This window comes from Pollicipes pollicipes, unplaced genomic scaffold (assembly GCF_011947565.3).
Source record: "Pollicipes pollicipes isolate AB1234 unplaced genomic scaffold, Ppol_2.1 Scaffold_4910;HRSCAF=5801_pilon_pilon_pilon, whole genome shotgun sequence".
Lineage (NCBI taxonomy): Eukaryota > Metazoa > Arthropoda > Thecostraca > Pollicipedomorpha > Pollicipedidae > Pollicipes > Pollicipes pollicipes.
In genome coordinates this window covers 2,696-65,416 of record NW_023596583.1, presented here as the reverse complement: position 1 = coordinate 65,416, position 62,721 = coordinate 2,696, and the positions used below count along the sequence as shown (strand labels likewise).

At 52.6% G+C, this 62,721-nt stretch overlaps 2 protein-coding genes across 2 annotated transcripts; one reads left to right on the top strand and one right to left on the bottom strand.

The window, feature by feature from the left end:
• The first annotated feature begins 20,674 nt into the window (after nucleotides 1-20,674).
• LOC119101897 (WW domain-containing oxidoreductase-like) lies at nucleotides 20,675-28,914 on the top strand. Its single transcript, XM_037225284.1, is given in 9 exon segments — nucleotides 20,675-20,784; nucleotides 21,459-21,567; nucleotides 22,696-22,891; nucleotides 23,374-23,569; nucleotides 24,225-24,339; nucleotides 24,341-24,411; nucleotides 27,760-27,905; nucleotides 28,128-28,240; nucleotides 28,645-28,914. Coding segments are annotated over 9 exon segments (1,245 nt in total). The 5' UTR covers nucleotides 20,675-20,689; the 3' UTR covers nucleotides 28,849-28,914.
• Nucleotides 28,915-37,047: 8,133 nt separating this feature from the next.
• Nucleotides 37,048-49,752, bottom strand: LOC119101898 (cysteine-rich secretory protein 2). Its single transcript, XM_037225285.1, has 5 exons — nucleotides 49,631-49,752; nucleotides 42,371-42,507; nucleotides 38,458-38,603; nucleotides 37,894-38,088; nucleotides 37,048-37,350 (listed from the first exon to the last, which is right to left on the bottom strand). Exons 1-5 carry the CDS (start codon nucleotides 49,728-49,730, stop codon nucleotides 37,116-37,118), a joined length of 813 nt encoding a protein of 270 aa, XP_037081180.1. The 5' UTR covers nucleotides 49,731-49,752; the 3' UTR covers nucleotides 37,048-37,115.
• Between the last annotated feature and the right edge of the window lie 12,969 nt (nucleotides 49,753-62,721).

Below are 62,721 nucleotides of genomic sequence, written 5' to 3'. Positions count from 1 at the left end.
CCACCGCGATCGTTCTGGCTGGCGCCAGCCAACTAACTTTGAGATCGAACTCTGCATTGCGCGGCGACGCCTGTACCGAATAGCGCCAACACGTTTTAGCGCCGTCTGTTTAGGCATTCCACTACCAATGGTACACGCATTCCGAATTCCATGTGGTCGTCAAGTCAGGCCTACAGTTGACTTCGAACGCTTGACTTGAAACACCGTCTGTTAAGCTACTCGCACTGTTGACATTTGGGTTTCATGTGGGCGGCAGAGTTCCACGCATTCTTCTAAGTCAGCGGCAGCTAGAATTTCCGGTACGCCGATATCACGACCTTTCGTTCGGGATTTTCCTAGTCATTCATGACTGGCATTTACCCTCCTCTACCTCCTCGAAGAAATGACCATTCAGCACCGGGGGAAGGTCTGTTTAGATACATTGAAACCATCACTTCCACGACATTACTGGCTGATAGCTTAACGACGCGTGCGTTTTCGGTTCATTCGTCCCACACAACGCCAAAAGCCTAATGCTAATCAGTATCGTACTAATTGTGGAGGACTGCATCCACTTCGTGCTCCCCTACGCCCCCCCCCCCCCCTCCCCCCCCCCGCTCAGTCTAAGTCACGTCGCCCAGAGCGCCTTCTCCGTGGCCATCCGCGTCGCTGGTATCACAATGGGATCATGTAAACGATAGATCATTTTAACACGTTCTTTCCTGCCTGGGAGGAGGATTTTTCAAGCATAATATTCGCCCGGCTCATGCACACTTGCAGAGAATTTAACAGGGTTGGGAGAGTGGCAGACGGGTAATTTTGAAGATAAGTTGTTAGGGCTGAGAGTAAAAATGGTTAAATCTATACGCACATGGCACAAAAACATGTTTCTTTCCGAACTTGACCACCTTTCTCCTCAAGGTGTGGAACTCACCCAAACTAGAAAGAAAGGCATTCTCCTGAGAGTTGCCACTATTTTCTGAGAAAATTTAATCAACGTGCTTAAATTGAAGCTATACTGCGACTGCATTGATACATGGACGAAAACGTGACACGAACCGATGGAGGAAGGATTGTATTATGGAACAGTGAACAGCACTACACCTATCCCGTTGCAGGAAACTAAACAGATATTGTATTTATGTGACCATGCCATAAAAGCATTTCAATTCTTTTCAGTAAGTCTGTTGCAAAGTTATGGACAATATTCGCTCAACTATGACAGTGAAAACTGTTGTTTTCATAGCACGACACGTGCTGTGCAGAGCCTGACGGACGGACTACATGTCTGGTTCCAAGTGGGGACAGATAATTATTATTGATCGTGATTTTGCGTCTCACGATCTCCTAGGGTCGTTTAGAGACGGAGATGGAGGCAAGACAGCCCAAAAAATCAGAACACGCTCGACACATGTTCCTGCTGAATGCATAGTGCTCCGTGATTGCTCATCACCAGGCGGGGGATGGTGATACACATACGGAAACACCTCCTTCGGCATGAGTCAGTGACAAGGAGGTCACCAGAACAGTAACGCGCCGACACTTCTCGTCGAGACTTACCTCGGAGGCGCGCGTCACCTTCTTAAACCAATCATCCTGCTCGAACTTGGCCTTCTGGTCCGAAACCACGCGTGGCACTTTGAACGTGAACTTCTGCTTGGGCTGCTCGTAGATACCGGCGGACTCGTAAGGCAGCATCGCCGACAGTGACGCCATGACACCACGCCGCGTCAGCACTGACTGGCCAGCCGAGCGCGCCGCGCGGCCGCGCCTCTTGACGTCACTTGCCCCGCCCCCGGCCCCGCCCATTGGCTCAGTGATGGCCAATCAGCGCACGAAATACGTCGAGACGGCTGCGTAGGTGGCAGTACGGGGTGCGTGGTGACGCCCTGAGTCAGTAGGCCGCGTCAGAGATGTTCGCGAAAGGCCGGAGCTGGAATGTCCGCTCGGTGGGGGAGGTTCCGGCGCGTTCCGGAAGTGGTGCGCCCTCCGCCGGGGTCGAGAGATGCCTGGCTTTGTCGAGTGTAGAGTTACGCGACTGGCAAGGGCGCCTCCTCAACGTACGTCTTGAGGCATTCGAAACGCATTTGTGTCGAAGGCCATATACCATAATACATGGAAGCGTTGCCGGAATAGCAGTCGGGTCTTTTCCTGATTATGTGAAATTGTCGCCAAACTTTCTGGTAATGAGATGCTTGGGCGACACCTGCAACTTACCTACCTAATCTTACATCGCCTCGGTCCAACCATGTCAGCAATTATAGCAATTAAGGAGACCTGGGTACGGGAATGAAAGTTATCAGCCGTTTCCAACAGCACATTAAATTTTCTTTATTTAATGCAAACAAGGTGCACCTTAAGCTCCAGGTGTTTCGACTGCATCAACTGAGGTGGGTAACAAGTACACGTGCCTTTCGGTATTGAGAGTTTCACATCTTATAGAAATAAGTCGAGCCCGGTACGGGTCGTCGAGACACTTCGGTCTACCCGTGCGAGTCTCGCACTACTCTCAGCGTGATACAAGGCACCGGATGTTAGAAGGTGGGAGCTTAAATGCGCGACAGCGTTGGCTTTTATTTATTGGGAGAGCCTGCAGAGATTCGTAGCTTTTTCAACTTTGCATGCAGCTCATTTGTTCCTAATACTTTTTTCGCTGAAAGGTAGTGTTCCACATTTGTATGGAGTTGTGCACTGAAATTACCATCTTGAACATGACCTCGGCGCAGTTCAACCGCCCTCCCTTCTTATGACCTAAAACCCTGGTCTCTGAACCACACACGCCCACAAAGGTGTGCAGACTATTTCTTGCAGGACTATTTCAAGGTCACCCACCCTAATAACGTCATTTAATCCTGTCATTCTATTGGCCATGCAGCGTTCAATGCCAACAAAATGTTGTCGTGAGTCGTTCAATATCTGACGTTCGTGAGCACGATTTCCAGATATAGCAGCAGTCAGTTGACTCCCAACCCACTGCTGTGGCAATCGCTACATTAGTCTAACACGATTGGTTATTGGTTGTATTAGTTCCCTTTCGACCAGAAAGGATCCTTTCAGGGCAAGCTGATGAGGGAGATGGACGACGGTGGAGCATGATTACATGCGCCTGAGGCGCCCACCGCCGGGCTTTGGCCCGCGCAGGAACCCCCCTGCGGGAAGAATTACGCTTTGTGCTACATAATGCAAGAACAGTAATTCTTTCCGGCTATTACGGAAATTATATTTGTAGTCAAATAACTCAGAATAGTGCTATACCGAGCATATGAATATAAGTAAACACCTTCAACTCACGCATAAACTTGCAACAGCGCCACGAGAAAATACCAAAACACGAGTACCAGCACTATTTGGTTCAGCACACATCCGGCACCACTGCGGGCCACTTCTCAGGAGAACGAAGAACTTCAAGCGAAAATTGTCTCATAAACGTTCCATGACACAGTCAAATCATGACGCATTGAGGAGCAGATCTGCTAATAGTTCAATGGTGTGGCCTGCAGTAGCCTTTTGCACATAGAAGTATACCAATATTTAAAAGTGAGCTTATTTCATAATACCTAATGCTTGCTTTAATGTCTTCAAATGTGGGCCATTTCCTTAAAGAAGCTGCTGTATCTGCTTTCCCAGCTGAAACCTACGGAGCTGCCAATACGCCACGCAGACGTCTGACAAAGAAATCCCATCTCTGTACCTAAAATGTCGGAATGCCGAAACATTCAGGTCAGGCTGGCAACATTCCGATCTTTGCTGACCATGATCATCGGCTCGACATCTGTAGTACATGAGTGCTCCAAGCCGTGCGCCCCTCAGTATAAGGTGGTGTAAATTTCAACAAAACTATTGCTTTAGCTAATTTTATGAAAACTTTAAACCTAAAAACACATGTTCTTAAATCAAAGAAACTTTCAGTGAGATTTAAGAGAAGAAGGCTGTTATGTTTAGGAACCAACGAAGAAAGTTTGTTTCAGAAGATGCGCAACATGAACCCCGATTAGACATTAACCGTTGTTGAAGTTCTTGGCTGAGATTGGATCCCCGCTGCTCTGGTGGGTGGCCCTTCGGCCGGGGCCGTCACACGTGTGTCGGGGAATGAGTGCCGTTTATTCACTAACGTGAGAGCGGAGCGGTCTTCGAGCGGTAGCCGCAATACATACTGCAACTGAGGATTGAACAGCTTTCCAAACGTTGGAAGATCATAGTGAAAAATAGGCACTCCTCACCATGGTCTTTCAGTTTTCTGAGAACCGAGAAAACTACGCGTGGCAAAGCTGCCGGAATGAATGGCCATCCTTTCAATGGGTGAGTGTTGAAATCCTTCGAATTCCAAGGTAATGATGTCTGCAATATGCAATGACATATTTATTACTAATGCAAGGGCCAGTGATGTCTGCAATATGCAATGATCAAAATTGATAATGCAAGGTATAACGACGGGTCTATCGCAAGCATCATTTTCTTCACCGCCCGCTCATGAAGGGATCTGAACTGAAATGAACTTCAAAATGGAAATGATCCTGAAGACAAACTAGATTTCACCTCCCCAGTACGTTTAAAATCTATGTAGCTTATTCCCATAGTCTTAACAGAAGTTACTTATATATAACACTATAACAATACTTAATACTTATAATACTTACCAATAACTTTAAAAAACAGAAAGAGCAGAAATCAGCGAGCATAATCAAAACGGACGACGCTCCTCGTACTAGCTGTTCAGTTCAGCGGCGTGGTGGCGGGTTTTCCCAGCTTCTTGACGCCTGTCTATGTAATGGCTGCTCGTGACCACGCTCGAAACAATCCCTCCAGTCGGTTGGTGACAACTTAGCGCCCCCCCCCCCCCCCCCCATCCCTCAACCGCCCGGTGAACAGCTGCGAGATAATCGCCGCTAATGGAGGACACTTGAGCGCCGGCTCGCTCGGCCCGACCGTGCCCGTCGGGAGCGCACAGCACGGCAGTCACAGCGCTGTGGCAGTTCGCGCTGTGTGCGAAGGCGTTCTGCTGTCAGCCGGCGCCCCTGCAAGTCCGAAGGGGGGTTTTGGATGTTAGTGAGGCAGCTGGGGCGAAGAGCTGGGAAGGGCACCGACGGGATCTCGAGGTAGGAGTCGGAAAGGTGAGCGTACGCAGCGCCAGCGACAGCAAACGGAGACTGGACGGTCACGTGATCGCTGAGTGCAGATCCTCAATGCCGAATGAAAATCGCATGGCGGAATTCATGTATCTCGAAAAGTTCCATGAGTTGGTGCTAAAAGCTGCTCAAAACGGTGACAATACTTCTCTATCCTATAAAACTCGATTTAGTTTGTTGCACATGTCGGATAGGGATGTCAAGAAATTTCCCAAATTGTGCGAACTTGAGACGGGGAAACAAAGAACTTTTTAGGCTTATCCTTCTCGTGCATAATCATGGATATAGTTTTGAACGTTCATGAAAAGTGGGAGGGCAACGAACATCTCAGCCACTGGCTGCCACGGGTAGGGATGCGGAAGCCGGAGGTGGGAGGCAGCGCTTACTTGCCAAACGTCGGTAAAATCTAAAATTTCCCCCTCGCCACGTGTGCGCGCATTGAAAACGTTATGTGTTCCTCGCTGTGGCAACCCGTGACGCCGGATATTATTTTCGGAAAGGGGGAGAACATACTTTTCGAGGGCCCTCAAACATTGTGGGCCCACATTCTCACGGCGGTGAGCCCTGGTCACCAGCAAAATGTATAGCGTGCGAGGAAGATGACAAAACGTGAACATTTGGGGGATATGTTTGTGTTTACGTACGCACAGCCAGGTCTTAGGTCTTAGCCACGGATCAGGGCTGCTCCGGGGCTGATGAGCGGCCACACATCCACCAGCCCCCCCCCCCCCCACACCACACACCTAAAAACAAACAAAGGCCTGCTCACTGAATTTGGTTTGTCTTATTTTGAGGGACCATTTTCTTTGCTTTCCTGCTATTATATCTGAAACAAAGAAGCTAGAATTCTCGGAAGATGCCATTTAAGTCTATGAGATGAGCAAAGCAGATATCAAATGACTGCAGCCAATAAGCCGCCGGCGACTTCCATTTCCCATTTTTAATTGAACCATTCGCTAAATCGACTCCAGGCAGGGGCGTCGTCGGAGTTTTTCGGTGGTGCTTTAACACGCGTCCGGGTGGCCGGTTGGATACCCTTCGCTCGGGTGGGGGTTAATTTGACCCCCCTGAGATCTCAGGAAATAAGAGAGCTAGAGACACAAAATTCACAGGGTGTGTTGGCCTGTACGTGAACGCACTTAGGTCCGAGTTTCAGGTTACCAGGTCATGACCTTCGGGTCAAATAAGGTTAAACAAGGTCATATTCTAGGTTACTCTCCAAAGGGCCCCTTTTACCTAGATAACTGTTCTCAGGAAAAGGTCACATGCTCACTTAAGGTGAGCGACCTTGTTTGACCTTTAAAGGTCACGGTGACTAAAATCATGCAAGGCTGCTTTGAGTTTTGCATTTGAATAGGCGGCAAAGATTACGCTATGCAGGATGATGGATGATGCGATGTCAACAAAATGTTGACCTGAGTCATTTTAGGTCAGTGACCTATTCTGATCTTTAAAAAGTTCATGGAAGGTGTAAAATGCGGTTACTATTATCAACAAATTTGAATGAGCACCAGAAACTACCCCATACAGCAAGTCCCTAGAGTAATAAAAACAGGTTGGTTTTGACCTTGGCCTCACCTTCATACCTAACCCTAGGTCAATGTAATTTGTTCATTCAATTGTTGTGTTACCTAAGAAAGCATCTCAGAGATTATGGCTTCGTCTTATACTCCGTTGCTGGATCAGATTGCTAAGTTTTTATGACAGACGATCCGTTATTCAATTGTCTACAACTTTGCAAAATTTGGCGCGGCTACGCCGCGCTGTCCGGAGACCATTCCGAAAAACCTTCGGAGGGGGGGGGGGGGCAATTTGACCCCCCACGCGAGCGCATTTTAAATGACAGGGTAGATCAAAACGGGCTTAGCACGTTTTGCTCGTGTGGCCAATCGATGTTCGTCCGCAGACAAGCACGCTGCCTTCAGAATCGAATAGTGAAGACATTACATGAAGCAATTTTGAGCATGATGATTGACGGCTTTGCGGAGCAACAGCACCAACGCCAAGCGTTGCAGTCTCCATGGCCCGCGGGTTTTTGGTCCGCAGATAACACTAGGCGGCGGCCGGCGGGCGAACAGAAACGACGGTAGCATCAGAAAGTAGTGCTTTTAATGTGTTGTGAAATCAATTCATAGGCTTGGAATGCACTCCTAGGTTCGCATATTTCACCTCTACAATTTTCAGATTGGTGCTCGGAACAAATTAGCATTTACAGCGCCCCGAGAGCTCGGGGTGCTGTGAGCGACAGAGATTCCGCCATTAAACCAAAAGCTCCATTGACGTAATGGCAGAATCTCTGTTATGAGTTCAGTTGTTCGGTTAGGAGCCTCCAAAAGTAAGTTATCGACCTCCAGCTTAATCAGTACCAAAAAGTACTGGATGATAAACGACGATTTAAAGCCAACATTTGTTATTCTGACTGTATTCTCCGCTTGAAGCCGTGCCTATGACCGGACTGCGAGCGTGCGTGCTCAAAACCGTCCTTAACGATTTATTTTAAAATGGAGGGGCGTCGTCAAGTAAGCATCTGTTGCCCAACTTAGACAAGTTGTTCGCCCGTCCAAATCCGCCTCATAAGTGGTGCTCATGGATCCCCGTGCCGATTCATCAGCACGCAGAGGTCAGAGGTCTCCTACTTAGTGAGGGGGGGACTTCAGCCACCTCCTTACTTGGAACCCCCCCCCCCCCCCCAGGGACCAGAAGACGCCCCTGTCTCTGTGCACAGTGATTGCCACTTGCCTCTTGCAATGGGCTAAAACCACGCTTTCGCCGCCCCGAGTTCACCGTGGTAAAACAAACGAGTTAACGCATCGTTTGCTGCGGGAGCGTGACGGATGATCACAAAACATCTATGGAAGCTATGCAGTGCGGACTGGTAACAATGGAGTGCATTGTCAAGGAAACGGGCCCAGCTTTTTGTAATACCTGCGGCGTGCGAATGAACCCGCGCAAAGATCAAACGTCGGCCTCCGCTCAATCTCCGGTCGGTTATCACCGCATTCACGCTATTTCGGATGCCGGAAATTCTATCCAGTCATGTTATCCCTAACTCCGTCGTATTTGTCCTGTACACTGCCGCAATATTTCAACATAGCACAGCTTCCGTCTGATCCACAATCCACAGTTTGTTGAATGCATACTACCGCGGCCTTAACCGTAGCGTTAAGTATCACTGCATAAGCTATCTTTGCATAAAATCCCCACGATCGTCCCCGATCTATCACCCTACATTTCGTGCGCTGGTGCTGTTTGCGTGAATCAGCGTCCTCCTACAAGCGGGGACCCAGGATTTATCGTTGCTCGCATGGCAAGGTGGATATCTTTTCGGCGGCTTGACTACCCACTCAGCTCAAGGTTATGTAACCACTTAGCTTGTTTCACCAACCATACGATTGATGGTAACCCTATGGGCTTAAAAGCGAACCTTCGCCACAGTACAAGTGCTCATCAGTCCCGTATCGAGTGCCGGCACGCATGTGCCCTCCTCACGCTCGTGCTGTGAAAATTTCAGGTCCTTACTGCTCCCTGTTTAACCTGTACAAGTTCAACAAGCAAATGAAGACAAACAAATATACGTACATACAAGTGTAGATAGTGATTTATATGATAGCTTATTATATACTGCTCATAGCACCGTAGATATACTGTAGATAGTGTATTGTATGACAGCCTCGTTTGAACTCACAACCAGTACAAATAGGCTCTGCACCTCCATCTTATTAGCCAACCTCATTCAGCAATCCGGGAACTTAACTTGTTCATACGAAGATTACTTGGCTCTAACTATGGGCACTTTAACATGGACAGAAAGCTATCACATCTAACTGTCTAACATCGTTTTACCTAGCATGGAGCTAGGAGCTATCACATGCAAACGTGTTTTCTACTTTCCTAACCACTTAGATGAACCGACAGGGCCCTCTCAGGTCTGGAAAGGGCCTATCATATGCTCAAGTGGGGCCATTATTAAATCATTCAGAAGGGCCTTTGCGCCGATCAGGAATGCCCTGAGCCGAGATGAATCTATATGTCGGTCAGGTAACACCAGTACCGCACAGTGCGCTCCATATCGGCATGAGCCCCAGAGTGCGCTTCCCGATCAGCTACAGAGCCGGGGTCAGTGATTTGTACCGGTCAGGGTCCACAGAGCCTAGCAGAGGGTCCTGTGCTTCCAAGGGGCCCCGAGCCAACCAACGAGACGAAACTCCACGAGCGGAAAGGTATTTTGGGTCATTGAGGAGGTGTCTGCCTCCCCACTGGTAGATGCCGATATACGACCTGAACATGAGCTGGTCAGAATTTTAAGAGCGAATTGATGGTCCAGGCGCCAGAGTTTCATGCGCCTTGATTTCGCCGGCTACTCTTGAAAAGGTTGAAGGTTTGTCGCAGCATTTTAGACCAAGACGAATTCAAAAGCTCTAAGTACTAACTGCCAAGAACAGCGCGACAAAAATATAAAACTCACGTTTCTCCCGTAATAACCAAGTTAGAAAATAAAGTCCCTGCTGTCATATATTCTTCATCTGGCTCACGTCCGCCGTCGGCGGCCAATGTCCTGGACCGGCTGTACTCCGCGTGACTGACTGTGAACTGATCGCATCACTTTTTTGCTGCCCTATTCATGGATCAACATTACTACTCATTGGTGTGTAAAGCATATATGCAGCGGTATTTTTCCAAATTATCTGCCCTTACGTCCGCACCACCGCAGACAAAAAACTGTCGGAAAGCTACCTGTCTAAGGCATGAGTTGGTCTAACGTACATTCAGTTGCCATTTATTTAACGTAGCCGACTTAATTTACCCCTGTATGTAGACAGGGGCGCAGCCAGAGGCTTGCCAAGGGTGCACAGGGTTGACAAAAGGCTCCTGATGGTGTCCCCCTTCCCCAAAACAATCGTCGGATGCAGTTATATTGTTAAGAAGAGGCACGGTTTTCTTCCCTTATTGTTAGTCTTTCCTGAACAGGAACTAGACGCTACTGCGAGATTAATGCTATTTGTATTTTGAAGTCAATAAACTGCAGAAATCAAGCGTTGAACGACTGCATGAAATAAATCAACGGCGCTCTTAATTTACAATGGTTCAGCTGGACTCTTCTTAAACCGATGAAATTCAGGAGCTTGTTCGGCATTTTTTATCCTGGTTTGGCAAACATATAGGACCTTGCGAAGGTAGATTGTAGACCGAAATCGATCAAACAATGTGTATTGACATAGCCAAGTCATGTTTGTTCGTACTTTTTAATTGCCCAGTCAGAATCGATTAGTGATACAAATTATGTAACGTAATTTTAAACATGCCCGCTCGCGAATCTTAGCAACACAAACTTCGACGCCAGACGCTGCCAGTGCCCACAGGCCGCGCAGCGTCGGCCCCAGGGTTAACACTGAGCCATGGCCTAATGGGTGGACGAAAATGATGACGCTTCTGAAGGACGCATCCTTAGAACAATTAATCGAACAGAGACATGACTTATGTACGTGGTTTTCGAACATGTCCTCCTGGTAAATCTTAGCAACAAACGCCTCCATACCAGGCGTTGCAGTCTCCTTAGGCCTGTACAACGTCGGCCCAACGGTTAACACTGAGTTGTGGTCAACGTGGGCGGAAATGATGGAGCTTCTAAAAGAAATACCTTTGAACGGCTTTAGGACGTCAAATCTTTCATTTAGAAGGCAGTATGGATGTTATTTTACGTGCGCGATTTTAGATTGATGATAAGAACGGATTGGTCCTCGCAGCACCACGACTCGGTGATGGAATCTGGCGGTGGAAGCTGGAAGAGTAAGGGAAGAATGCGAGTCTTCGACCCGTAGTGCGTCTTAATTTTCATGCGCCTAGATTTCGCGGGTTGCTTTGGCTAAAGATAAGATTCGTCGCAGCATTTTAGGCGGAAAGAAATTCGGAAGCTTCAAAAAACTGACCGCCAAAAACAGTGTGACAAAAACCATGAACCTGAAGTTTTTCCTTTAAGAAACCAAGTCACAGAATGAAGGTCTTCTTTCATATATTCCCTATCTTAACCCCGCTCCCCGTCCGCTCTGGACAGCCACTGTCCTGGGCCGGCTGTCCCCCCCCCCCCCAAGACTGAGACTGGCTGAGAACTGATCGTATGGCTGCTTTGCTGCATGCTTATGGGTTCATGGACATCTGCAGCAGCAGCATTTCCGAATTATCTTCTCTTACCTCCACATCATCCAGAAAGAGCTTTCGGGAAGCTGCCTGCCTCAGGCATGAATTGGTCCAATGGACACTCAATTACCCCTCATCAACGCTACCGGCTTGATCTACATTTGTTTGTAGGCAGGGGCGTAGCCAGAGCCTTGCTAAGGTGGGCCAAGGTTAAAGAAACTCGATGGCAAGCCCCCCCAAAAGGATTACTAAATATACTGAGTGCTTAACAAGGGACAAGGAGTATCTTCGTCCTTATTTTTATTTTTAGCTTGCAGCCAGAGCCTGCAGCGAGATCTGTTCTGTTTGTATTTCAAAGTCGATAGGCCTGCAAAAATCAGGCGTTGAACAACTGCATAGAAAAAATCACCGACGTTTGTAAGCTACAGGGGTTCAGTGGAATCTTTCTAAACCGGTAAAATTCAGAAGCTACGTCAGATTTTTTATGTGGATCATACGGTCGCATTAAACGTCACGCGAAGGTAGATTGCAAATAGAAATGTGTCAACAAATGTTTATTAAGATGGCCAAGCCATATTTGTGTGAAAATGTTGAACGTTCAGTCAGAATCGATCAGCGACACAAATTATCTAAAGTAGTTTTGACCATGCGCGCTCGCAAAGCTTAGCAGCAAAATCCTCAACGCCAGACGTTGCAGTCTACGTGGGCCGCGCAGCGTCGGTCCAGCGGCTAACATTGAGCCGTGGCCAACGAGCGGACAAAAATGATGACACTTCGGAAAGCAGCACTTTTCAACGCTTTGGATATCACATCCAGGATTTAGAGGGTAGTCTAGGCGTCTATTTCACCTGCGCGATTTTTAGATTGATGATAAGACCGGATTGGCCGTTACAAGCACCGCGAAATGGTACTGCCATCTGGTGGTGGGACTAAAAAAGGAAAAGGTAGAACCTTCATTTTTCGTGTTGCTGTAACTGCTAATCACACATATTAACTACGGCGCCTACCTCCTGGTGTCATTTACAGCGGCCAACGCCGCTCGGTCTTGCGGAAACTGCAACCCGGGCCATCGCGGTCCTTGCTCCCGAGATTTTGGGGCACGCATGCTCAGAACCTTTTGATGGAATTTGCTTCAGTTATCAGTTTTGCTAAAGACGGAACGTTCTCAGGCAAAAATGGCACGGCCTTGTTCGTTTTTGAACTCATTTCGACACACTCTATTCAACGATAAGGAGACTCCTTATTCCTCCCGTCAAAGAACCCCTTGAGTAGAACGCTAGGAGGCACATTACTGCTCCCGGTCAAGGGCTGAAGGACCATTCCGTCAAATTGCGGGATGTTTTCCGGCTGCCATTGTGGTGACACGGGGTGCAACCCCCGGTCGATCCGGATTTGTTCTTAAGAGATATTGTAGACATCCTGGATGTATATTGTAGATCGAAATAGTGGTTCCAAATCTCCATTAACATGGCTAACCCATGTTTTTGCATTCAGTCAAGATTTATTACCGATCACACCTTATATAACAGGTTGTTGGTTCTTGGTGGGCCCCATCTACAAAGTTGCTTGGGCCGGTGGGGAGATATAGAGGGGAGAGAAGGAAAGCACGAGATCATGCCCTATGGACCATGCCGAGGAGACCTTTAGGCTCCAAAGGAGCCGATAACCGACCGAACAGACGCAATGTCCTAACAAAACAAAAGCACCACAAAATTGGACGTCTTTGGGCCTACAGACGACCGAGAACGGCTGCTAATAAAATTAAGGAGTCCATAAGTAGACAAGGCTAATTCTTCGCTGATTGAGAAGGTGTTAGTTGGGGACATTTGTGACTCATTACGCTGTCCACAGACCTTTGCTGTCTATCCGGGCCCTACACGACCACTTGTCAAGCCAATGGGGTCGCTAAGGAGCTTCCACGTTGCCTATGACATCTTCACATTTTCTCGCAGAGCCCAACGCTGCTGTTGTAGGCTATCTGCTTCCATGCTGGACACTCTTGATCGATCAGGTTTTCCTCCACGGGTTATTCCCATTCGCCCGAAAAGCGCCATACGCTTTGCCCGGGCCCTCATATGCCAGGGTACACGCAGTCGCACAGGGGCTCTTCATATAAGTATCGGGTTATTTCCACTTGCGTGGAGGGCCTTGTGCTGTTGCTGGAGCCCATATCAGGTAAGTCACCAGGACACTCGATGCTCAGGGCCCTCTGCGCTGATCGAGGGACCTTTCCATTCGATCTCATTTACGAAGAACTCTTTACTCCTATCGAGACTCTTTCTGCTGACCCTCTTGGACACCCTTGATCGCACGGGAGTATTGGTTGATGGTCTTGGGTAATTTCCCCTTGATCAGAGAACGGTCCCGTGCTTTGGGCAGAGTCTTGTACGTCAGCCTGTCAGGGCCACTACTGATCGTTTAGGGGCTTACCACGCCTTGAATTCTTTTCGCTTGCTCTGAGGACCATATACTTGTTGATGGTAGCCCCTTTGTTGGCCTCCTGCGGCACCCATGATCGCTCAGGTTCCGTCCCTATTAGCCTCGGTGCCATAGCCTTAGAGCAGCAGTCCGGACATGCACCGACGATTTTTTGTCGAACTCAATTTGACGTGCCGCCGACGCCGTATGTGTCATTTCCCTAGGCTATTTAGTGTGAGATATGGGCGTGGGAACAGGGGGGGGCCATGCCCCCCCCCCACTTTTCAAGGTGGGGGGCCAACAGTGTTAACTGCCCCCCCCCCCACACACACTTTTCACATTATAATTGTGTTTAGCTTACTTTTGCATCACATTTGAACATACATGCCGATTTACCTAGTTCACCAGCCATCTTCCTCAATATGCGTCATCTATTTCGTTTGCTTATTGACCATCGCTTAGTATCACAGCCGCAGGCCGAAGCCACACTGCCCATGGAGACTGCAACGCCGGGCGTCCAGGCTGTTGCTGCTATGACTTGCGAGCGCGTATGTTAAAAACCATATTGGATGTTTTTTTATCAGTAATCAATTCTGGCTGAATCTTGAACATTTTACGACGAACACGGGTTACCCATATTAATACAAGCTTAGGATCCCATTTCATCCACAATCTACTTTCAGGGATTCCTCAACATCTCTGAACAAAACAGAAAACACGGGACTGAAGCCTGTGTGACAATTTTTGGGCCCCCTTTGGCGATCAGGGATGCTGTTGCGTCAGTGAGGGTTCCTGTGCTGATCTGGGGCCAACTGCGTGGGTCAGAAGGCCTCCCGTATCAGGGAGGGGAAAAACGTGAAACGATATATCCTTCCAATGGCCTCCGGATCGACCAGGAGATCCCGCCTCGTGTCGCTAGGATGGCAGCCAGAAGACGCTTCACGATGGGACGGCGTGGTCCTTCAGCTTTTGACCGGAACCAACGGTAATGTGCCCTTGGTGTTCTACTCAAGGGGAACCTTGCCCGAAAGGAAAAGGGGGCCTCATTATTGTTGAGTAGAGTCGAGGTCTCATTATTGTTAGAGTAGGTCGAAATGAATTTTTAAAAAGCGAACAAGGCCATCCCATGATTGTCTAAGAACGTTTATCTTTTCAGAATGAATTAGTGAAACCAATTATCAAAAGGTTTGAACATGCCCGCCCACAACCTCGAGAGCAAGGACAGCGATGGCCTGGGTTGCAGCTTCTGTGAAACCGAACGGCGTTGGCCACTGCAAGTGCCACCAGACGGCGGGCGCCATGTTAATATGTCTCCTGGACAGATTGATAGTCACAGAAACGCGAAAAACAAAGATCTTTCTTTACTCTTCCAGTTCCACCGCCATATTCCAGCACCACTTTGCGGTTTATGGGCTAATCCGTTCCTGTTATCAGTCCAAGAATCGCACACGTCAAATAAGCGCCCAGACTGCCTTGTAGATGCAAGATTTGGTGTCCTGAAGCGTTCATAGGCACTTCTTTCAGAAACGTTATCATCTTCGTCCACCCGTTGGCCACGGCTCAGTATTAGTATCAGCATCAGGTATCAGTATATTTGAGCCGACGCTGCGCGACATACGAAGACTGCAACGCCTGGCGTCGAGTTTTTTAACTAAGATTTGCGAGTACACATGCTCAGAATTATGTCACAACTTTTATTGCTAACCGATTCAAGTGTTTAAAGGTAATCATTTCAGAACCGTTATCATTTTCGTCCACCGGTGGACCATGACGAAATGTTAGCCACTGAGCTAGCGCTCCCCGGACTATGGAGACTGGAACGCCTGGTGTCGAGGTTTTTGTTGCTAATATTTGCGAGCGGTGCATGTTAAAAACCACGTTATATAAATTGCACCACCAATCGATTCTGACTCAATGTTAACAATATGCAGACAAACATGGCTTGGCGATGTTAATACACATTATTGTCCACTCGATCTACAGCCAAAAATTTCACCCTCAAATTTCGATGACACCTATCAATCCACAATCTACCTTCGCGATGTCCTCAATGTTTGTAGAACGCAGATATAACGTTATGAACAAACTTATGAATTCCATCGCTTTAGAAAGGGTCCACTAAGCCATTGCAAACTAAGAATACCGTTGATGTATTCCATGCGGTCGTTAAATGCCTGATTTCTGCAGTTTATTGACCTTAACACGCGCTCGGGTGGGGGTCAAATTGACTCGCCCCCCGAAGGTTTTTTCCAGAGTGGTTTCCGAGAGGTGCGGCATAGCCACGCCAAATGTTGCATAGCTGTAGACAATTGAATAGCAGATCGTTTGGCGTCAAAAATGTTGATGTGCTTTGTAAGGTCGCTGACCTATGGCAGCTCAAAATCAGGCCATAGTTTCAGCGAAGTAAACTTCTAGGGAATCGTTCAATCTGATGCAACAATGGAGTGTTGGACGAAGCCACACTTCTCTGAGATGCTTTCTTATTTTATAACCGCTATAATTTTCGTTCACCGGTGGACCATGACGAAATGTTGAAACGCAAATATTAAATGAGCAAATTAAGCTGACCTAACGTCAGGTACAAAGGTCAGACCAAGGTCAAAATCAACCTGTCATTACTCTTGGGTTTGCTGCATGTAATAGTTTCTGGTGCTCATTTCGAATTTATTGATGGCAGAAACCCCATTATACATCTTCCATGGACTTCCTAGAGGTCAGAATAGGCCATTGACCTGAAATGACCGAGGTGGACATTTTGTTTTTAAAAACATACTGCATAGCGTTGTCCTTTTTTGGCTATTCAAATGCAAAACTCAGAGCAGTCTTGCGTGATTTTGGTCACCTTGACCTTCCAATGTCAAACAAGGGCACCGACCTTAACTGAACACGTGACCTTTTGCTTAGAAACAGTTACCTACGTTCTGAGGGCCCTTAGAGACCAACCTGGAGTTTCACCTTGCTTGACCTTATTTGACCCGAAAGTCATGACCTAGGAACCTCAAACTCTGACCTAAATGAGTTAACGTACAGTTCAACACACCCTGTGAATTTGGTGTCCCTAGCTCTAATACATCCCAAGATCTCAGGAGAGGGGGTCAAATTGACCATCACTCGAGCAAAGGGTATCTAGCCGGCCACCCGGGCGCGTGTTAAAAATGCGAACAGAATTAATTTCATGGTAGCTTCTGGCTTCTGTTCTAGTTACAACGTAAAAATAACAATGAAACGAAAAAAGCCGCGTCCCCTGTTAACAAGCAAACTATACACGGGGATATTTTTTGTGGGGGAGGATCACCATAATGGGGGCTTCTGTCAAACCTGTGTTCCTTTTAGCAAAGCGCTGGCTACCCCCGCCAACACAAAAAGTAGATCAAGTCATCTACGTTTAATGACGGGCAATGAAATGTCCGTTGGGCCAATTTATACCTAAAGTAGGCAGCTTCCCGGCGGCATTTTTCTGGGGTGGTGTGGTATAAGGGAAAACCATTTGGAAAAAGTACTGTTGCAGGTGTCCAACATATGCTTTATATCCCAATTAGTAGCAATGCCGATCCAGAAATGTGCAACACAGTAGCCATGCCATCAGTTCGCGGTCAGTCAATCGGAGACAGCCGGGCCAGGACAGTGGCCACCGACGGCGGACGGAGTAGGGATCAGACAAAAATATATGACAGAAGGGCCTTCATTCTGTGGGTTGGTTTTCAAAGGAGAATCTCCAGTTCTATGGCTTCTGTCACCTGGTTTTTGGCAGCTTCAAGCTTCCGAATTTGTTTCCGCCTAAAATGCCGCGACAAGTCTTATGTCTTGAAAAGCAGCCAGCGAAATGAAGGTGCATGCAAAATCTGTTGTACGGTGAGCCCTCGATTCACTTTCAAAATTCTCACCAGCCTATGCTCAGGCCATATTTTGGTATCTACCCTGTGGAGGCAGACGTCTCCTGATTGACCCAAAATGCCTACCCGCTCGTGGAATTTCGGTTCCCCAGGACAGACAACGTCCAAATGAACGCATTACCTCGGGAGGATGGATAGCCTTATTTTCCGAATGACATAGACGAGTCAGATAGGAAAGAGTGTGCACCAGTGAGAATCAGCTCTAGATTCATACCTAGAGTAGCAGTCATTACTTTTGAATAAAGAGCGATAACCTCCATCTCTACCCCCCCCCCCCCCCTCCCCCAGGTCATCGGGCTTGTTTTCCAGAAAAAAAGTTCCTGAAGTACGCCCTGAGCGTGTCCCCACCAACTTTTTTGAAACGTTCCTACGCCTATGGTGGGAGACACTTTTTTATGCTTGTGAATCACGTCCTTAACGTGTCTTGAATGTTAGGATATTTTGTACTTCTTTCTAACAACGGAAAAAATCATGCATTAATCATCAGCTGATTACATGTTCAGACAACTAGCCGTAAACAAGCCAGGAATCAAGTCCGTGCTTGGTTTTGATGGCATTCAGCAGTCAAATTGAGTTGATTTTGCTTGATGTTCCAAAACGCTCAACCTCAAAATCACAGGATTTAACATGATCTGTAGAAAGTGAATGAACTCCATGAATGCGCATGCGTAGCACGCCTAGCTTTATAGAGCTGCGCACAGTTAGATGGGTTTCCCGTGTATATATTGCAGCTTAATTGCAGGAATACGATGTACTTTTCAAAGGAGCCCCAAAATCCAGGGCGCCCACAATGCCGGCTTCCCCCCTTGAAGAAATCTTGGACCCGTCCCCGTTCTTGTTATTTGATGCTGCGGTCCAGAGTTAGATGTGTTCTTCCACTAGTCGCCCGGCCAGTGGCCCTGTCTAATGACTGTTTTGTCTTGAGTTTAGTCTATCCTCCAAATTCACCTGACCCCATGACCCGGTATGTTGAGTCCAAGCCCCGAGTCGTGCAGTCCTCAAAACCCTGCTACACTAAAACTTTGATCTTTGAGCGTAAACTTTACATGCCAGCGATTTGACCCGGCAAATAAGTTGCATATATGACATACTTGGTTCATCTGTGGCGCACAACGCGACAGGTTTTGCGGCGGGAGGAATGTGAGCACTGGCGATTACCAAGGCCCTAGGCGATTACATACGGCGACGCACGGCGAAGCAGCGCGGTAGCGTACGGAGCAGAGGGTGCGGAGCGAGCGCGGCGAGAGGAGTAAGAATGGGCAGATGAAGGGCGATTGGTAGGCCTTATTGATTAGCGGAAAGCCATGGCAAGTGCTCGTTTACAGCGCAAGACTGTATAAGTATGTCCTGAAAATCCAACTGAGACTAGTATTGCTGTATTCACTCACCCGACATAATCCGTGCCTGCACAGAGCTTTCCACGCAGCTTATTTTAACCTGAACTGTGGAGATAGCTGAAAGCTGAATGGGAAGTCACTGGCTTATGTTCCTAGAACTGAGTGTGAAGCCTGTGTTAGCATTATACAAGGATTTAGGGCATGTGTAAAGTAATGCGTTGTGCTCTCACCTTTCTGTAAAACAGTCATTTGCGTGGTGTTTCTAAACTGCACTAATGCCTTTCTTACCTGTGGTGTCTGAGATCAAGGTAGATTTAATAATATCATTTATTGAAGCTCATCACCCCATGTGTGTATGCAGGGTGTTGTAATGGAAGATTGCAACTCAAAGTTTTCCATGAGGCATCCATTCTAGCATACTGTGAGTGCAAATTTTCAGCAGCATGCATCACACATTTGCACTTAACCCATTTGTCAGGTCTTACCTTACCTTGCCTCATGGTGATCAGAATTTGAAAAGGCTTCTTGGTCTGTTGATCTTGGTCTATTTTAGCTCCCATTCAGGTGATCTAACATCCTTAAACTAGGGATGTGCCCAGTGTGTGATATCAACCATGGTATCAGCCCAGTGTAAATCAAGCCTGGACTTGAATTGCTCAACTGAGGTTGAAAGTGCTACTGTTGGTGGATTGGAAGAACATTCCAATCATATAAGGCCTGGGTGCTGATCAAATCTTGACGGACAAGAGTCCTGGCTCGAGGTTTATGTGGATATCTTCTTGTCACATCTGAGTCTTGTCTTGTTAGGAACTTCTGTACTAACAGTGACATGGCTTGTGAAACTTTTGAAACACTGCAACTATGTCTTTCCAGTGGGCCCCAAATGATGTTGTTGGCAAATGACTGCCTCACAAGCCCAGCATTTGGTTGACCTTTGAAATGGCCTCCACCTCCCCACATAGTAATTGAGCCTGTAGTCCACACAGATTTTGAGGTGCCTCTTTGTGAGCTTGACTGTGATTTCAGTGCCATTCAGGAGTTATGTCAGTCCTGGGTCACAGTTGCTGATGTATTTAACATTTTGATGCATTGAAAGGGAGCAGCCACTCCTCCAACTGCTTGACTGCAGTATCAGGGTAGACTGATACAAGAGACACAGTCAGGGGATTCAGAACACTTCAGCGCATCTTCTAAGTGTCTTCCGCGGAACATGTTGACCATGGTTTGCACTTTTTCTGGTGGATCGTTAATAAAATGAGGAACAGGCTTGGTTCTACCACCACATGTGTCATTCCAATGTGTCATTCCACCCACAGTTGTGGTAAAATGACATCCATCATCATGTGGTACTGCCACCAATTGCCTTCCTTGGTGTGACTCAAACAAATGACCACATTTGTATGGCTCATTGAATGGTATTTGTGCTGACTTCAGCTTGCTTTGCAGCATAATTCATTGCCTATGAAACACACACTACATTCTTTGAAGGTCTTATGTAATCATGCCCCAAGCTGTGAGCAAATGTGTAACTGCCTGTTGCTGATGTATGATGTGCCCTTACCTCTGAGTTTAATAATTTAATGATAATATGAATAAGGCCATAGTAGTCAGTGACAAATTCCGTATGCACCTCCATGCAGAACTGATTTTTATGTGATTGTGATTATGTATTTTTCACATTTTTCCAATTGAGCTCCATGAGGCTCCACCTCAACACAGAGGTACCAAACAAGTGTTGAACCTTTACCTGGATGGCTACCTCCCTTCAGGTCCGAGCAAAGTCGGACTGGTGACGGGGATCATGCAGCCGCCAGGCTACGATTCGGACAGCGAAGACGAGCTCCCTCCAGCATGGGAGGAACGGGTCAGCCTCGATGGCAGGGTCTTCTATGTCAAGTAAGCCACCAGCTGTTTGCTCGTCTCAGCCCAGTGGAGCTGGATCGGCTGCATAGTGGGCCTTCGATTGTGTCTCGTCTCAGCCCAGTGGAGCTAGATCAGCTGCATAGTGGACCTTAGATTGTGTCTCGTCTCAGTCCAGTGGAGCTAGATCGGCTGCATAGTGGGCCCTAGATTGTGTCTCGTCTCAGCCCAGTGGAGCTGGATCGGCTGCGTAGTGGGCCTTAGATTGTGTGTGTCGCATACTTGGTTAGTTCCACGCGCTGCTAACGCGAATCGGGTGCTTGAGCTTGTGTTGGGGCCAGGTACATGTGTTTTCCCATGCAGTCTTGGATGCTTAAAACGTCATGCTTGAACAGTTATAAATAATTAACAGTTCCCATGAATGGGTTGCATTTAAACCAATATTTATAAAGAATGTTTGGGTCCATTCAGGAGGACAACGCGGTCTGGTGTTGGCTGAAGCTGGGCGTTGTTTTATGCGGTTTCTGGCATGGCTCGAAGCCGGCTGAATTGGGCTCTGTTTTGTTATGAAGTCCACGAAGTTAGGGTTGGCAGATATTGCGTGTTATTTCTGGGAATTTCATGATATAAACTGCTGAGAATTGCACGACCGCTTCTTGTTAGGTCATTACGGTATAGGCCGTTTGTGAGTTGTGGACGCCGTTTTTCAGTCACACGGAGAAGGTGACCCAGTGGAGGCACCCCCGGACAGGAAAGAAGAAAAACGTACCTCAGGAGCTTCCCTTTGGATGGGAAAAGGTTGTTGATCGTGAGGGCAAGGTAAGCAACGAATTCTCTGACTGGTCAAAGTGGAAAGTCCTGGTCCACCAAATTCAGGTTTAAATCAAACCTATTTTTGCTCAGTTTTTATATTTGCTTGACTTCTGGGAGTTTGAGAGGGAGTCATTTGGAAGAGTCTGGATAAAATGTATTATTCTATATGTTTGAACACTTCAGGGAGCTGAGCCGTGCATGCATATCGGTGGTAAGCAGTCCCGCGTATTCATAGCTAGAGACGGGACCGGGATCCAGGCGCTCTAGATGAAATGCGAAACCTCCGCGTAGTCTTAGTGTGGTCCCGCTTGTGACCTGCGTAGAACAATAGCAAATTGGAGATAGCCCACTGAGACGTATATGACCTGACGGTCTTGTCGGCTTTGTCTTCGTCCGGTATTTCGTCCCTGGCCAGTGGTGCGTACGAGGGCAGCCAGGGACCTTTTGAAAATCACGCATCGATAGAATTTTTATAAGTGCATTCTACACAACGATCAGGGCACCGAGACCGAATTTTCGAAAATGGATCTCTGGCCAAACATATATATATATATATATATATATATATATATATTATATATATATATATTGAAAAGCGTCAAACACGCTATGAGACATCGTGCCAAAGCTGCTGTGGAGTGATTGGGAGCACTTCGGTCTCATTCTGACCCAGACGGCTAGGGGCGACTCTGGCGCCACCGCTGGCCGTATCGCATAACACTAGTACAGAACAGGGGTCACAGGTGACGGGAGTGAATCCCTTGGGCTGTGGTGCTCGACCCACTGACGGTAACTACAGTGCCTGTCCATGAACCAGGAGCCTACATGTGAAGCCCAACGATCATTCACTGAAGGACATCTCCTTTTAACACAGAGGGGGGTGCGGTGGTGTGATGTCTGGCGTCTGTGCGGTGCAAAGTATCTGGTGTATGCCATGAACCTTACGCAAAATTTACGAATTTTGGGGGTCGGAACCCCACTCAACCCTGCCCCCCGAAATCTCATGAGACCCCGCCACGACTAACGCCAGAGGCGGTTTTGAGCCGGTGTTGCTCACGTGACGCCGGCCGCCTCACACGCGGCGACCCCACACGCATGCCTTGGAGCGCTGCCAGCGCCGCCCGGCCGCCGCAGGTGGTGTACGTGGACCACGAGAGCCGCACGACGAGCCTCACCGACCCGCGGCTGGCGTTCGCCGTGGAGGAGCAGGAGGGTGGCGAGGAGGGCATCCGGCAGCGGTTCGACGGCTCCAGCTCGGCGCTGCAGGTGCTGCACGGCCGGGACCTCAGCGGACGCGTGGCGCTGATCACCGGCGCCAACTCAGGCATAGGTGAGCGCTGATGCGGGGCGGCGGGAGGGGTGTGGAGACTAGGCTGGGACGTGGCGTGCCGGGGCGGGCTGCGTCGGACCGGCTCTAATTCTGGTCAGAGTCGGAGTTCATGAGTCAGGTACGGCCGCACAGGTCATGGGTCAGACTGGGGGTCAGGCTGTGGTCAGACAGAGGTCGTGTTGCTGAGGGCGGACGGGTTACATGATGAATTACAGTGGTTATGGCCACGATAGGCATACCAAGCATGCACAGGGTGTACTAAAAAGGCTCTTGTGTACTAAAAATGACGTCACAATGGACACTGGAGCTGATGGGGTAGTGATCAGACCGAGACACTGACTAGACTCGGTCACCACCAGGCGGGAGTCGGTCTGGATCAGTGAGAGTATGCTGTAAACATGTCCCAACAGATCCGCATGCCTGACTGTCGCTGGCCAATGTTTCCTGCCGACCCCCTGACCGGCCCGCGCCCGTGCCCCCAGGCTACGAGACGGCCCGGTCGCTGGCCTACCACGGCTGCCGCGTGATTTTCGCCTGCCGCGACCTGGAGAAGGCGCGCGCCGCCGTCGAGGCCATCAGATCGGAGCGCGCCAACAGCGTGTGTGACGTCATTCACCTGGACCTGGCCAGCCTGGCGAGCGTGCGCGAGTGTGCCGCCGAGTTCCACAGGCGCCACAGGTCTGTTGATGTCGAGGTCGCCCGGCACAGACGTCCGTCCACATCCGTCACTCGTCGCTACATATGCTCATTGGTGTCTTACGATGATGGTATTTCCCATTCTGTGTAACGTAGTTTTGGCCCGTTCGACCGCCGGTGGCCAGTTTCTGAAGGGCAGTGGAATGAATCATTAGGGATAGCTAGCGCATGGTGCGCATGCTCATATTGTGCAAATGGGCCAGTGCATGCGCCGTGCCTTCGCTTAGTAACTTGTTTGTGATGGTCTTCGCGTTGATTGGTGCGTTCGCGGTATAGCCCTAATCAGACAATTATTTTCTGGTAGGGGTGCTTGGTAATGCATCATCCGAGAACTCATGGGCTCGACAAATAGCGTGACCTTCCCATCAGTGAAATGTGTCCCAGATGCTGGCATGCAACTATGTGCACCCCAGAGGCCGACCGACGCGGTGATGCCGGCTCCCCATGCACATGTCCCTGCTGAGTCGGACCCGCTCTAGGTCAGGCCAGAGTCAGAGTCAGAGTTCATGAGTCAGGTCGGGCCGTACAGGTCATGGGTCAGACTGGGGTCAGGCTGCGCTCAGACGGAGGTCGTGATGGCCAGGAAAGACAGGCTACGTGGTAAATTACAATGAGCTGAGTTCCTCGCGGCCCGCAGACATCTGCACATGCTGATCCTGAACGCGGCGGTGTTCGCACCGCCGCACACGCTGACTGAAGACGGGCTCGAGTCGCAGTTCGGTGTGAACCACCTGGGCCACTTCTACCTGACCCCTGCTGCTGGAGCCGGCGCTGGCGCGCACCCGCGGCGCCCGCGTGGTGGTGGTCTCCTCCGAGTCGCACAGGTATGGACACCCCTGCTGTGGTCTCCTCCGAGTCACACAGATACGGCACCCCTGCTGTGGTCTCCTCCGAGTCACACAGGTACGGGCACCCCTGCTGTGGTCTCCTTCGAGTCACACAGGTACGGGCACCCCTGCTGTGGTCTCCTTCGAGTCACACAGGTACGGGCACCCTGCTGTGGTCTCCTCCGAGTCACACAGGTACGAGCACCCCTGCTGTGGTCTCCTCCGAGTCACACAGGTACGGGCACCCCTGCTGTGGTCTCCTCCAAGTCATACAGGTACGGGCACCCCTGCTGTGGTCTCCTTCGAGTTACACAGATACGGGCACTCCCGCTGTGGTCTCCTCCGAGTCATACAGGTACGGGCACCCCTGCTGTGGTCTGCTCTGAATCACACAGGTACGGGCATCCCTGCTGTGGTCTCCTCCGAGTCATACAGGTACGGACACCCCTGCTGCGGTCTCCTCCGAGTCACACGGGTACAGGCACCCCTGCTGTGGTCTCCTTCGAGTCACACAGGTACGGACACCCCTGCTGTGGTCTCCCATGAGAGTCACTCATTTGCGTACATTCATGTTCGCTCAAAATCACATAGGTGAGAACCTGTGCACTTTAGTCCCTGCAGGTCACGCAGGTACACCCATGGTCTTCTCCAAGTCACGCACATGGGCAAGTTTGAAGCGCGTGACTTGCTGCCAGCTGTCTTTTTGCTGTGTCGTTGCGCGTTTCATTTTCATTTTTTAAAACATTTTTTACGTTTTTTTTACGTTTACATTACATTACATTACCTTTTTTACATTTTCATAGGATTTTCAGCTATTATCTTCACCTGCCGTTTCGTTTTCAGTTCCATATTTGCCATGTAAAGGATATTGATTAATTCTTTATGCAACCATTATTTATCAGACGATTCGCCAGACGTAAAAGTCCCTACGATCAGTAACGGTCTGCTCACCTAGCGCAGTCTGGCAAATGCATGGACGGTTGGCTCGCCCTTCGTGTGCCACGCGGCTCTGCCTTGGCATGGGCTGCAGTCAAATTCATGCGGATAAGACGGTAGTAATCGCCGCATTCTTTGGAGAAGACTCAGGACAATGTATATATATATATATATATATATATATATATATATATATGGAAAATGGAGATATAGGGATATAATGGAGATATATGCTCAAGGCCTATGTCTCCATTTTCCTTATTTTTCTTCGAGGAACAAGGCTATTACTACTGTCTTATCTATGTGGATAATGTTCCTCGCAAATGCACTTCACAACTTGCGTAATCAAATTGATGTGGTAGCAACGAACGTAGGCGTTGGTTTTTTGTGCTAGAATGTCTTGATTGCGACAGAAGCTCTTGAGTGTCAGCAGTCAGCTTTGTCCAAGTCTCCGCGCTAAAATCGCACTAATTTCACAAGCCTCACAACCACAGCATTGTCACAACATCGGCGCAGGAGGGCCGTTAACAGGCTGACGTGTCGTAGCTAGTGCAACCATTTCGTTGCATGAGAGGCCAAGAGATGATGAAATTAATCTGATAGCAGCCAGAGTTGGACAGGTAGGCTGATGCATTATTTTGATTCTCACCGTGGCACACATCTTCTGCTGCAGTCCATCGCGGTCCTTTTGAAAGATCATGCCCATCATGCCAAAGGATCATGTCCAGGGCCTTTGATGCTTCCGTCTTGCCCGCTCTGCACTTGGTTGGCATGAATTTCCCAATGGTAGGACAGTTATATATCCATTCTGCTTGCTTGCGCATTAGAGGTGTAGTTACCTATTCAGTATATATATATATATATATATATATATATATATATATATATATATATATATATATATATGTATATGTATGTATGTATATATGTGTGTGTGTGTGTATGTGTGTGTGTGTGTGTGTGTGTGTGTGTGTGTGTGTGTGTGTGTGTGTGTGTGTGCGTGCGTGCGTGCGTGCGTGCGTGCGTGCGTGCGTGCGTGCGTGCGTGCGTGCGTGTTGCGGGATAAACTTTTTTTGTGTGTAGTTTTAGGGTAAGTTTAGCCGTTTGTCCCTGCCCAGCCCCCAGCTCATTTTGTGAAACCACACCTTCGTTACGCATCACTGCCGGACGCTTACATCCATATATATCCTCGCATGCGTTCAAATGTCTCCAATGGCAGTGACAGCGCATGGGCTCTGAGGATGATTGAGTCATGGTGACGTATGGTATTGGCACTGCCTTCCGTTTCCTGAAAGCCAGAGCGCAATAGTGCCTCCTAACTGTCCGTCGTCTCGCGGTCCAACGCCTCCTATCCGTCCGTGGTCTCGCGATTCAACGCCTCCTAGCTGTCCGTGGTCTTGCGATCTAACGCCTCCTAAATATCCGTGGTATCGCGATTCAACGCCTCCGACCTGCCCGTGGTCCCGCGATCTAACGCCTAACCATCCGTGGTTTCGCGATTCAACGCCTCCTAACTGTCCGTGGTCTTATGATCCAACGCCTCCGAACTGTTTGGGGTCTCGCGATCTAGCGCTTCCTAACTGTCCCTGTTGTTGCGATCTAACGCCTCCTAACTACTGTCCGTGGTCCCGCGATCTAACGCCTCCTAACTATCCGTGGTATCGCGATTCAACGCCTCCTAACTGGCCGTGTCCCGCGATCCAACGCCTCCTAACTCTCCGTGGTCTCGCGATCCAACGCTTCCTAACTGTCCGTGGTCTCGGGATCAGCAGAGCCGCTGACAGCGTCGCCGTCGTCGGGGCGGTGTCGGCGCGGGCGCGCGTCCGGCCCGTAAGGCTGATTTAGGGGGCGGCTGTAGCGCCGGCCGACCCGTTGTCCGCCCAGCCAGCCGGTGGCGGCGGCGCGGTCGGGGGACAGGTCCATCGGAGCGGCGCGACGCTCGTCCGCGTCGCTGTGCTGTCTGTTGCACGGACAACGCTCAGCTCACGCCAGAGGATTTGTGATGGTTAAACGTGTAAAAGTGCTGGTCTGAGTGGGCACAGTGGAGGATTTGTGGTGGTTGGGCGTGTAGTAGTGCTGGTCTGAGTGGGTAGTGCAGGGTCTGTGGTGGTAAGGCTGCAGTTAGGCTGGGATAGTTCAGGATCTGTGTAGTAGTGCCGGTCTGAGTGGGTAGTGCAGGATCTGTGGTGGTTAAGCATGTAGTAGTGCTGGTCTGAGTGGGATGGTGCAGGATCTGTGGTGGTTAGGCGTGTATTAGTGCTGGGCTGAGTGGGATGGTGCAGGATCTGTGGTGGTTTGGCGTGCAGTAGTGCCGGTCTGAGCGGGGCAGTGCAGCGGGCGGAGTTTCTCGTCGGTCTGCCAGCGACTCGTTGCACCGTCATCACCTGACGCGACTGTCGCTGCCTGCAGGCTGTCTCGTCTGTCTGCGGAGGATTTCACGTTGGAGAACCTGTCCCGGCCCGCCAGCAAGTACGTCGGCATCGTCGCCTACAACGACTCCAAGCTGTGTAACAACCTCTTCGCCAGCGAACTCAACAGACGATGGTGCTCCAAAGGTTCGCGCTGCACGTGCCCTTGCCTGCTCATGTGCCAAAGCCGTTTGGCCAAAGCCAAAGCCGCTCATGTGCCAAGGCCGATCGTTTACATTAACGAGCGGGCGCTGTGAGCCCAATAAGGAATCTATTTGCCACTCACGCGTGCGTTGATCCGGGCTGCTGCGGTAATCTGGCTGTGAAGCAGCGGGCTCGCCTGTAATGGGTGGTCCTTGGTCCTGGCAGGCATCACGAGCAGCTCACTACACCCGGGCAACATGGTCAGCAGCTCGCTGGGCCGCCACTGGTGGGTGTGGCGAGCTCTCTTCACAGTTGTGCGACCCTTCACCAAGTCCCTGGTGAGGCACGCGGGTGGTCTGAGACCTTTCCGAGCTCAGCAGGCTATGGCCAGTGTCGTGATTTGGCCTTTATGCGACACATGACCTATGCAATGTTTGAGCCATGTCTGTGCCGTCTGTTACCTGTGCTGCCTTTCATCTACGAGTATGACCTGTGGTGTATTTTGCCACGACGTGTGTCGTCTGTCTCCTCTGACCTGCGCCGTCTCTGTGGTGTACGATGAGCTATACTGTCTTAGACACCTGAGGCATGCCGTTCTTCCGCACGTCCCGTACTGGGCTTTCCATGTTGCGCCCGTTCTGACAGCTATCGCTTATACCGTGTGTATGAGGAGTTCCGTCTGTGTCACGTCAGCTCTACTGTGTGTCAGTTGGTGACCTGTGCCGTGCCTGCCTCTCCGCAGCAGCAGGCGGCCAGTACCAGCGTTTACGCCGCCACGGCGCCGGAGCTGGAGGGCTTCGGTGGCCTCTACATCAACAACTGTTGCGCCTGTCCGCAATCCGACGCGTCCGACGACCGGGAGCGGGCCGACCGCCTGTGGCGGCTCAGTGAGCAGCTGATCACGGACCGGCTCGGCCCAGACGCCCTGCAGCCGCCGCTCAGCTGAGGGTGGCGGCTCAGTGGGCGGCTGATCACGGACCGGCTCGGCCCAGACACCCTGCAGCCGCCGCTGAGCTGAGGGTGGCGGCTCAGTGAGCAGGTGATCACGGACCGGCTCGGCCCAGACGCCCTGCAGCCGCCGCTCAGCTGAGGGTGGCGGCTCAGTGGGCAGCTGATCACGGACCGGTTCGGCCCAGACGCCCTGCAGCCGCCGCTCAGCTGAGGGCGGCGGCTCAGTGGGCAGCTGATCACGCACCGGCTCGGCCTAGACGCCCTGCAGCCGCCGCTCAGCTGAGGGCGGCGGCTAGCTGCGGCGGCTCAGTGAGCAGGTGATCACGGACCGGCTTGGCCCAGACGCCCTGCAGCCGCCGCTCAGCTGAGGGCGGCCGCCGGCTGCAGCGGCGAGGACAGCCCAAGTGCCTGAGGACGAGACAAGCAGCCGCGCACCTGGGTCGTCCGGGCAGCTGAGGGCGGCTGGCAACCATGCTATCCTGGAGAGAGAAGGATGGCGTCCGATGTACTGTGTCGACTTTGCGGACCGGCGCGTGGAGGCAGCTGGGGCTGGTGCCGCAATGGGATCAGCCGGCGCCGTCCTTCACCAGCTTCGTCCGATGGCGTGCCAGGGAGAGACTCACGGCGCGCACCGGCAGCATCTGATGCGTCGGCGGCGTTCCCCGCGGTACGCGGTGGTTCGCCCACAGACAGCGGATGATTTGGAGTGCTGGGCGCCATCGGGCGATACTTAACCGGCGGTGGCGGCGCCGGAGCTCCGGCGGTGCCCGTCACGTGACTGTACGCATGTGTGCCAACGGTGTACTGATGCACCGCCACGTGACGGAAGAGCGCAGCCCTGTGCCGTCTCCCGCCAGAGAGACGGCTGAGTCTTGCAGGGGAGGAGGAGAGAGTTCTCATTCCACAGTTCCGCTTGTTTGCTCTTGCTGTGCTTGCGGAACAGCCCCACAGGACGCGATGCTCTGAAGGAGGGGACCAGCAGCGCGCGGGCCGCTCTAGCGGCGGCCGTCACTGGCTCGAGACCCGGACGTGCGCCGCGAGTCCACTGACAGGCGATAGCACGAACCGCGGGCTGTCCGGACACCGCTCCGCGGTGCTCCTCCGGTTTGTGGTGCATACCATCGTGCAATGCGCGGTCGTGCTGTAGCGCCGGCGCACGGGAGTTGATCAGAGCAGAAGGCGCGTGCGTCTGCGTTGTCGGCGATCTAGGACGTGTACCCGGCGGTGAATGAGACCACACTGCTCGTGTACCGGTGCTAGGCGGCTGTTTCGGTTGACTGAGTGATGGCGGACCGATGCAGTATGCGTGTAATCTCGCGATACTGAATATTTATGTTGTAGGTGCGGTCACTTTGCATTGAATATTTATTGCATGAATGAGCAAAGGTGTTGAACTTGTGCGCTTACCCTGATTTATTGTGCAGATAAATGGGCATGATCGTATACTCCATACTTTTGTGTGCGAATAATATATGTTCTTGAAGCATGTGTACGCCTGCTATGAGTTCACTCCCAATGACCGGCTCTCGTGACTCACAAATCGTTCATGATGAAATATACATGTACACATTATGCTATTATCCTCGTTATTTCGAGCGTTGTGACTTGTGATTTTCAGTGGTGTTGAAAATATTTATTTAACTGTTTTAAATAGTAATTATGTACCTTTGGTGACGCGATTGGTGAGCACAATAGTCCCGAATAATCGCTCAATCTAAAACATCCATATGCATAAATATCGATATCCTGAAATATCCACGTCCTGCGACTCTCAGATCCCCTTCATTCACGGACATGCTGTATAAACGGCCAGACGTTCTGGGCGTGTGTTTTCATAGCCCCCGTGTGTGCTTCAGCTGACGCACTTCACGGATGTCCGAACAGCCCCCGACTCTCACGCGGGACCACCCTGCACCTGCCCCAGCCGTCTGAGTCCCCCCCCCCCCCTGTCATTCAGTAACGGCCGTCCACGATACCCGGACTCCGAGCTGGCGAGCGCGCGGCGGTCCGGCGGGCCACGGAACGGGAGATGCTCCCGAGGTATCGCGACGGAAGGTGGGACATTCGCAAAGCGATCATCACGAGTCGTGTGCCACGGCATCAGCTGCGGCGGCGGGACAGGGGGAGAGGGATGAGAGCCGTTGCTGGGAACTTAGAGCTGACTGAGCGCCAGCGGCCACATCAAAGTCAATGGAAAGAAATAAAGATGGAGAGATTGGGGAGGGACGGACATTTTTTCTGATTATTAAAAGCTCGACGAGTTAATGGGTGGCAATTTCTATTTCTGCTGATGGGGATCTCTGAAACCCGCCGGTGCCTGCTACCTTTCGAGCTGTGTTGCTGATGGTGGTTTCGTACTGCTGACGAAGGATCGGGGCTGGTAACAGGAGCTCAGTATTGTTAGCGGAGGATCGGTGCTGGTAACGGGAGCTCTATGCTGCTGACGAAGGATCGGTGCTGGAAATGGGAGCTCGGAATTGTTGGCGGAGGATCGGTGCTGGTAACGGGATCTCTATGCTGCTGATGAAGGATCGGTGCTGGAAACGGGAGCTCGGAATTGTTGGCGGAGGATCGGTGCTGGTAACGGGAGCTCTATGCTGCTGACGAAGGATCGGTGCTGGAAACGGGAGCTCGGAATTGTTGGCGGAGGATCGGTGCTGGTAACGGGAGCTCTGTACTGCTGACGAAGGATCGGCGCTGGAAACGGGAGCTCTGTACTGCTGACGAATGATCGGTGCTGGTAACAGGAGCTTGGTATTGTTGGCGGAGGATCGGTGCTGGTAACGGGAGCTCTGTACTGCTGACGAAGGATCGGCGCTGGAAACGGGAGCTCTGTACTGCTGACGAATGATCGGTGCTGGTAGCAGGAGCTTGGTATTGTTGGCGGAGGATCGGTGCTGGTAACGGGAGCTCTGTACTGCCGACGAAGGATCGGTGCTGGTAACGGGAGCTCGGTGTCGCTGACGAAGGATCGGTGCCGGTAACAGGAGCTCAGTATTGTTGGCGGAGGATCGGTGCCCCCGGTTGAGTCCGCGACACTGCTCGTCCCGTAACAATGGGCCATCGTTTGACATCAGAAGGTCCTCTGTTTGGTATGCATAATGCAGTGCCGTCACCCGTGCTGCACACGTGACAGCAATCCCCATGTTTGAGGTACCGACAGTGATGGCGCGGTGTCGGAGACTTGGTCCGAGCGCCGCACCAGTGGTGCTCTGAATGGAGCACTCCATTTTCACACTGGGTGGGGGGACTACCTGAAGTTAGCGACGCCTTGCATCAAAGCTGAACAGTGTCGCGGTGAACCGAACAGACCCGTTTGCCGCTGCTTACATGCCCCTGCATCTGATCGGCGCTGCCATGGGACCGGGCAGTGTAAACCATATGCCTGCTTTTGTCCGCTTGGTGTATCGTTCATACTTGGCGGGATGAATTCCTGTCGGTGATGAGCTCTTGAATCACGTAAAGCCGTAAGTACCTTGCTGTTTTTCCCGAACGACATCCTCCATTCAGTTGCCGAGTTTTGCGCCTCACATGCCTTACGTGCCCTCCCTCCCCAGCGTGGTCTTGGCCGCCTTCCCAGCCCTCTCCTCCCGTCTCTCAAAGTGGTTCTGAGCTCGTCCCGTCGCCTGGCAACAGGCAGTTAGCGTTGCAAACGTTCCTCCGGCCGACAGCAGACCGGCCCGGCCCGCCTCCACGACCGAGCTGGAGCTGGGCAGACCGCTGGGCTCCAGCCGCTCCCAACAACACGACGCTTTCGGGCGTCGACAGCGCCTCTGACCGAGGGCATCACGCTTATGGAATGTGGCGACAGTAATATTCTGTTGGGTGCAGCGCTACATGACAAAATGATTACTTGGTTCCCATCCGCGACGCGGTCGAGGCTGAAGAAGTCTCCGAAGCACATGCAGAATCCGCTGTGACCTGAGCAAGACCCCAGGGTACGGACACTTCTGCCGTGACCTGAACAAGCCCCCGGGCACCAATACTGCCGTTGTGACCTGAACAAGCCTCCAGGGCATGGACACAGCTGCTATGACCTAAACAAGCATCCAAGGCACGGACTTGCTGCTGTGATTTGAACAAATCCCCGGGGCACGGGCACTACTTCTGTGACCTGAACAAGCCCCCCAGGGCAGGGACATGCCGCTGTTGTGACCTGACGTTATCTCCAGCCGGCTCTCCAGTCGGGCCGGGCGGCGCCCAGTGCCTGTTGTTTACGGCCGGCCGGCCCGTGCGCCGTCGGGTTTCACTGGCGCTCGGCCTGGCAGGCCGGCGGCCCGCCCCCGCCCGCCCAGCGGCCGCGGCCGCCCGCCCCGCGAGCGAGCACCTGGCAGTGGCACTGGCCAGTGGCCGGCGGCACGCCGCCTCTGAGACGGCAGGCCGCGCGGCGGCCGTGGCAAGGTCGCCGCCCACTCGCGTCCTGTCACGAATCGACCCCAGCCGGACTTCGACGACAGGTCAGGGTGTTTTAGCCGGCGAGCAGGTTTCGGATCAGGGGAGGGGTCACCCTCCCCTCGGGTCCGGTGAACGGGTTAAGGTCGCTCCCCCGAAACTGTTGCCGACCGCGTCGGTGCCGGTGAGCTGATGCACAACCGAGTTAGCTGCCAAACGTCCGTGCAGCGGCACCGTCGAACACCACTAGTGGAGAGACGGAGACGTGGCTGCGGTCGATCCATGGCCAATGACTGTTACTAGTCTGTCACCAGCCGATTACAAACTGTCAGTGGGGCACATCCCCGCTCGGCTGTCGCGGCTGCGTCTGTCACCAGCCGATTACAAACTGTCAGCGGGCACATCCCCGCTCGGCTGTCGCGGCTGCGTCTGTCACCAGCCGATTACAAGCTGTCAGCGGGCACATCCCCGCTCGCCTGTCAGTGGGGCACATCCCCGCTCGCCTGTCAGCGGGGCACATCCCTGCTCGCCTGTCGCGGCCGCAGTCAGGCAGATACACACACGGCTATTTGCTCCCACTTGCTTCCAGACGGCTGCAAGACGCCTCCAACTGAATGGCTCGAATAAAGCCCGACCGTGCCGCGATGCTCTGTGCTTGCAAGAGCGCCGGGGGTGATGTGTTGCTTCTTTCATTCTGTCTGAACCGCTAGCCGCCGCCCTGTCTAGACCTCCACCACCGCCCTGTCCAGACCATCGCTGGTCTGTCTGGACCATCACCGCCAGTCTGTCTGCACCACCGTCTCCGCCCTGTCTGAACTGCCGCTGCCACCCTGTCTGGGCCGCCGTTGTCACCCTGTCTGGACCGCCGTCGCCGCCCTGTCTGGACCTCCGTTGCCGCCCTGTCTGGACCGCCATCTCCGTCCTGTCTGGACCGCCGTCGCCGTCCTGTCTTGAGCGCCTCGCCGCCCTGTCTGGACCTCTGTTGCTGCCCTGTCTGGACCGCCGTAGCCGCCCTGTCTCGACCGCCGTCACCGCCCTGTCTTGACCGCGTCGCCGCCCTGTCTGGACCTCTGTTGCCGCCCTGTCTGGACCGCCGTAGCCGCCCTGTCTGGAGCTCCCGCCTGGTGGGGCGATGGCCTCCGCTCAGGGCCGTGCAGAGTGCAGCGGGGGGAGTGTCGTCCGACCCACGCCAAATTAGCGACCGGCGTCGTGTTCAATCACAGGGCGCAATGACGTCGGCTGTATTCACAATGAATGCAGAGATAAGAGTACAAAGGCGGGTCTGGTCGGCCACAGTCTGCTCGATAGGGCCAGATAAGAGCCTCAAGTGGAAATTGCACACTACATGCGAAGGCTGAGGAGACACGGCTGCAACTGGAGCCGGCGCTCCGGGACGAAACGACCGCACAGCGGCCTCGCACACGCGCACCACGAGCACGAGCGTGATTACGGTCACGCGTCATGCCGTCACACACGCGCTCCGGCGGACCAGAGCGCACGTCACAGGCTCGAGTCCACCATCCTCCTGTTTTCCTCGTGTCACACGCACCAACAGTCTCGTGCATAGTACCAGCCTTCGCGACCGCGCACTGAAAAGCGGCCCGGCCAGTCACGGCCGTCCTCGCCGCGTGGTGTCACGCCCCCATAAATCAGGCGATCATCGCGAGCCCCACTCACGTCCCTCGCCGCCGACCACGCGTCGGTCCCTCAAAGCCCCAAAATCACAGCAGGAGTTGATCTCATGGCCAGCAACGGCCCGGACCTGAGGCCAGTGGCCTTCGGATGCCATTCAAGATCAATCGCAGACATCGTCAGCCAAGCCGCGGCCAGCACGGCTATCACACACTAGTGGCAGGCACGGATTCACGACGAGATATCGTGCACGGCGTCCACGTCGCGAGCCCCCAGCAGCTTTTACAACCTACGTGTTGGCACGAGCACGGTCCTAATGATTGCTCCAGCAGTCTCCAGAATGCACATATCGACACTAACATGACCCCATTGCTCTTAGCAGCCTCTACAGCGCGCGTGTTGACGCAGACATGACCCCACAATGAAGAATCGGGGCAGGGCGCCAGCCTGCACAATGAAAGAAGCTACCGGCATGCGCTGACAGAGAGTGCCGCCGCCGCTTTTGGACGTGACCGGTCAGGGGCCGCCAGACGCTGCAGCCGAGCCCGACAAATGGCCAGGCGAGCCCTGCACAGGTGCGCCTGCCTTCTGCAGCAGCGGCACCATTAGCCCTGCACTGCTGAGGCCGGGTAATGGTCTCCGGCGAGGCGGGCCTGCACGGCCGGCCGTGCGACAGCGGTTGCGGAGGCGGTGGCAGGAGGACGGCGCCACACCGGCTGCCGCTGCAGCAGCAGGTGTACGGGGGAGGGAGGGGCGCATCCGCGGCTCACGACTGCACGGAGCGGCACGGGAGGAGCGGCGCGGGTTCGGGGGGCGTGCAGCCGGCTCCCTCCGACCAGCTGTGTGTGTTGCCATGCCGGTGCAAGGGCTGTTGGCAGATGAGTCGACAAGCTGGCTGGGAAAGAAAGGTCAAACATCCAGGAGCCCGGCCACTCACGCTATAGCTTTTTCCGGGGGATAATTAATGCAGAGAGCATCAGCGCAGCCTGCCCTTCACCATCAGTCGTATCACTGTTAGTGCCGCATCCGCCGCCGGCTCATATTACTAGCCTGCACCAACGTCCGTCTAGATCATATGTTCACTGAGGGATGGCAGCAGAACAGAGTCGCTGAGAGTCTCCCGCTTCTCGCACGGTGGCAGTGAATACGGAAAGGTCGCCCGCGCCAGCGGGACCGTTTGGCACGGAACGCCGATACATGACGTCACAGGTGCAGGCTGTACACGAGGTGACCTTACAATAAACCACGGGCTGGGCAGTGTGCAGCGACGTATTCATGGCTTTGCTGCGCTGCCCTGGGTGCAGTGCACTTCTGAGGCAGACTGGAACTATGTTGAACTCGTTTCATGTTTATGTTCGCAGCGCTGTGTCCGATGTTTAAAAACCTCTGACGGATAATCACCCCTAGAACTTGCGCGAGTACGACAACGGCCGGCTAGTCAGCCTGTCATGAGAACATAAGGCCAGACGATAACTGAGGGCTGTTTGGAGCATCAAAGGTGCCAAACATAGGCCGCGGGCACTATTCATGAACATAATCAATGGCGTGATGCGTGAAGTGATCTTTTTTTAAATAGCCGTCCATCCAATATTTATTTTTCGGACGTCTTCTGTCAGCTGTTCATTCTTCCAAATGTTCCTGCTTTGGCCGTGATCGTGCAAAGACTTGGGAGACAGGAACGTACCTCCTTGCCTCAAATAAGTTGTGACATCCACACTCAACGATTTTCCATTCCGCGGTTTTGGACTGATGCAGGAGGCTAACGGCTATCGATGCCGTGCCAGTCTTTGGCCGTCTGACACGGTTGTCTACGGAACCAGTGACTGACCAGCCGGTGAGAATGACCCATCACTGGGTCCAGCCGCGGATGCGGTGACGTTCGCTAGTATAGCACATCATTAGCCCAGCCGCCGGCGCGATGATGGGTCACCGCCCCCAGCCACGGGCGTGATGACAGATCACCGCCCCAGCCGCGGGCGTGGTGACAGGTCACCACCTCAACAACGGGCGTGGTGACAGATCACCGCCCCAGCCGCGGGCGTGGTGACGGGTCACCGCCCCAGCCGCGGGCGGGGGTGACGGGTCACCGCCCCAGCCGCGGGCGGGGTGACGGGTCACCGCCCCAGCCGCGGGCGTAATGACCTGGCACCGCCCCAGCCGCGGGCGTAATGACCTGGCACCGCCCCAGCCGCGGGCCCTGTAACGGATCACCGCCCCGGCCGCAGGTGTCGTGACCCGTCAGTGGACCCGGTTGTGGCAGCGGCAGGTGGCGCGGCAGGCGCGGGCCGGTTTACCGCGCGTCCGGCACGTCCAGTTTCTGTCCAGCCGGCGCAGCTGGGCACAGTTGCTCCAACGATCCGACCACGGGCACGAGTTGGTGCACAGCCGCTTCTTGCTGTTGCAGGAGCGCCGGCAGCGACTGCAGGGCCGGCCTGGCTGGTACGGCCGACCCAGACGCTCCACGTAGTTGCCGCTGTCGGTCACGTGGGCCGGTCACGTGGGGTGGGGTGGGGGGGGGGGCTGTCATGGGGATAGCGGGATCAGGTCAAAGGTGCTGAACTGGGATTGGTGTCGCCAGGTCAGGAGCGCTACATGGGGCGGGGAGTTGCATGGGGGCGATGCGGTCACAACAGCGCGTGGAGTGGTCAGCTGTCTCACGATAGATGGCATGATCTGGTTAAGGATCGCTCGAGGGTTTGTTGTTGAACCGAAAACGAATGGCGAATGAATAAAGCAAACATTTGCAAACACCGTGGTCGTTTTCATCTGCTATTTTGCAGGTTAAGTTATGGTTAAATATACCATCCATTTATGAGTTTCTAACCCAATGCCCTCGTGGCACAGGGCTGAAGGCTGGCAGCAGTTTCTTCACCACCCGTAAAACATCAGCTGATCACCTTTTGTTCCGCATATGGTTGCCGAATACCTGACGATATCGTCAGTTGTGAGCTGTGGCGTAGTAGATAACGAATGAATGGGCGACAGCCTGAAACATCTGTCAGTGAGTTGCACTCACGTGGGGCAGTAGTTGCAGACGTAGTTGTAGTACGGAGTGGGCTTGGCGTTCTTGCAGAAGGTCCATGCGCACCCCACCTTATGCGTGGAGTACCATACCATCTGGGTGTAGTGACCGACTTCCGTAAGGTTGTTCTTGCTTGAACCGAACCGGAAGATGTCCTTCTCCAAGAACCAGCTCTTAATGGCAAAGTACCTGTAGTTGCAGGCAGAAAGCGTTGGGAAAATCGTGTGTTAGGTGTTCCGGAGCTTCGTAAATTATTGAAACAAGTGCGCTGGCTCCGAGTGTATCGTATCCAGCTCGTTACAAAATCACCAGTCCAGCTGTTAACAATCGTCTGGCCCCGTGTGGTCTCAAGCGGTCCTGTACAGCCATGGCATTTGCCGTCGCGTTCTAGGACAACAGGACGTCAAGCCGTAATCCGTTTTCACTTCTGGCAGTTACCATTAGTTGTAGTCAGATTAGGTCCATATGAATAAAGCATGTGCACTTTCACTGCTTCGAGGAACATGAAGACAAAAAAGAAGAGCGGAGAAAAGGACCAAAAGTAAAGCAAATACATACCACGGCACTTTGTGCGTTGAGACGAAGATGTTCTGGCCGCAAGCACCGAAGTTCTGTTGCCACCTGCCCGTATCATTGGCGTGTACCAACAGCTGGCATTCCTCAGCCCATACCTGGGCGTCCTTGGCGGCACCCCTGTGCCAGCTCTGGAGGTGACAGAAGGCGCCAGCTCACTATACACACGCATACCGGCGGGTAACTCGTGGGGCTCCGTGAGCTGTCTGGAAAGGCGACGCGAGACGCAGGGCGCCATGTGCTCTTACATACAACAGGGTTCGTAGAATATGTGTTCACGACGCTTCGCCGCCGCTGAGATTATTCGCAACAGCGTCAAGGGGCGACATTATTGTGCATAGCTTGTCATGTTTTTCCCTTTGCACCAACGGGCGTAATAACACACAAGACCAATAGGCAAGGCTCGAGGGACCTTCCAGACCACCTCAAATTGTGCCCGACATAGTTTTAAATGTAAGGTGAAGGACTGTGCTGTGCCATCAATTCTCAGTTCCCCGTCAGCTTGCGCTGTGCGCTGTGCTGTGCCACCTCTCATGTCTTCCTGAAATCCCATCAATAAGCCCATGTCCCGTCACCGAGCCGCCCGCCCGCACGGGTATCCGGTAATGACTCTGACCTCCCTGCCTGCGCCGCCCGGGGCCTTCCGCCGCGCCGCCTCGCGGCAAAGAGTTGTCCCGGCCCGTATTGGGAGCGGCAGCCTTCGGGGTCGCGGCGCTGGTGACCCCGACGGCGGCCGCTTGGGCAACAGCGGGAAGCGCGCGCGTCAGCAGCGCCCACGTATAAGGCGTCAGCGGTGCTGCGTCAGACGGGCGACGAGCCGTCTCCGCCGGCGTGGTGCTGACCCCGGGCGAGGTCACCGGCGGCGAAGCTCCACCGGTCCGGCCTGGCCGCCGACGGCACCGCCGAGGCCGCCGGATCCGACGGCGTGGCGGCGGCAGAGCTGGTGCCTGCTGCGGCTTCAGGTTTGCGTGGCGCCGGGGCAGAGGTGTGCAAGGTGTTGGCCCCGACAGGAGGGACGCCATCGCTCGTGCCGTGTGTATTCCCGGGTACTGGTCCGTTCGAGCAGCAGGTACTGCTAGAGTCGGCAGCAGGCGTGCCGGGCGGATTCCCGGGTACTGTTCCGTTCGAGCAGCAGGTACTGTTAGAATCGGCAGCAGGCGTGCCGGGCGGATTCCCGGGTACTGTTCCGTTCGAGCAGCAGGTACTGTTAGAGTCGGCAGCAGGCGTGCCGGGCGGATTCCCGGGTACTGTTCCGTTCGAGCAGCAGGTACTGCTAGAGTTGGCAGCAGGCGTGCCGGGCGGATTCCCGGGTACTGTTCCGATCGAGCAGCAGGTACTGTTAGAGTCGGCAGCAGGCGTGCCGTGCGAATTCCCGGGTACTGTTCCGTTCGAGCAGCAGGTACTGCTAGAGTCGGCAGCAGGCCCGTCGCTAAGCCCGCTGATAACTCCATTCACCACAGACGACTCTAAAAACGCTGACGCTGTCGGTAGCACCTCGTTAATTGGGCCACTTGCACAGAAGCTTGCACGTCGGTCGAGCGTGGCGTGCACGGGCTGGTGATCGCGATACATTGACGCGGCCGAGGTGGCGCTGCTCTGTCGTTGTATTTGGCGTGTCTGACTGATTGTGGGCCTGACAAGTGCAAGCGTCCATGTTTACGTCCGACAGCGGAGCTTTTAGCGGTGTCGGTGCCAAATGCAAGTGGCAGGCTTGGCGGATGTCCAGAAAGTTAGGCGCCTGTTTTGTCACCATGCCGACAAAACCCCGATGTGCGAATAGAGTAAATTTGCATGCAGTGACAAAATGTAGGCTGCAGCAGTATATTTGTATCGTCTCAGGGTCATCTCATTTCATTTCTAATACTCATCATCACAGCCATGCCGAGAATTCGCGCAAAAATGAGTCCCGAGGCGCGGTTTATAATGGTATTTCCAGGAGGGGACCCGTTGCCAACGGACATAGCTCCCCGTCATCAGGTCTGGGGCGGATCTCCCCGCTGAATTGAGGCGTGCTTTGCGAGCCACTTGGGCTGCCCATTTCGAGCTGGCGGAAGTTTGTCTCTAACGAAGCCCGTGCATGAGCGTGAGCTGCTCCGACACTTCTGCTGATCATCCCGACCGGCTCCTTCAGTCAATACAAATGACTCGGCGGCCTGGAGTCTCGACACCATTTGTTGCCAGCCGCGCGGCTTCTTTCACCAGCTGGCGGCAGACCGCCGGTCAGGGGGCGGGGGCGGGGGGGGGGGGGTCGGCTGCTGACAGCGGGTAACACCGGCGCCATTGTATGCAACAGCGGCCGAACCGGGCTCCGGTCGCCGCACTGACGGCGTCGAGTGCCCCACATCGGCAGGAGCTCAGGTGTAGCGGCAGCGGCCAACAGGGGGCAGCAAGGATTGCCTGTCCCCATCTTTGAAGAAGGCCATCACTAAACTCACGGTGTTCCATGGACAGAAACGAGGCAAAAGCCGCGTCTGGATGTCCCGGCCCGTTCAGCTGCTGGGACCATGCGCCGCTGCTGAGCAAGGGACGCCAGGCGAGCGTTAGACACGCCCCGGCCGCCGTCCGGGCAGCCTGCAACAGCGTGGCGTCCACTGCCCTGCACGGCAGCACGGCCGCGACCGGAGACGGCCGGTGGACACGGCCGGGCGTGCTGGACCCTGCGACCCCTGCCCCTCTTGCTCCCGGCCCCCTACCTAACTCCTGCTTCTCCCTGCGTCTACCCCTGTCCTTGTCTTTCCCTGTCCCTGTCCCTTCCTGGCCCCACCCCCTATCGGTCCGTACCCCTTGCCCCTCACTGCTCCCACTTCTTCTTGCTCCGTTCCCCCCCCCCCGCCGCTCCCTGAACCCGTCCCCTGTCCACCTCCCTGCTCCCTCCCATCCCCTCCCTGTCCTTGCCCCAGGACCGATCGGAGGTGGTCGAGACAAAGCCGCTTATCTAATGCATTGGACGAGGGCCAACAATCACGTCAAACTCCAAGTCTGACTGTGCCAGGCCTAGATAGCTCCTAGTGAGAGCACTTCAAGCACCATAGAGGCCATCTGAACATCGTGTGCAGTCCTGAATACACCGTAACATAAGGGTATTCGATATTTTGGTGACCACCCACTGTGACAGTGCCGGGACATCCGCTATGAGCCCCACCACAACGGCGCCGGCCATCCCACCTGCCAGCGCCAGCATAGTGGTGGTAAGACCAGACCTTTACCCACCGGCACTGACGTCTGCCAGCGCCAGCATAGTGGTGGTAAGACCAGACCTTTACCCACCAGCACTGACGTCTGCCAGCGCCAGCATAATGGTGGTAAGACCAGACCTTTACCCACCAGCACTGACGTCTGCCAGCGCCGGCATAGTGGTGGTAAGACCAGACCTTTACCCACCAGCACTGACGTCTGCCAGCGCCAGCATAGTCGTGGTAAGACTAGACCTCTACCCACCAGCACTGACGTCTGCCAGCGCCAGCATAGTGGTGGTAAGACTAGACCTCTACCCACCAGCACTGACGTCTGCCAGCGCCGGAATAGTGGTGGTAAGACCAGACCTCTACCCACCAGCACTGACGTCTGCCAGCGCCAGCATAATGGTGGTAAGACCAGACCTTCACCCACCAGCACTGACGTCTGCCAGCGCCAGCATAGTGGTGGTAAGACTAGACCTCTACCCACCAGCACTGACGTCTGCCAGCGCCAGCATAGTGGTGGTAAGACCAGACCTTTACCCACCAGCACTGACGTGCCCTGGCGAGTCTCCACCTGCCAGTACTACCGTCACATTATATACGTCCCTGCTCCTACCGGAGCGATGATGCCACATCACCTCCACCCACGTACACCTCCATGTGTCGCTGCCCGTGTCCATCCCCCGGCGCTAGCAGGGCACAAGGGGGCCAGCACTCACCATCTTGAGCATGTTGGCGGCGCGGGGCTTCACGCGGCTCCTGAAGCGGTTGTGGAAGTGTGTCAGCTTGCGCTGCACCTTCGGCGAGCGGGCGTCCAGCTGCCAGCCGGCCACCTTGTCACCAAAGAGTTTGGGCGCTGGAACAGGGGGCAATCGCGTGAGAGAGCCGCGCGGCTCGGCTTCGGTGACCGGGTCTGGGTGAACGTCTCCACAGCGGAGCGGGAGGCGCCGCGTGAGGGAGCTGTGCGGCTTGGCTTCGGTGACCGGGTCTGGGTGAGCGTCTCCACAACGGAACGGGAGGCGCCGCGTGAGGGAGCTGGGCGGCTTGGCTTCGGTGACCGGGTCTGGGTGAGCGTCTTTACAGCGGAACGAGAGGCGCCGCCAGAGACGGGGGTACCGTGACGGGGATACCATCAATGTGAAAAATGCTCTCAATGCAGCTAAACTGCGCTGGTCGGAAAAAAATGTGTGAGCGGCTCTTCTCATTAAATTTTCACTCTGTTGGCTTCTGAAGCTCTTCAGAAACACATAACACATAACATATCTAGATGTTATGTGTTTTGCCAGCGGTAAATAGGGCAATAGTACAGTCATTTGTCTATTGTTGCTAACACTGTAATAGTGACGTCAACCGAATACAGCTGAACACCGAGGACTGCGGGTAACGCAGCGGTCGCCAGGAGGCAGTCAACCGAACACAACTGAACACCGAGGACTGCGGGTGACGCAGCGACTGACGGGAGGCAGTCAACCGAACACAACTGAACACCGAGGACTGCGGGCGACGCAGCGACTAACGGGAGGCAGTCAACCGAACACAACTGGACACCGAGGACCGCGGGTGACGCAGCGGTCGCCAGGATGCAGTCAACCGAACACAACTGAACACCGAGGACTGCGGGTGACGCAGCGGTCGCCAGGAGGCAGTCAACCGAACACAACTGAACACCGAGGACTGCGGGTGACGCAGCGACTGACGGGAGGCAGTCAACCGAACACAACTGAACACCGAGGACTGCGGGTAACGCAGCGGTCGCCAGGAGGCAGTTAACCAAACACAACTGAACACCGAGGACTGCGGGTGACGCAGCGGTCGCCAGGAGGCAGTCAACCGAACACAACTGGACACCGAGGACTGCGGGTGACGCAGCGGCCGCCAGGAGAAGGCTAGTGTTTTGTGTACAAGAGACGGCTAGTGTAGGCGAGTTCATGCTCATGACGGCTTCTGTGACGCTGTCACCGCTGATGGGTTCTTTCGCAGATCTGTCCAAGATTGCAAGACCTGACTAAGCAGGCTGGGTGACGACAGAGGGCAACGTGTAATGGACATCAGTGTGAAGTGTGCACTGCTTAAGAAATGCATGACTTTCCATGAATCATGTTGTTTGACAACGCGGTGATGAAAGGAAGCGGCAGAATATTCAAATTTAATATATCAACTGAGACTTAAGAAACACAAAAACAGACTTTCACAGTTTTCGGTTCAAATAAATGGGGGCACATTTGATGTGATATGAAGCCTAGTCGTCTACCTGCCTTGAATCACGCGCATAGAGCTTTATCTCTACCCGACCCTCCGGCGGCTGAGAGATCCAGCACGACCCAGCAGCTGATGTCAGCAGCATTGCCGGACATTACAGACGCTCTCAGATGGGGTGGGGTGGGGTGATTGAAGCTGGGGTGATGGAACCAACAGCCAGCAGCCTGCCGCCTAGACACCAGCCATGCACTGATCAATGGCGCAATGCTGGGACGGCGGCACACATTGAGATGATGCCGCCATTGACGGGCCCGGCTCTCCTGGCCAGCCAGACCCGTCAACAAACGGATCGCCAGTAGCCACGCTATCAAAATATTTGCGGTCTGCTGCGACGAGAGCCGCGCATCTCCGGCCGCCGTTCCCCGTCCACGGCTGGTTTGAACACAGGCGAGCTGAAATAGCCTGCGGACCATTGTGGCGAGGGATCATGAGCCCGGTGTTGTTAGCTACACATTCCCAGACGGACTAACATAGACACAGGGTAAATACAAGTTGCAGTTTAATAAACACTGTCATCGTTTTGACGTGGAGCGTCGCTGTAGCTGACAATGCGGTCGGTGCAGAGGGCACATCAGGACTCCAGAATCGCAGCCCGTAACCAGCTACTTTGGACTGCGGCATGTTTTCTTGGAACACTTGTGTGCTGAGGTAAGATGTGCACGGAAAAGCACCGAGGTCATTTCCCACCCCGGTTGATAACGGGAAGTTGGAAGAGCCGCCGCACCAAAGCCGCAGCTCCGGCCCGTCGCTCGCAATCGCCTCGTTGAGGTGCGGGATTCCTGGAGCACCCGACGGGGGCAGTGTTTACGTCTGCGGCGTCGGTTGCACCGGCGCCGACGTCGACAGCCGGGCCGGTGTACACCGTGCATGACAGGCCGGTCGGTGCCAGCGGGGCCGAGCCGTCGTCACCTGCCGTGCGGCTGCCACGCTGTCTGGCAGACGCCGCCAGCGCCAGCTGAGCGATGCGACGACGAAGCCGGCGCAGGCCGGCGGCGAGAGGTCCAGCCCCCAGACGACCGCGCCCGTTCGTGATGCGGCCTACAGTGCCGCCCAGTTGCGATGGCTCTCAGCGCTGCGCCTCCGATGCCAGATGAGCACGGTGATGCGAATGGCAGGCGCCGAGACGGCTCGCTCATAGCGTGAGCAATCGCGCTGTTAGTCAGAAGAGACTCTGACGCGCAAGGGAAACAGCGATAATTCGACCCCATCCATTCAGGCGTGGTCCGGTGGGCTTTTCAAAACAAAGATGGTCACGGTTACAGCAGCCAAAACAGCAAACAATGACTGCAAAACTGAAATGTTAACCAACCAGGAAGCCATGGTCGCTGCTGCCGGGGTGATGAAATGCCCCCTTTATCACCCACTGGGTGTAAGCATGGACAAACGACCTGGACACAACCAGGCTAACCACAATATGGAGCTCTTCCGCGGTGAGGGTGCTTGCGTCAATTATGTCCTGCCTTTGACTGATATTAATATTGTTTTTAGCCTTGCGTATCAAAAAACTTTTAACTGGATAATCCAACTATCATTTTGGACCCGCTTGTACTATTTGATTGATCAACAAAGCCTGAAAAGGAGCATAAAGATCGATGAAATATATTTTCTTCGGCGTGAAAGCGTCACGAAGGTGGACTTCAGACACCCGTTTAAGCAAATTTCTATGCAACATCATACGACTCATGAATAAATTCATAACACGTGGGAAATCACGTCCCTTAGCCCCAGCTTTTTCGTGTTTGGGCAATTGTTACGGATGTCTCGGATCGAGTCGTGATTATCTAAGCATCTCGCCGAGAACCATATGACATATCACGTCCCGCATTACATCCGTTGGGAGTGCCTTGCTTTATTAGAAATCGTGCAGCATTGCTGAAACTGACTCCTTTTGGCCTGTCCTTCGAAAGATTGAGGGGAAGAAAACTTATCTTGCTAAAGGTGTAACCAAACAAGAGTCAGACTATTATGACGTAGTTAAATACCGGGTATCCTCGAAAAAATAAACAAGAACGTGGCAGCATGAAAAGGTAACTTATGCAGGTCCGGGAGACTTCGCAGAGCATTATGACACCAGAAGAGGCTCGAATCAGCAGTACCTGGCCATGTAGCCAGTTACAGTAAACGACGGAGATAGATGGGTGAGAAAGCTGGCTACATGAAAAAATGACGAAGCCGGCATCTAAAACGATTACTTCATAACTAAATAAGTGTGATGGCCTCGCTGCACATTGAAAAACTGGTTGAAAAAGAAAATGTATTGATATTTCTGCAACAAAACTTTGTAAACACAATAAATGGGCAGCAAATTCAAAATTCAAAAGTTTGGACATTGTTTTTTGAATCGAGGTTTTGAAATTTGACGTTATCGCGTATAATTACTTTGACAGAGGCTTGTAGTCGAAATATCGATACATCTCTCTTTTTCCGCAGGGCATTCAACGAGAGATAATGTCATTATAATCGTGTTATGTATTTGTAATGTTCTCGCAGCTGCACTGGGCTCAGATTCAGAGCTTTTGACCTAACAGTATGAAGATGAAAGATGATTGGTACAAAACCACTTGTAGGACTCACCCATAGCTGTAAATTCTTACGTTTTTTGACCATATCTCACCGTCGGAAGAACATAAATAGCACAACGAGAGCTTTTGGGCTTTTAAGGATGAAATTGTTCCATCACCATCCAAAAAACATGTTCAAAACCAGAAACAAAAACATAGTCCAAAATAATAAGTAAAAATAGGAAGTGACCAAAAACGCAGCCCACAAAAAGCACCACATTTAAATAAAGATGTCTTTGGAAAGGAATCACACGGTTATACTTGACATTCATATCAAGGCTTAGTTGACGCCAAATTTACTTGGTTTAATTCACTCAGTTTTGACGTGTGATATCTAAGCGCAGGCAAGAGTGTCAAACGTGTCCAGTTTTGCTTTGAACACGCTTGTTTTTTTTTCTCTCAACTCGGCGTGCGCACAAGGACGCGGGGGCTATGATCAAGTTGGGGGGGGGGGGGCAATTCCAAAATGCTACAAAAGACCGCGATAGATTAAAAAGCGGGCCTTTTACAAGCAGAACACTCCCATGCAGGTCAGAATGGACCCTTTACAGACCAGAATTCGCCCTCTACATACCAAAATGGGTCCTTTCCAGTCAATAATGGACACTCTTCAGGTCAGAATGTATCCGATAGAGTAAGGATGGACACTCCGCGGGACAAAATATGTCCTCCACAATCCATAATGGGCCCTCTACGGGTCAGAAAGACCCACTTGGCAATTAAGCTCAGAATGGGACTTGTACGTTGTCAGAATAGCTCTCATTAAGTCGGAATGAGTTTTTCACAGGATAGAATGGCCCTCATCAGGCTTGAATGAGCCCCTCTCCAAACTAGAATGAGCCCTCCATAGTCGATGATATGTCCTCTACACATCGAAGTGAGCCATCTACAGACCAAAATGAGCTCTCTTCGGGTCAGAATGGGCTCATTACAGATCGGAATGGGCCCCCTCTACGGACCAAAATGAACTCGCCACAGTTCAATGATGGGCTCTCTTCTGGTCAGAATCCCCTCAGAAGGGAGCTTGCAGTCGGCAATAGGCCTTCTGCAGGTCAGAATGGGCCCTTAGCAGGCGAGAATGGGCCCTCCACAGACCAAAATTGGCCCTCTACAGTTAATACTGGATCATCCACAGGTCATAATGAGCCCTCTTCAGGTCATAATGGTGCTTCACAGGCCGTCATGAACCTTCTTAAGACCGGAAGGAGCCTTTGATGTACCATGAGTAATGGGCAATCCACAGCTGATGCACCGTTAATCCAATACTCCACAGCTGATCGACAGTCAATCCAACAATCCACAGCTGATCCACAGTCAGTACAATAATCCACAGCTGATCCATAGTCAGTCCAACAATGCACAGTTGATCCACAGTCAATCCAACAATCCACAGTCTTTTTCAGGACAGGTCCACTAAGTGTGGGGGACTCCCTCCAGCATTTAAGTCAGGGAGGGGCGAGTTGCCTCCACTGCCCCCTCCCCCGTTCCCGCGTCATTGTACGTGTCTTATTTATGTCAAGTAATTGTGAATACGATTAAAGCAGGCAGTCACTGTTGGCATACCATTTGCTTTTTGTACCCGGTCCGCCGGATCAGGTAAATGGCTTTCCGGTATCAGTTGGCTTCAAAAAATGTCCAAGATTGGTGTTATGGTTTTATTATTATCTCATCAGTGAAATCTAGTGCGTCATGTAAATATATATATATATATATATATATATATATATATATATATATATATATATATATATATAAAACGCATGCAATGTAGCATGTCAACCAGCTTCTCATATAACTGTCCATAGGCGTGGAGATGAGAAAATGAAAAGGTCCACCCTTGCTGGTGGAGCTGTCTAATTCATTTCAAGCCCGTCTCATTTCCGTTTAAATTATGTCTCACAGTTTTTTCCGTTTTCTTCCAGCTATCACAAAGTTGTCTTTTACTACCACCCAATCAATCATTTTCTGTATACATCTCACCTCTACGCAACATACCTCATCTCTGTTCAACACTTCTCACGTTTTCAACACATTCCACCTCTGTTCAACACATCTCACCTCTGTCCAGCACCACATCCCATCCCTATATTGCACCGAATCCCGCCTCCATTCGCACCCCTGCCCTGCATCACATATCATCTTGTTACCTGCACCAGAATTAACGCCATTCTGTGCTCGGTCCCAGCGTCGTATCTTACCATTGTCCTATCACTACCTTTCGCCGCTGATATGTCACCAATATCTCCTCCGTCCGCCATCGCGTACCACCTTTGTCTCACACTGCACACTCACCCATGCACGTTTGCACTGCTCACTCCAGTACCATCACGACCGCTCGGCCCTGTCCCGCCATCCCATTTCATTCCCCCCCCCCTTCCCTCCCCCCCCCCATTGGAATCCCTCACCCTCCCGAACCACCCCATCTCACCCCTGATCCTATCAGCACCCCTCATTTGGCCCCTCAGCATCCTCACCTGGCCCACCAGCACCCCTCACCTGGCCCGTCAGAGCCCCTCACCTGTCCCATCAGCACCCCTCGCCTGGCCCACCAGCAGTCCTCCCCTGTCCCATCAGTACCCCTCACCTGGCCCACCAGCATCCCTCACCCTGCCCCATCAGCACCGCTCACCTGGCCCATCAGCACCGCTCACCTTCCCCATCAGCACCCCTTACCTGCCCCATCAGCGCCCCACACCTGGCCCACAAGCACCCCTCACCTGGCCCATCAGCACCCCTCACCTGGCCCACCAGCAGTCCTCCCCTGTCCCATCAGTACCCCTCACCTAGCCCACCAGCATTCCTCACCCTGCCCCATCAGCACCGCTCACCTGGCCCATCAGCACCCCTCACCTTCCCCATCAGCACCCCTTACCTGGCCCATCAGCACCCCACACCTGGCCCACAAGCACCCTTCACCTGGCCCATCAGCACCCCTCACCTGGCCCACCAGGATTCCTCACCCTGCCCCATCAGCACCGTTCACCTGGGCCATCATCACCCCTCACCCTCCCCATCAGCACCCCACACCTTCCCCATCAGCACCCCTCACCTTCCCCATCAACACCCCACACCTTCCCCATCAGCACCCCTCACCTTCCCAATCAGCACCGCTCATCTTCCCCATCAGCACCCCTCACCTGCCCCATCTCCACCCCTCACCTCTGTCGCGGCGCCACTCTCTCATGACGCGCTCGGCGGCGCCGGCGGGCCGGAGCAGCACCGCCAGCAGGACGCACGCGAGCAGGCACCGGACCTCCATCGGGGGCGGCTCTGGCGCTGGCACGGACGCCGTCGGGGCTGGCGGCGCACTGAGCACCGGGCTGCCGGGGCACCGGCCCAGACCCGGACTGGGCCAGCCGACGGCGTCCCCTCCCCCTCCCCTCCCCTGCCCCGCTCCCCCAGTTGGGACGTCGAGACCGCTGTCTGGGCGCCGCCGGCAGCCCACGTCATGCTGCGCGAAGTCTGGCCGGTGTACACTGGCACGTCTCAGACATGTGCAAGGCGTGGACGGCTAACATGCAGTCGTCAGGCTAGCTCGAAAGCGAACGTCAACAGAAGTCAGACAACAACAGTTTGGAGGGATCTCTCCGTGCTGTTTTTTTTTTTTCACGACGCGGCCCCGTGCCAATGCGAACGAAGCTAGACAGCTTAATTTGCTAGTTGCAAATTGATCTGTCAGGTGAAATCTGGATGCCCGTTCAGGGGTCCAGGCATGTTCGCCTGTCACTTGCCATGTTCCTACCCATCAGCGTTCAAGGGGCATGGACATGGTGACCTCTGACCTAGGCATCTGCCGTGAATACGTTGTTATATAACCAAAGCACTTTGCGGGACTACGGGACGTTCTCAGCTTACGAATATGGTCATTTGATAGGCATTTCGATCAGCTGCTTATGATATGAGGAAGTAGACTCTTGTCATACAAACAGCCCCGAACGGAAGTCTAATCTCGGGGCTCACACAGATGCACTATTGCGCCTGAAATGACCAGACCAGAAGTCACTCGTCAGCGCTTTACCTCATAAACTTTGCATTTGTTGAAATCCGTCATTCTGGAGCAAACTCAATTGCTTTTTTGGTACGCTGCATTTCGGTTGATATCTGGCGCGACCGCCGGCCAGCCATGGAAGCCTGGAACCTGCCTGGTGTGCGGGCTTTGTCTGTCAGTGATTATGGCGATGCTCGCAGTGCAGGATAATGTGTTCTTGGCCTTGATGTTCGTGAGCTGTCGTCCGGGCATGCTTCTCCGTAACTGCGTCGAAGTTTGACATACCGAAGTACAGTCAACATTTTCCCCTTTGATTTATGCTCACATGTTAATACCGGCAGCCAGCAAAGCAAATTTATGTGACAGAAACTGGATTTCGATGGAGATTTAATATGATTTCAGGGAATTTCAACACTGCAGTTGGTTTACAATGCGGTGATTCATGTGAAAATAAAATACTAGATAGCCATCGATGACATTTTGTTCTTTACCCACCTACCCAATGATGACTGATTTCATTGGTGACTATCAAAACAAGATTATTTTACGAAAAGAGCGACTGAAAAGGAAACTATCACAGTACATAGAGTCAGGGAGCGAGATGGCACTGGAGATGAGTGAAATTTAGGATCATCCGTAGAGCCAAGCAGGGCCATATTCATATAGCGGCCCAGAAGGCTCGTGCCTCTCCTTTTACCCCAATCCATTAAATGTATTATTATACGAATGACTAGATGTTGACAGTTAAACGTTTCCGGCATGTACAGAGGAGAAAATGAAAAATATTCGATGGCATAAGTCTGACACGGAATTTGCACACCTGAGGCACACTTAAGTTGTTTTTTGGTGACATTGTTTTTAGCTGCACCCCTCCCCCCCCCTTCCATTGCTAAGCTTTGTGTCCATCATTTTAAAAGAGTAAGTCATTTTATAGTGCGGCAGAAACTAATATTAAGATTGGTGTTGCTAAGAAAGTTATCACAAGATGTAGATCAAATACCCAAACAAAAACACGACAATCATTAACTTAAAAGAGCTCCCTCCATATTTGAAGATGTTGAAGCAAGCATCAGATATGGTGAAATAAGCTCACGCAATTGTTGGAATACTTTTATCTGGAACAGACTACTCTAGATACCGCGATCTCCTTTATTGGGAAAAATGGTGCCCAATACGTCCTTGTTTGATTGCATCACCGTGTCCTGCACAACATTGATTGAGACACAATGGGCAGCCGTTATATCTGAAAATGGCACTTACGAACACCGGATGCGAACGGCTCGACGATCATACTTTCTCTATCTTGATTGCCGCATGGTCGGTGTATTACATGATTTGTGTGAGGCTATCATGATGTCATAGATTACTGCATGACCTTGAAATAGTATGCATGAAGTAGTCTGCACATATTTTGCACGAAATAAACGAAATAATATCGAAACGAAGCATTATCTGCACGAAATATTCCGCACACATTGTATGAGGTTATCATGACGTCATAGAATGTCTGGATGACATTGAGGCAGTCTGCAGGATATATATATATATATATATATATATATATATATATATATATATATATAGATATATATACATATATATAGTCTGCACATATTTGCAGGCATGTTGCTCAGAAACTAAAGAGGTTTAGGTATTAAAAGGGCAGGGCCATGAACTGCAACGAATCATCTTCAAAACGGCTATTTCAGTTCAGAACCTCATACAAATGTGAAACACTCCCTTTAACAGCCGACGACCGAGAGGTCGGGTCAGGTCAGGGGGGTCGCGGGCAGCCAGGCGGCTGGGGACGGGTGTGCCTGGCGCCCAGACACCACAGACGCTGGTCGGTGTGGGCTGTAACCCGGCTTCAGTCACCCCGGGCCGGGCCACAGCCGGAGGTCTCCCATGTCCGGGCTGCTGACAGCAGATCCAGGCCCTGGTGCTGATCCTGTGTCGAGGATCTGATGTCAGGTCCAGCAGTTGATCTGTGTCAGGAGACCAGCAGGTGACCGCTGGAGATGTGTTGCAGGTCGAGCGTTGAGGATTATGGCGCAACGGCGGCCATGTTTGTGGCAAGGTTATCTTGCGGTTTCGAAATTTCGTGATTGTGATTAGTAGGCTTTTAGTAAGCGTAATGGGCGGCAAGGAAATGTTCGCTGATATATTTGAGCAAATCTGTTTATCAGCTTCGAAGGGGCGAGAAAGAGCCTCACATCCGGCCGTTCAAGATGAGGCCAGACACGGTTGATGTCCTTGTCACCTCCATTTACGTGTTCTAGGGCCGGCCATAATTCATGTTTTACAACAGAACTTGATTCATAGACTGAACTTATCATGTTATTTGGGTCGCCAGAACCACACCTGGTGGCACGTGACTGAAAAGGGTGTGCTCAATAAACCGATCAAATAAAGTAATCACGCGTTGCAAGGCGAAGTTTCGAAACATTTCTTTTATGGTGCGTGACCCATTCAGCACACAAATGCAATCTCAGACCTAATACCTGGACATCCAAAGCGGCGCGGGTCCATACCCTTTTGACGCGATGCCATGACAGGAGATTAATAGCCGTTCCTCGTACAGTCATAGCCGGGATTTTCTCAGACCCTGCCCTGCCTCGCCCGGGTCCCCGTGCGGCGATTCATGGCCAGGTAACCCCACCTCCCATCAGATGCGACTCACGTATGAACGTCGTCGCGGCCCTTACTGGACCGAGTCGCGACAAGCGGCGCTGGTGCAGCGGGCTCACACGACACGGCGAGGCGTAGGCGTGTGACCGTCAGTGGCTTTAGACGCTCATCAGCCGCAGACGAGGTGTAGGGTGCTTATGAATGAGCTGCAGCCTTCAGTCGCGTTGTAGACCAGCCAGTCATGTTCTAGGTCAGGTCACCGGTGACCGGTCACATGGTCTGGGTCAAGTCACCGGTGACCGGTTACATGTTCTGGGTCAGGTCACCGGTGACCGGCCACATGTTCTGGGTCAGGTCACCGGCGACCGGTCACATGGTCTGGGTCAAGTCACCGGTGACCGGTCACATGGTCTGGGTCAAGTCACCGGTGACCGGTCACATGCTCTGGGTCAGGTCACTGGGGCCCGGTCAGATTTTCGGGGTCACCATTTTGGTCACTGTTGTGCGTCTTGAAAGGAACCACTGTATCAAGTGCTGATGGAAAGAAATAAGATAGGCCTATTTATTTTACAATAGATGAATGAATACGGAAATAATTCCTACCCAGATCGGTACAGCAGGCTTCCCTTTGGCACGCATCCCCCCCCCCCCCCCCCACATCCTGCCGTGACTACGGGACATCCTGCCCCGTAGTGACGGCGTTTGAAGTGGGCAGTTCAGCGACGTTCACCCCAAAAACGGCCGCGTCGGATGCTACTCTGGTAATTGGAGCAAGTCTGCTAATAGATCCTTCAACAAGCTGGGAGACTCCTGGCGCGCACTGCATGACCGCCGCACTACAGTACTCTTGGCACGCACTGCATGACCACTGCACTACCGTACTCTTGGCACTCACTGCATGACCACTGCACTACCGTACTCTTTACCGTACTCTTGGCGCGCGCTGCATGACCACTGCACTGCCGTACTCTTGGCACGCACTACATGACCGCTGCACTACCGCACTCTTGACGCGCACTGCATGACCGCTGCACTACCGTACTCTTGGCACGCACTGCATGACCACCGCACTATCGTACTCTTGGCGCGCGCTGCACGACCACTGCACTACCGTACTCTTGGCACGCACTACATGACCGCTGCACTACCGCACTCTTGACGCGCACTGCATGACCACTGCACTACCGTGCTCTTGGCACTCACTGCATGACCACTGCACTACCGTACTCTTTACCGTACTCTTGGCTCGCACTGCACGACCACTGCACCTACCGTACTCTTGGCACGCACTACATGACCGCTGCACTACCGTACTCTTGAGGCGCACCGCATGACCGCTGCACTACCGTACTCTTGGCGCGCACTGCATGACCACTGCACTACCGTACTCTTGGCACGCACTGCATGACCATTGCACCACCGTGTGATGACCGCATCGTAGGACCGTGCACTGTGAACAGCACTGAAGGGATGGTGAAATATACATTTATAACGACCTGGTCTCGAGGGCGGATATTCCTGACCAGGGCCGGCGGTACCGACTTTCTCAAGGGGGAAGGGAAAGCAGATCTAGGGGCCTCCTAAGCAGATCTGGGGTCCCCTGTCAAACTCCCTGTTGCCTATTCTGCTTGATTGTCGTCTCTACTTCTCTGAAAGAACCCCTTAGGTAAAGTAGCTGAGGAAGTCCTCATCTTGACTTAGTTTTTTCGTTGTTTTAATCGGGCATCCCTTTGAGCTGGGGCGGCTTCATCTGCATTTCTTATGGTTCCTTTGCATGTGATTGGATCTCATTTGGATTTCTGGGGCCTTCTGTCAAACAATAGTGCCGCCGTTGGGCATCTAGGGCCTCCTCCGGGGCAAATGCTTCTCCTGCCTGCCTGAGGGCCCTTCTTTTGATTTGGTGGGATGTTCTTTCCGTCAAATGGGCTTCCGGAAATTTCGATGGACAAAATTATATTTGCTCTTTCTCAAAATGCCTAGGGCGGCCGACTGCCCCTCTTCCTTCCACTTAAAATATATTTCGTTTACCATTCAAAGCTCTAGCTATGGATTCTTGCATAAATCTCCCTTTGAGGAGCGAGCAAGACAACACTGGACTGGGCTTGTCCCCGAGACGCACCTGAAGGTCTGGATCGGCCAGTGTCCAGCGGGGCGTGTCCCGCGCCGGCTGGCAGCCAGGCAAGTCGCCAGCACCAGCAGAGAGGGGCTCCAGCGGGTTGAGAGTACCGTCCCGACATGACCGCCGGGCATTTCCGGCAGCGACGGCCGCCGTGCACCAGTTGGAGGTCTCCATTTGGGAGCGACGGGGGGGCGCAGACGGCGAGACGGGGGCAATGCGGTCAAGGCGGCGGCCGGAGGGGTGTCTCGGGGCACCTGCGCTCGGAACACCCGCGAAGACCCCGCACTCTGAACAGAACGCAAACTCGACCCTCAGATCGGGCTGTGCGTAGACGAGATTCCATGCTCCAGGTGCTTGTCCTCTCCAACTAATCACTTGCTTTCATAACCAGCTAAAAAAAACAAGGTGTACGGTGGGAAACTAAACGTTCATGGACCTTTTCAAAACCGCACCTAATTTTCCAGTGAGCTATTATTAGTAATTATGACGAATTTTACAAAAATAGTAGCCTCTGTGAAGATGTTTAGAAATAAAGCTGACATGTGTGAATAGTTAAGAATTCCATGGCCACAAACACTGAATTGAGAGCAGTGTTGGGTCAGTCATTCCTGAACGCCTCTGACTACAAGCAATCCCGTGGTTACGCAGCGTGTCACCCAGTTATGCGAATGCGATGGCATGACTATTGCGTCAGTCACCGCACCGTACCTGTCCTGTGTCACCGTACCGGTCTTGTGTCACCGTACCTGTCCTGTGTCACCGTACCTTCTTTGTTTCCGCATCTTCTTTGCGTTGTCGTGTCCTCCAGGAGAAATTATGTGCAATGTGAATCTCAGGATATTATAATTTTTCACATCCGTAATCTTCGTCCCATTCTGAACGCTTAGTCATGATGTCGAAACTTGTTTTGAAGAACGTTGTTTACGGTATGTAGGCTTAGAAAAAGCTCTTTTTCAGTCGTTGTGATCAACACTATCGCCGCAAACAAGTTTTTATTCGTGTGCCTCGCTACAGCTCGTCAAAAATTTTCGGCTCGCCTGTGTTTTGGGCAGTCTTTAGCACGACACCGTGTACTGGGTATCAGGACCTGTGGGCCTGCATGATTACAAACGTTCTTGAAGCGTGCAAGCTATTCCACCTTCACTCCCGGCGCCTCGTAAAAACCCGTAGCCATGAGGACCCTGAAACCGTCAACCTTCTGTTTGAAAAGCTGCCGCATACTGCAGCTTGTTTGCACCCGATCCATGTTTTATCTCGTAAAAAGTAGCCAACACGTGCAGACTGCCCTAACATATCAAGGAATTTGCTTGCCAAAACATGACAGCGCTCGTCATGCCAACATTATCAGACGGGACCCACCGGCGATCTAATTCAATGTCAATGTGGAATGCACGAGAACTGGGACGGACAGCAGGGATACACATGATGGTCGACGCGTCTTTCAAAATAGCCGGTAAATTTTATTCCACAAGTGCGAAAAATGCGTTTGTTTCACCATCATGTACTTACTGGCCATTTCATCTTTGCGGTACGTTATGACTCGGTCCCATATAACCACATAATAGAAAATAGCAAAATTGACTGCAAAATAGAAAATAGGTACATCATGACAAAACCCGCTTGCTAAGCAGAATTTACCGGATATTTTGTCGAATCTGACAACAATGGACTGTCACCCTCGTTTATCTCAGTTTTCAGTATATTTCATGCGATATCCAGCAGGTCCGTGTCAATTGGACATGAACCGTAGGCGGTGTCCCAGCTGATGCTGAAATGGAAAGGACTATCAGGTTCCTACAGGATACTGTGTGGTTTAAAACGAACGTTAAACTTATAGTAATGTGTTCAGGTACTTGTGTACCAACAGGCGAAGGAAATTTCATGTTTGTTCTTAATCCCAGAGTTTCTTTCTTCCGATATGCATTTGTGGGACTCAGAGGTGCATTGGAGGGGGGGGAGGGGGGGGTTTAAGTCAGCATTGGGAGGAGGGCACCCCCAAAGTGTATAAAGTACCGCCCCTGTTTAGAAGTAATCAGCCATGGACCTCCTCGTTCACAATGGACCGACACTTCAGCACTCCTTCGGGTCTGCCTCTGGTTTGCAACTCGCGCGTAATCCGCAGTGACGTCACGGGGGCTGCAGTGGCGGGGGCACGTCATTTTGCGGTGCTCAAGCGCCTGGCTGAACTCACTGAGTTCGGAGCATTGCTCCCTGACATGACCGGCACCCGTGCTATTCTTATCCCAGTATCACACCCTGACGTCACGTAGACGCACGTCACCGGAAGTCGTGAGGGGAAGGAAGGGATTCCACACTGCACATCACTTCGAAACACGACCGAAGCGGCAATGATGCAAGCTTGCTCACGGCTGCAACGATACTGGAAAAAGTGCGGGGCGAAGATGGTGATGGGCAGGATTATCCCAGATTTGGAGGTGATGAGAGGGGCTTCAAGCGCTTTATAAAGGTGTTGAAATGCTTATGTCATCCGCACAGTTTTCTCAATTTCTTTCAAATTAATGTCACAAGTCACCGAGCTCGAGTCTGGTCAAAATGTTAAACACTGCTGAAACGCCGCTACCACACGGTAGGTTATTTCAACCGTTAAATGATCTCCTAAACGAACTAAAAAATTGAAATTTTCGAGAGCCATCATAATTCCCTGAAAATGAAACAACTCAGAAGCTAACTATCTCGTTTGTTGCGCCTCGTGCGCCGAGTGTTTGTTGAGCTTCGTCATCGAAGTGGATTGGATGTTTGGCATGTCCGCAGCCAGAGAGCATAGCACATGACTGAACTGCTGCCCAGCAAGTCTAGCTTGGGCCGCGCGTCAGTTTCGGCCAGCCCGTCCCCCACAAAGCCGGTCATGGGCCAGCTGGTCTGTCCGCAGTTGCGGCGCCGTGCCCAGCTCTACCCTCCGCTCCCCGTCCGCGAGCCGGGCCCAGCTGCGGTCGGCGGCGGCGGGCGTCCTCGGCGTGCCTTATACGTCGCCGGGCGGCGGCCGGGTCGGGGTCAAGCCTTGGCGCCGGCCGCCGGGTCGGCCCGGCGGAGAGGCGGGCGGCGCTGGAAAAGGCCGGCTTGTGCTGACTAGGACCAGACGGCCGGCTTGGGGAGCGGATGGGTCTGCCGAAAGGCGGGCCGCGGATGATTGTCTGCCTGACCTCACGGTGACCGGGTCCTAAGTGCGTATCGCTGGCCACCCGCGCGTGGCACAGCGACACGCATTTAACGGAAGAAGACACTGCCGCTGCAGTGTCTCTGTCCGCCGTGCGTGATGTGTCTGCCGTGTCTGCTGCGTCTGCTCTGTCATTTGTGCCTGTTATGTTCGATGTTTAGTGCTAGCCGTAACTGAGGTGTCCATTATGCCCGTCGTGTTTGGTGCCGCATTTCGTCGTAAATGCGCATTGCACCCGGCTAAGAAATGCGCAAAGACAAAGAAAAAATGTCAAACATGCTCTGTTGACTTGCACATGAACTCTCACATCTGCTTTCTAAAATGTGTTAAGAGTGTGAATCTTAGGTTTATTGGATGAAAACAATGTTGTGGGATAAGACTTCATTCATCTGAGAACTTTGTCGGTACCGAGACTTAGCCGACACAGGAAACCCACTTTGGGGTATAAGTACGGTGGCTCGGACGGGGCACTCCCGGCTGACGGGGGCACTCCCGGCTTGACACATGCGGTCTGCCCTGGAGAAGCCGGGCGCTGGGAGAATGCGGGATGAGTCGCGATTCAGGGAAAAGGCCCATGTTAGAGTGAGCCTGGAGTGTCTGACTTCAAGCCATAGGTATATGGTTGTCCAGGGTGTGAGACACTCCTGTCTCCGAGCTGGCCGCGGCGGGCACCGCCTGTCTGCCGAGCGCACGCAGGGCACATTTTTGCACGCGATTCGTCGATCGATGATCGCAATCGACGGAAGTCCGTACACACCCCGAGCTCACAATGCAGTACAATCGGACAAAATATCAGTAAATGTATGGGGCCGGGCTTGAGTCAAGATCGCTCGGATATCGGTCCACGATCGATTAGCACGTCTTCGACGTACGATTTCAGTGTCAATTTCTTGATAATGATTCACAGAGGTTTTGAAAATGTATCTGAATGCCTCTTTAGAGCTTCAGATGCTGCCCCTTTTTTATTTCCCCTAAAACCGACGACAGTCAAGATTGCATCCACAAGAATGCACGATCATGCCCAACACAGATTACTGCAGATGTACGCTATCTCATCAGATATGTTAGCCACTGGCGTAAACGTCTTCCTTCTCGTCGGCGCCGCGCTCCAATCACCTAATACAAGTCCAAAGATATCCCGGGATGTGTAGATGAGCCCTTCTAGCGATATGCCTTAAATGCCGCAGTTCAAAATTGCTATTTTAACGAAATGAATCAGGCCGGCACCCGCGAACTGAGGGCGTGGCCTCACTACCATAACTGACGTCAACAAGAAACATTTCTGATTGTGCTTGCACAACATACAAGCGACGATTGCATGTTATGCATGCATTATGAGTGTGCGTGCACGCTCCGGTGTGATCCGACCAGGGGCACTAAGATCCAGACCTTAAAGCTCCAACACATGCACAGCTCTCTGGCGCGGGGTGGCGTCGCCGGAGTTGGCGCCGTCCACGTCAGATGGTGTTTGATTTGCAACTGCCCAGGTTTTTCAGCTGTTCTGCTCAGCTTACCCGCACTGGGTGGCAGAGCATACGGCGGCGCCCAGTACTCTGCGAAGGCTGGTCCTTCTGGTACGTTTGTTGTTGGTATGTTCTGGTATGTCTGGAAACCTGCGTTTGCTATGGAACGAATGACTGGTGTACGACTGATTGTGCGTGGTAGATAAACTAACCAATAACCTCGAGGGTTTGGTGAGACTGTAGGTGTTCAGCCTGTTTAAGAAGAAAAGTTTCCTAATGTTGCACTGCTGCATACATCTTAACGAGGGAGCTCTAACGTTTGTCAATGTTTTTACGTTATTTGGTTCATCCGCATACGGTATGGAGAATATTTTGTACACCAAAATAAGGACGTGATATGTCATTCCAGATGGGATGGTCATGCGGGTAAAGTTTGATGTCGTTCGGTTTATGAGAAAGGTGTTGATATGAATGCATATCACATTTCAGCTTTGCACAAAGGCTGCAAATTACTGCCAACATTTTCAAGTGTTAGCACATGTGGTCGAGCTCCACCTTAAAAATATAACTTGAGGCCAATGCTGGCACAATCTATTGCTCTCTGTTTGGTGCCACACATATGTGGGTAAAAAATGGACGTGAATGTGTATTGCGTGGCATAGCCCATTATGCCAAAACATTCTGTCCCGCTGGTAATGTTCTGTAAATTTGCGAACCATGAACGAACGACTGTAATATCCTCGTATAGCACGAATTCATGTATTGTTATTTGCCTGAATTAACATCCACACATTACACTCGCAACATTCCCACCAGTTAAATAATATTCATGGGACATTAGCTTCGCCTTTTGTGCACATCAAAGACAACCACACAACAAACGGCAATTGTACTGTCACCGATGACGATCGCAGCCCAAGGTAACAGACATCAATGCAGAAAAGCAAGCCAGCAAATACAAATGAAGTCTAGAATACGTACTGTGAGCTGTGACGTGACGGAGCTGTACACAACTGTGACGGAACTGTAAGCAAACTGTGATGAAACTGTACACATCTGTAGCGGCATGACACTGCTGGAGAGGTGTACGATAAGGCGCACTTACACACCGGTTTATTTCGAACGATGCAACGTGCTCCTCATTTCAACGCTTCCAAATTCAACGTGAACGGCACCGTATCCCACCTTTCCGGGGCAGCATATTTAGTGGCCTCGTTCATCAGCCAAGGAAATGACTGACGGCTCTAGAAACCTGACCGCGTCCGCTGCAGCAGAGGCAAGGAGCAAAAAAAAAAAAATGGCACCGGCGGTAGCTCGTCAACGGCGGATTGCCGTGACTTCATCGATCTGCCTCATGACTCATGACTATGACTCTCCAGAAAAACCTCCCGATACGAGCACCTCCACGAGTCGCAGCCGCTTGAATACCGGTGACGGTCGCCAGCCTGCTGGTCACGGTTTCCTGGCTCATGTCGCGGAGCAGGCCGGACCTGGCGCCACCTGGCTGAGACCTGCAGCTGACTGTGGGCAGGTGGCGCCACCAGCGCCAGCGCTCACAGCGGAGATGCATCTGTCTCGTATTCGGCGGAGCTGGTGGCAGGTGGCGCCACCAGCGCCAGCGCGCACAGCGGAGATGCATCTGTCCCGTATTCGGCGGAGCTGGTGGCAGGTGGCGCCACCAGCGCCGGCACGCAGCCGAGACGCACCAGTCATGTCTTCGGCGGGGCTGGGGGCAGTGAGGTGCTCAACGCTATTCCGGAATCATCAGTGCTCGCTGCCGCCTGATGCAGTCATCACCCTGGCGGAGGTCACGTGTAACCAGCAGCTGGCGTCGGGTGAGCAGCTGGCGCTGGGTCCAGCAGCTGGCGCCGGTCGTCAGCTGGCGCCGGTGGCGCCGGGTCATCAGCTGGCGCGGGGCTAGCAGCTGGCGCGTCGCTGATGTTTAGTTGGTGTCCTTCAAATCTGGAAACATCAATAGCACGTAAGGCTCATTGTCGAATGGACTATCACGTGAGGGACACAAGCAAACTTTTGAGCAAAATTCCGTTGCATCCACGCAACAACACGCAGCCGTGCTCGTGACGTGCATTTGGCTGCACCTCTATGTCATTGTAGCATTAGGGATACGCACCACCGCTTCCTGGTGAATGTGAGCACACTTACTGACTTCGCCTGATCACATGCACCAAAAGTAGACGTAAAGAGAAGGCACATGGGCACCAACTGGCTCACATCCGGACTTATCATCGTCAAGCAGTTTTTGGGTAGAAGCGATGCCTCTAAAGAGCTCTTAAGCTCTGAATTACGGTCAGGAGGCGAGACTGATTTCCGAACAAGAGATGGGCTGTCCCTTGTCCCGAGAGCTTAGCACAATGCATTCATCACAACACAATGCAACACTCACCCGCCAGTGTAGCCAGAGAACGGCTTCGGCGGTCCGTACCCGCTCGAAGTTTCCAGCGGCCGGGGAGGTCCGAACCCAAAACACAGGGCCTTGTAGCCGTGCCCCTTGTGGTTGTCCCTTATTGTGCCCCTTGCTGAAGACCCCAAGTGGCGCCCGAAGCCATAGCCGCCATACCCTACGCTGTGCCCCTTGTTATGTCCGTAGCCCTTGCCATGTCCGTGGCCTTTGACCTTAAAGATGGGCACCTCATAGCGGACAGGTACGGGGATATGGATGGGTTTGGCCACCGGGTATTGGTTTGGGGGTACGGGATCGGCTTGGCCACCTTGACGGGGCACTTTGACGTGATACGGCTTCGGAATGGGAATTCGGTACCTCCTTAACAAAGAACTTGAATTTTGGAAGCCAAATAGGGAAGTAGCTCACATCGGGCTTGTACGAGAACATGTCCATGAGCCCTTCCATAAAGCCCT

Excerpts from the sequence above, each read along its gene's own strand:
- LOC119101898 (XM_037225285.1), bottom strand. The coding sequence starts at position 49,730 with ATGGAGGTCCGGTGCCTGCTCGCGTGCGTCCTGCTGGCGGTGCTGCTC. Across the intron at positions 38,604-42,370 it reads CCGCCAACATGCTCAAGATG|AGCTGGCACAGGGGTGCCGC; the intron begins GTGAGTGCTGGC and ends TGTCACCTCCAG. Across the intron at positions 37,351-37,893 it reads GTCTGCAACTACTGCCCCAC|CGGCAACTACGTGGAGCGTC; the intron begins GTGAGTGCAACT and ends CGTGACCGACAG.